General features: G+C 40.3%; 2 protein-coding genes across 3 annotated transcripts in view; one reads left to right on the top strand and one right to left on the bottom strand.

Moving 5' to 3' along the window:
* farp2 (FERM, RhoGEF and pleckstrin domain protein 2) overlaps positions 1–28,568 on the bottom strand; it is a 30,452-nt gene extending 1,884 nt beyond the window's left edge. Inside the window, exons 1-25 of one of the 2 annotated variants that reach the window (XM_084920933.1) lie at positions 28,443–28,568; positions 27,635–27,855; positions 20,822–20,926; positions 18,263–18,305; positions 18,103–18,181; positions 17,661–17,758; positions 17,065–17,179; positions 13,270–13,417; positions 13,072–13,167; positions 12,809–12,972; positions 12,651–12,719; positions 12,446–12,503; positions 12,035–12,290; positions 7,343–7,527; positions 7,027–7,116; positions 5,834–5,967; positions 5,565–5,646; positions 5,237–5,474; positions 4,476–4,606; positions 4,310–4,378; positions 4,130–4,219; positions 2,936–3,018; positions 2,197–2,315; positions 1,844–2,007; positions 1–107 (exon numbers count right to left, since the gene is read on the bottom strand). The exon at positions 1–107 is cut by the window's left edge and continues 1 nt beyond it. In XM_084920933.1, coding sequence (XP_084777059.1) covers positions 1–107; positions 1,844–2,007; positions 2,197–2,315; positions 2,936–3,018; positions 4,130–4,219; positions 4,310–4,378; positions 4,476–4,606; positions 5,237–5,474; positions 5,565–5,646; positions 5,834–5,967; positions 7,027–7,116; positions 7,343–7,527; positions 12,035–12,290; positions 12,446–12,503; positions 12,651–12,719; positions 12,809–12,972; positions 13,072–13,167; positions 13,270–13,417; positions 17,065–17,179; positions 17,661–17,758; positions 18,103–18,181; positions 18,263–18,305; positions 20,822–20,926; positions 27,635–27,835 — 2,924 coding nt within the window. In that variant the 5' untranslated portion in view covers positions 27,836–27,855; positions 28,443–28,568. The remainder of the gene's footprint in view (positions 108–1,843; positions 2,008–2,196; positions 2,316–2,935; positions 3,019–4,129; positions 4,220–4,309; positions 4,379–4,475; positions 4,607–5,236; positions 5,475–5,564; positions 5,647–5,833; positions 5,968–7,026; positions 7,117–7,342; positions 7,528–12,034; positions 12,291–12,445; positions 12,504–12,650; positions 12,720–12,808; positions 12,973–13,071; positions 13,168–13,269; positions 13,418–17,064; positions 17,180–17,660; positions 17,759–18,102; positions 18,182–18,262; positions 18,306–20,821; positions 20,927–27,634; positions 27,856–28,442) is intronic. The other variant, XM_084920934.1, reaches the window with a different exon arrangement.
* Positions 28,569–38,389: 9,821 nt separating this feature from the next.
* hdlbpa (high density lipoprotein binding protein a) lies at positions 38,390–55,816 on the top strand. Its single transcript, XM_084921633.1, has 28 exons — positions 38,390–38,497; positions 42,167–42,238; positions 45,572–45,686; positions 45,777–45,943; positions 47,535–47,750; positions 47,836–48,042; positions 48,156–48,371; positions 48,583–48,789; positions 48,879–48,986; positions 49,073–49,177; positions 49,477–49,555; positions 49,637–49,776; positions 49,856–49,960; positions 50,092–50,205; positions 50,317–50,403; positions 50,499–50,630; positions 50,746–50,964; positions 51,285–51,506; positions 51,601–51,819; positions 51,904–52,042; positions 52,275–52,426; positions 52,506–52,610; positions 52,694–52,828; positions 53,132–53,275; positions 53,401–53,580; positions 53,856–53,972; positions 54,058–54,198; positions 54,302–55,816. Exons 3-28 carry the CDS (start codon positions 45,611–45,613, stop codon positions 54,389–54,391), a joined length of 3,822 nt encoding a protein of 1,273 aa, XP_084777759.1. The 5' UTR covers positions 38,390–38,497; positions 42,167–42,238; positions 45,572–45,610; the 3' UTR covers positions 54,392–55,816.
* Positions 55,817–71,548: the final 15,732 nt, after the last annotated feature.

The following is a 71,548-nucleotide window of genomic DNA, read 5'->3' as shown; positions in this document are numbered from 1 at the left end:
TGATGTGTCTTATAGAAGAACAAGCAGAAGTTGGTGAAAACGACCCAGAGTTTCTGCCAACCGTTACTGTTCTTGAACTTCCTCAGGAGGTAACCCGAGAGCTGGTTCTACAGAGGAAAGAGGAGAAAGGAACAAGGTTAGACACTGATGATTGCCAAAATTAAATGGATTTAATGCTGGAGTTTACAGTTTAATTCATGTGATCTGTAGATAATGCATGTTTGTGTGTTAATTCTAAGGTGAAAGAGTTAATGCATGCTGGCGCTCTGAAGGTGGAGTTTGATCTGTAGTAATTATAACCGAGTAGTTTTGTTTTGCTCATGCATGTCCATGTGATACACGGCCTCACTAACCCTGCGTTTCATCAACAAGTGGTTGTAACTCGGCTGTTTTTGCTAATGTGCTTCTGCGTTAGCTGCCGATTCATTCAGTTTGTTCAGCGTTACCATGGTGATTTAACCAGGTAAGGAGAGACCTTCCTGGCACAGTAAACTCTGGCTTGCCAACACTCAGCCCTCAGCTCTGATTTGCATCTAAAAATTTGAAACCGCCACCATCTTAGTCCAACCGAGGAGAGATACAAGCATGAGCATATCAGTTCTTGCTTAAACTCTGATTCAGATTTTGATTTAAAAAACCCAAACCTTAAAAAAACCATTTTTGCTTTCATGCTTCTGTTAATTTTTTTATATAATTCTATTCAGTACACTAAGGAGTCTACCCAACAGGGAGAATTAGCCGTGGAGCCGTTTTTCTTTCTGACACTTGGAGACGGAAGTAAATATCTGGCATTTTTAAAATGCTAAAACACTTTTCTAGTTTTCCTGACCAAAGTGCTTAAAATTTCATTACCCAATGTGAGGCTCAAACACAACCCTTGAATAGAGAGTCTCAAGCTCTACAGCCTGAGGTAGCCTGGCTCCTTCGCTCTGCTTCCAACTTTTCAATCTGGTATTTAAAATATATGCATTTTCCGTTCTTCATTATCTAAATGCTGGTGTTGCCTTCATTTTTGCGTGCTTTACTTCTAATAATTCTTCTATTTAACATTATTTGTTTTGGTAGGAAGATCCAAACTGAAATGGAGACTTAAATTTGTTTTGAATGCATCTCCTGGGACACAAAGTAGTAATTCTAGCAATAAATTGACAAATAAACACTTTAGATGTTTGTATTTCTTGGAATTCCACCATCACTCTTCATCAATTCTAACTCTTTATGACTTTAGGGAGGGAACACAGTCACTGTGTAGCTCAGTATTCTCTTTCGGGTCAGTGGATCGAGTACCTGGTTCATGCGGAGGTAATCAGTGAGAGAGAGGTTCTGGTTTCGGTACCAGCAAACATGTGTGATGGTATTTGGTCTTTGGCCCTGACCGAGGAGATAGCGAGGAGGAAGTTCTGGTGAGATAGCCGGAGAACCGAAGACTGGAGGAGGTCGAAGAGAGAGAGAGGCGGGGAAAAAAAGGAACAAGAGGGTGCAGAAAAAAGTGTTAGCATGTTAGCTCTGAGAAGTGGAAAGAAGAGCATGTTAGGAAATCCTTCAGGTCTGTGGGGTGAAAAGCCAGTGTCAGAGGAAGGTTCTTGCATGCACATAAAGAACAGAAGATGATCTATCAAGGAGAAATTGACTGTTAGAGCCTTAAAGAACTTAAAATGGAAAAACAAGGTGGAAAAAATAAAGGGTTCAGAAAAAAACAGAATGCAAAGCCATTTCCGCTCACTCCACTGATGCTGGTATGAAGATGGGAGGTTTGATGTACGTGCTGTTGGTGTGTGTCGTGTGCATGCTGGTGTATGTAAATGGCCGTGTTTGCATGTAATTTGGGGCAGCGGAGGAGTACCTCCACAGCCAGGCTGTGGTCAGACATAGACACACTGGTGTTGCGATGCCAGCACACATGCATGGTTGTGTTGGCACGGTGGTGCGTCTGCTTGTCCAGTGAAGTGCGGGAGGAGTTCATGTCATCCTCAGACTCCTGCTCCAGAGAAACCTCGTCAGACGACCCTAAGGGGGGAGGATGGAGGACAGGAAGTTGTGTAGAGGAGAGGAGGGGGAGGGATTAACAGCACGTTTGGGGTGTTTGTGTCCAAACGGGATTTTCTGCTCACTAAGCTGAGAAAAAACTCAAAATAGCCACAAAAACACACATTTACACTCAAGGCTGTGTAGGTATCGAGTTTAAAGAAAACTTACGGTTGGAGCGATCGCTGAGTCCAGCGTCAAGAAAGATGCTGGATTTCTCTTGAGACTTCTTGGCCATGTCGATAGCCAAGTTCAGATCCTCAATCCACTTTCCCATCTCCACTTTAGAGCTGAAATCACAAACAGACACATTACGGCGTTGCGGACACATTTTTAGAGAGAACGGAGGATGATGTAACCCATTATTGGGATACTTCCAGTTTATTATAACAGGGTTCTTTGTTTCTGTGCTTTTGGCCTGAATTTGTAGAGATTTTAATCAAGACCATAAGAACTTTAGAGATTTAAGAATGTGGTGATGTGGCCAATGAAGTCTGACAGGCCAAAAATAACATAAGCCACTTTACTTGGAGGAAAAACCCACCAAGTATTCAGACTACTATACTAACAAGGGCAGGTCAAGGCAAACCAGAAACATGACTTGTATACTGATGGAAGTTTACAGTGGATGGCTCAGGTAATGATGTTTATATTACAGTGAACACACATATTTATCACTCGTGCCAATAAAAGGAGCAGTATTTGACTGGATTCAGGCACCTGGTGTTTGCTGAAGGTTCACTTAGAACACCTGTTTGGATCTGCATTAGATTTACTTGCATTTATTTGATGTTTATCTGTGATGGTAATAATTACATGGGACTGTGGAAGTACATGATACACACAAATGTGCTGTTCACTGCATGCAGTCACATGCCACTACTCCAACTTCTCCCCTTCCTAGTCTTACCTGGCAGCCACCACAATGGTCCTCTGAGCAGAGTAAATAGTGAAGCAGTGAGGCACCGACCATTCATTTTCACTTTCCTCTACCTACAAGCAGAAAAAGGAAACGATTAAAAGAAAACAAAAATGCAAGCTAGATGGAGGAAACGGGTGTAATCCAAATAATGTTCTTCACCACGAATGGTTTCAGATCAGGAGCAGAAAGGGAGAACAAATGTAAAACGTCTGGAGTCACAGCGAGACCTGGGAGAGAGCCTCTACTGAAGCATCTATGTGTCTGGAGGTAAACTGTGGTGGGGTCATCTTATCTTTCATATCCTAATGATATCCATGTGTAAGTCAAAACACACATCACCATGCCCTGCTGATAGTTCACCCTTGTATTTATTTGTATAGAATTATGAGTAGTTATGACAGGCAGAGGCCGACATGTCTGTGTGTCTTGAGTAAACACTGTATATTTAATTAAAAAAAAATGGATGTAGCCATTAAGACATCACCCATTGATTTGTGATCATTTTGGCAGTCACCACCTCAGTGTTTTGAACCTGTACAGATGATGGAGGGGTGGATCTGACTGAGAAACCAGCAGAAACTTGTCCATCACAAAGTAGTCACACTGAATTATTCTTCAAGTCTCATTTAAAGTAAAATGGCTGATAATTTAGTAAACATGTGTATTAGGTACACGGGAGTGTGTAATGCTGTCATAAGTGAGAAGCAGGCTCATTTTCTCAGATTTCTATGCAGCGTTACTTCTTTTTGGAATCAGAATCACTGCCCCCTGCTGGCCATTAGAAAGAATGCAAGTTTAGGCTTTAAACATTGGCTTCATGTTTCAAAAGCTGAGGCTATTTCCATTTCTTTTTATATGCAGTCTACTGTCTTAAGATGAGCTTTTCGCTTCGTCTACACAGGCATGGGAGGAAAGAAGGGTCGGGTTTGGGCATCCAAGCTGGCAGAGCTCAGAGGACTTACCGGCGCATCCAACACTATGAGCTGCAGCCAGGAGCAAAGCAGAGACACGTAAAGTTAGGAGACCCTCAGCCTCCCTTCTCAACACTTTGTGTGTCAGAAGAATTGGAATACCTGATTATGAGATGTTAGCTTTTGTGTAAACCTAACTACAGAGTCTTATTGGGAGCTTTAATGGTTAAAAGGGGATGGCAGAGGTTAAGAGAAGAGACTGTAGACTCACTATCATGCCATGAAGGGGCAGCTGTCCATGGACTTTGAACTGATTGGTTGCTGTAACACCTTTGCTTGTGTAAAGGAGCATGTCAGAGAACTGAAAAGACATGAAGACAAAGATTAAAAACTGCTAACAATGATTAGAAGCTTTAGACGTTAAGTGGAAGTAGATTTTGTTTTTACTAACCAGGAAAAACATCCTCTGCTGTAGCCCCTTTTTGGTGAGCTTGTACAAGCACCCCTCTCGAATGAACTCCTATAAAAAAAAAATTTAATTAAAAAAATTAAAAAGACAACCTTGTTAGATTGTATGCACTTATTTCCTGCACTTCGCTCTGTGGCACTGCACCCACCCTGCCTGGTGCAGTCAAGTTCTCAATGCCGATCAGGTCTCTCTGCAGCTCTGTGAGCTTCTGGAAATTCTCCAGCCGGATAAGACTGCTTTGAAGCTGAGTGGCTATCTCCGCCACTTCCTTCAGAGCCTCTGTATGGGAAGACAAATGAATAACCAGAAGATGATACATTGCAGACTTATCACATTCCTGCTACAGTGACGACCAAGTAAAGTGGAAATGATTTTCCACATGAATACCGTTTCCTTTGAAAGTTTTAATATTTCTCTTACACATTAATATATGATGTATTAATCTTGTCTCAAAGAATTATGAATAAAACTAGACTATTTCACTACAAACCTGCTGGTGATAACACTGAATCTAAGATAGTAAATATACTGAAGCATTTCCAGATTAATCGCGTTAGTCGTAGCGTTTTCAGTGGGAGAAACGTTTGTCACTCATCCAAGCGTCTTCTTTAGCATCAGCTGACTGCAGCTTTCCCCACCTTATAAACTGTACATTTTCATAATGCATATTATACAAATGTACTACATATTATATAATGCATATGCAGTGAATAAACTTGTGAATACTTGATTGGGTGAAAGTAAGCGGTCTTCACCAGAGGGACAATGTGGTCTTGCTGCATGCTACCATTTGCAGTTCCCTTGCTTACTACTAGTTGATGCATTCGAATGTTACAAAGGACTGATGCTGTGAGATGGTGGGGTATTATCATCACCGTCATGACGTTAAAGAAGCTTTAGAAAACTCACCCTTGCAGTCGTCATAATCGCGGTGGGCAGGGGAATAATGCTTGCACAGTCTCTCCAGGATTAGCTTGTAGTGCATGAGTCGCTGGATGGGCTTGAGCAGGAATGTGTTGAGGGGCAGGTAGCAGACCTTCTGCAATTCAAACTCTTTGTAGACCGTCTCCAGCTTTTTCAGCCTCTTGGAGGCCTTCTCCAGCTCTGTTAACACTTCATCGTGTTTCTGTAGATAACTGGTGAATTCCTGGAGACCAAACGAGACTCGGGTCACTCTGTTTGTCAGCCAATTGTGAAAGAATAAATAAACATGTTAAACTAACTGAAGTTGTCCTACCTTAAGGGCACACATGTTCTTCAGCATCACGTCGCCAATCCTCTGGTAGTCTCCTTTGACATGAGCATTTGAACGCCCCTCCCTTAGGAAAAACAAACAAAAACAAAACACATGTACGGAGTTTATCTTATCAGTGAAGCTCCTGCCTGATGAGATGGTGTTTCTCTCACTCTCAAACACAGAACTTTTTAAATTGCAATTACGTCACTCCCCAATTACGAAATCCAACTTCCAAGGTACATTGAACACCCACAACCAGAAGCACCTACCAGAGAGCCAGTCTCTGGTCCAATTCCTTCAGGAAACCTCGGTGGAACTCGTAGATGGGGTCGATGTTGGAGAACAGGAGGGTCATCAGGCCTTCGGGCATGGCGTTTTCTTTGATCACAGCACTACGGAACCACTGGGAGCAGCCAAACGCAAAAGTCCCGTTAGTACATGGGTGTGAATGAAAACGACAAGTCTGGTTTAACGCTTGCTGATGCTGAAGAAAAGTGTCCCAACTCTTCTTCACAGCATCCTTCCCAAAAGAATATCTTGTCTCTAGGCAGTTATTTAGGCAGCAATTCTGAAGAAGGATAAACTTTATGTCTCAGTAACCATGAAAATACACTGCATGTGTTGAATCCCCAGTGAAACCTGATTGCAAAAAATTCAAGTTTAGTAAAATTTGCAAAGTTTGCATGTGCAAAGTTTCATCACAGCTTCATTAACCATCAATCCAAAGCACTGCTCACGCCACCAGAGCCCTGAACAAAGGCCATGCTAATTCACACTATGCTAGAAAAAGTACATGTTGACTACAAGCATAAATGCCTTTAAGGGGAGCAGTGTTACAACACATCTGGCTTTCTGAGATTTCATTCTGATGCCAGTGTCCGTCTCTCTCCCTCACTTATCGCCCGATCGTCATATATTGGTACAGAATTAAAAGCATGAGGATATTATTATTCCAAAACTTGAAATTCAACCTATGAAAGCACCTCACGCTGACTCACTATACATTAAGGAGAAATGGGAAAGTGAGTGTGTTCGTAAGATTAGCCAAAACTATTCTACAAACAATGGTATGGCATTTAAAATAAAAGGCCTTCTATTTCTTTATTGGACTTCAGAAAATATAAATTATAGGGTTTGATGCCAGTTTCGCATCTTAAGGACTGAAGGCTGAATTACCCAGTAATATAAAAACCCCAAGAAAAACATCCAAAACAATTAGCATCATCAATATGCAACACACTGAGTTAAACTCCATTTTACACATGGAAACACTGCGTGTGCATGTATTATGCAAAATAATACCATGTTAATAGAAGTTCATGCATGCATGACCCAGCAGAGCTACACAATTTCAGATTGATTACCCATTTTTGCTCCTACAGCTTTTGTTTATTATATGTATTATGTATATTTCTTATTGATTTTGTCCAAATGTCCTTAAAGTTTCAAAAGAAAAACTTACCACAGTGATGACCTCGAGGTCCTTCAGGTATGTTCGCTCTGTGGTCAGAATCTCTTTGGCAATGAAATAGGCCTTATCGGTGGGATATCGCTGTGGTGAGAGACATCAGTTAACACTCGTGCTGTCAAAAATAAAACTCAAAACTTTTAAGCAAAACTAACTTTCCCTCCACTGAAAAAACAAACAGGAAAAAACAACACCCCCCAAAATCCTCCCATCCCATTGTTAATTAGAGGGACTGACTGACAGAGTGTGTACTCTGTGCTTTAGGGTTGTGAGGCAGGTTGTTGGAAGGATTGGCATGTAAGAGGTGTACCTTCCTCCTGCCTTCCTCCTCCTCCTCTAGCCTGGCATTGCTGCCCACCTCGCTCAGGATGGGGCTTTGCAGGGGCGACGGGGTCTGGCCCGGCAGGCTCAGGTTCGACATCTGGAAGGAGGGCGACAGGCAGAGGGGACCTTTGGAGGGGACGGGGGAGAGCTGAGGGCTGTCCACCACTGAATCTGTGGAAGAGGGAAAATTAAAATGATAAAATGCTTATCTTTATATCACCTTATATTATGTCAGATTTCAGTAAAAGGATAAAAACAAAGACGGGTTAAAAAAAAAAAAAAAACTAATTACACAGATTAAACATGAGCTTTTCAGGGCGGAGCTTAAGACAACCAAGACCTCTGCGTGTAGTTGACCTCCTTCAGAAACTGTATGCAACTATTAAAATTGATCTTCATCCAAACCATTTTTTCCACCCCTAAATTATCTCATTTCCTATTAAAGACAAAACAAAGCCACAGATTCTAACAAATCCAAGTTCATCACACACAAGCCACAAATAAAGGGAAGGCAACAAAGGCAAGTAATAGTTCCCACATTTTCCCCCTCCTGCCCTGGCTTCAAACGCCCTCTACGAGGAAGGCAAACGACAAATAGTAACCTACACAGGCTCTATTCACGGCAGAGAACCGGCTCTGCTGCTTTTGTTCTGCACAGAAAATCAGGAGACAAAACAAGCAGATGAAACGGCAGGCCATTATCTTAACCGAGTCATGGGTCACCACAGCTGTTCTTCCACTTCTATTAGAGAGGGGGGGTGGGGAAGGCTGGGAGGAGAAGAAGAAAAAAAAAAAAAAAAAAAAAAAAAAAAAAAAAAAGACAGCTCCACGACTCACTACTCGACCCGGAAATAATTGCTCATGCAAAGAGTTATCAGGAATGCGGCCTGTCTGGAGGGCAAACAGTTGTTTATAGTTTATTTGAAGTGCCCCCACCACAGGGACTGACACGAGGGGAGGAGAGGGAGCGGACGTCGGGCTCCACAGCGGGAGGATGGGGGTTTGCTGTGGAATGACTTGGCACAAGGCCCGTCCAAACAGAGAGCGCGAGCACACACACACACACACACACACACACACACACACACACACTCGCACTCAGCTGGAATGAGGTTGAGGAATCTTGTGTACAAGTCCGACCCAACCCCCAACAGCATGTGCGTCTGTTGCCTCAAATATGACGGAAAACTGCTGTATATCGAATTCTTCCTCTAATAACGTTAGCAGGATCCCTGGAGTGTCATGCGATACACTCGGAACACACCAGGGAGTGGTGTCAGTGTAGGATATTAATGAGTCAATGCAAACATTTTGGCTGAATGACAGATTTGTGAGCAATAAAAAACTGATTTGTAGTTGTTCCTGCAACTAAAACACAGTCAGGATACAGCAGCAGATATATTATATGCAACATACATAAACTTCATCCTCCGCGTTCTTGACCATTAAGCTAATACCAAAAGGGTTTGTGTTCCACCATTACTACTCCTTTGAGTTTAATCTGCAACTTTAAAGAATTTTAAGTCTGACATTCATGGTACCCAAAAGTGATTACTTTATTCTTTAAAGTAAAAACATACAAAACATTAAGTACAGGCTGTTTATGATTAGTAAAAATATACATGTTCAGGATTAAGGTGTGATTACTTGGTGTCTAAGTGCAGGTTAGCTGGTTATAATTGTCAGCTAGTCGTTAATGAAAACTTTAGTTAAGTGGGAAGAATCACATGGTAGAAAAAAATAAAAATAAAGAGCCATCAAGACAAATCCTTCAGATCAGAAAACTCTGAAGCAAAATACGATTTCTCCATGGTGACACAGAAACACCCGTCCACACCCGTGACTGCAGAGTCTGCAGAAACACTTTGGGTGTGTTTTGCCCATCCTTCAAAATGACAATGAGGACAGATGAGATTTATCCATTTGGTGTCTACTGATTACAAAAAAATAAAGACAAAAAACTGCATTGAGGTGCAAGTGCTGCACACAAAAAGGAGATTCTGTAAAATGTACAGAAAAATCAAGTAGAATTGAGTTCGGGCACATTAAAGAGATGAAAATCAAAGCTTGTATCATCGTCATCTTAGTTGGGTTAAATGTAGAATCAGCCCTTACAAATCCTTACACCAGATATATCTCAGTCGAGCAAACATTACAGAGAAATATTCTGTCCACACTGATGTGTTAATAACCCGACATGCCTGGATTTTTCCTATAAAATTACTTAGAAATGTGCAAAAAAACCTGTTTCCTAAAAAAAGTGATCAAAAGGATTTCCTGTAAGTTTTTAGGTCTGATCAAATGTTTGAAAAGGTGCTTCATTGCTCTGCTTTCATTTGTTAATCAAGAAGTTTAAAACACTAAAGCCTTACATACAAACAGGTGATACATTCATTCTGTAGAAAGTGGTGCTAACGGCGCACTTAATGGCTCATCAGTACACCGTTTACATTCTTTTTTTTCTCATGTTGAGCTGAGTTAAAATGTTAGCTGGTGTTGGCTTTGTAAAAATATAATTATATAGACATTCTAAACCTATCAAAACAAAAGAAAACTACCACAGCTGGGGATTTTGGGATGTGAACAATGCTGACTTTCGCCAGCAGGTGGCAGCGAGGTACAAGAGGGGGCAGGCAAAAAAAAAAAAAAAAGGAAGAAAAAAAAAAAAAAAAGATTTAATGGCATGCCCTGTGTTTTTTTTTATTTTTATTTTTAAAAAGGGGGGGCTTTAATATTCATTTAAACAGGAACTAATATTGGTTTCATTTTTCAGCCCTGAGATTAGACACAGATTACCATCTACCAGAAAACTACACTGCCCAGTAAGTGCCAGATATTATTTTTAAAAACAAACAAGTAGTTAAGAAGTTAAATGCTTGTTAAGTACTTTAAGTACATTTAGCTCATTTTTATTCCAACCTGTAGGTCAGGACAGAATTTTTTTTTAAAAAGTAGAAAATTATTAAAAAGTAGAAAATTATTAAAAATTCTGCATTACTTACAAGCTTAAATTATCTGAAACCATCATCTCAAGTGATCAACTTTACACACAGAAGAATAACTTTTCCATTAAAGACTCACTATTCAAGTGGAAGGTAATTTGGATAACTTGTCCTATGCTAATGTGTACATTAGCGTTTTAACAGAAGTCATGTTGTGTCTTAAAAAGATAAAGCTTCCAAAATAAATGCTTTTTTCCAAAATGCATTTCAATATTTTCTCTTAAAAAGCTAAATGTTACAGAGAAGACAACTGTAAAAGAGATATGGCATTCGAGGCTCTCGTAAAAATAAGAGCCAAATTCCAAGAGAAGATAGGAGTGATGTTAAAAATAAAAGAACCTCCTCAACCAGACAAGGCAGGAAATAAAAACTAAGATTATAGCACTGCCTGTAACTAAAGTGTGTATGGGGAAGGTTAAAGTGAAATGATGTGGTGTCTTCACTGAGAAGCCTCAAAGTTCAGGTGATGGCGATGATGATGAAGAAGAACCCATCTTTTTCAACAACTACAAACATGCTTTAAGTGCTGGTTAAATGGTGAAATGTGCTGAATTATGCTTCAGTAGGAAATCTGCCATGTAGCCAAAAACTCCTCTTAACCTTTCACATAACCAGACGTGCACCTCTTGAGAAATGCAGCCCGCAGAGACTGATGTGGAAGGTTATGGTGTAGGGTTAAGAGGAGTTTCCGGTTACCACACAGATTTCCCGCTGAAGCATAATTCAGGTAATATAATGTTATCTCTACATTTGGACAGCCCTAGACTGTCTTCAAGTGCTTTACATTTTAACATGTGGGGATCCAGAGGGGTCTGCTAGTGTCAGAGCCTGCAGATTGTGACACTGCAGGAGGAACCCCTCGATTCCACTGTTCCCCGTCAAAGGATTGCTATAAAATAGGTTCTGCTCAGGGGGAAGGACGCTGTCAGAGCCCCAGTCGGAGTCTGAATCTGAGCTACCGTTCCCTGAACCCTCTGTGGCAGTGGGCGGGTAGCTGAGCTGCTCCAGCTGCTCCACCAGGTCACTGAACTGCACCGCGGAGCTGCTCTCCGAGCGCACAGAGTACGCTGGAAAGTTGACCATGGAGCTGGCCTCCGACTGGATGTCAGACCCAGGCAGGCGAAGCGAGGAGGTGTCAGCTCCTCCGAAGCCCACTGACATGGACTCCCCTGCAGAGCTGAGCCCCAGGTTATCCAAGGAGCTGCACTCTGAGCGGTTGTTAACCAAAGAACTAGTCTCAGAGTGACCTACAATACTGTCAGGGAAGGGATTGGGGTTCCCATTCAGATCTTCTATTCCCACACTAAAGAGCCGGTTTTTGCTAAGCTCAGGTTCCTCCATTAAATCAAAGTTATCTACTTTATCCTCCAGCCCATAAGAGTAGGCCTCAACACCCCCGCCATAGAAGGAAATTTCAGTGGGATCATCATCAATGAACTCCTCAGTAACCTGTAGTGGTGAGCTGGACAATGAGAACATGGGGTTCTGTTTAGTACGCAAAAGCTCCGCCTCAAAAGCCTCAGGTGTAAAAAACCCCGTCCTCTTCCCTCCACCCCACTTGGCCCCACGCTCATTATCCTCATTGCCATTTTTGGAGGGCTGTGACTGAGCGGTGCCACTCTCTGAACACACAAACAAGGGGCTGCAGTGTCCTGCTGCCTGATTGCTGGGGGCACCTTGAAAAGCGTAGGGTGACGGGGAAGTAGGCTTGATGGGCTCTTCCTTCGGAGGGCTGGGGGGTCTGGTGGCTTGCAGAGGGGACTGAAGCTGCTGCTGAGAAGGTGCTGGAGACTGACTCAGTGCGGTCAAAGGCTGGGGCTGAGGTTGGCGTTCTGTTAGCGGGAAAACGCTAGGGATGTGCATTGACTGGAAAGTCACGGCTGCGGAGGAAGACGAGCCCGGGAACCTGAGACTGTCATTGAATGAAAAGCTCTGGAAAAAAACAAAGCAACACAGAAGAGACACAAAAAAAAATACAAAACCAGAGAGGACAGCAGAAAGAGATAAAGAGAGAAAAAGATCTGTGTTAGCTTATCCATTAAATACAAATCTATGGCTGTATTAGCACCACATGTTGCAGTATTTACCTGTTTTGGCACATCGGTTGCGAGGGATCGAGCCGACATTCTTACTTTACTGTTCCTTCTGAAAGAAAATAAGATCTCCATGTCATCTTGTAACAATTACCGTTATGATTTTATGCAGATTTCTCTTCCAGTGGATGCTTAAGAAGAATTAGAAAGAAACGGCTTCTTTGTGTTAAATTGTGTGTCTAAACTCAAACACACATACCTCTGGTAAGGGGTTCGCTTTGCTCCATTTTCCCTGACATATTCCACAAGCTGCTTCTGGGTCCTTCCACTGGCAGAAAGAGTTTTAATTAAACCACTTCAATGTACTAAACCAGTAACAGTGACACATGGCATTATTTTTATGTCTTTAGTCAATACCTGTATCTGAAAGAGGAGCCTCTAGTGAAAAGGACAGCTTTGGATTTGGGCTGTGGGTGGTCAAACAGTCGGAAGAATGAGTGGTACTCAACGCAGATCTTCCAGAAGACTTTGCACTGGTCTCGACTGCCCATCAAAAATTCAAGAGTGTCCTGATGGGGGCCCTAAAACAAAGATTAATAAGAAGCAGAATGCATACAGCCATCTGGTCTCAGTCTCAGTGTATATGAAATCTAAGATTGAAGGACACTGACAAAACTTACATGGACTTCTGGGTGAAGCTTGATCAGGAAACGTTTTCTTTTGAAGCTCAGTTTGCGAATCTTGGACCAGTTGAAGGTATTTATTTTTGTGTGGCCCTGACAGAGAAATACAGGTGGAATAAAAGACAGACACAATCATCAGTAACACTGTTAGGATATATGGACAAGGAAGACATTTGGATTTAGAGCAGCAGTCACCTGAAAAACCTGCAGGCCCATGTGAGCGACAGAGAGGTTGATCTTGGTGCCTTCGCGATCAGCTGCTGGGTGGAAGCGGACGCCGTACATTTCCAGTTTACGGGCGATCTCTAGGATCTGGAAGTCTGATTCAGCAGGAGTCTGCCCCCTGGTATCAACAACATAACAGAAGTTATTAATACTCACTGTAACAGCAGGTCCTCTACGTGCTGTTCTTACAGTGCACAGGTGGAAGGGTTCCTCTCAGTGGTCCACTGACAGGTTCAGATTTATGTGCACATAAATAAACCCTTTTTTTGGCTCTACGTTCTGTGTAACGTGCTGGCTTTATACGCAGTAGATTTAACAAAAAGAAGGAAAAAGAGATACTATGATGGGCCTAATGTAGAGTAGGGCCCGCCACAGATTTGTTTCCTGCCAAATTCAATAAATAAAAATTACTGATGTGTTTCAGTGAAGGAACTGAGACCTCCCAAATAATTGCATTAGCACTGTGAACACGCTAGATGCCAATTACAGCCCATTATGGCTTGTTTAGCACAAAGACAATGCCTCTGTTAATCATAGTCAGTGCTTACACTACAGATTACAGCCAAGCAGCTCAATCGCATTTGTTGCAACAAAATTGGGAGATGAGCTAAAAAAAATTTCAGCGCAGGGTCAATAGAATCACAGTCACCGACTCAGCCGTGACGCTGTCATTCAATCCAAAGGTACAATTTTGATCAGGCGGAAGTAAAACTGTAAATGTCAAATTTACTGATATGAATGTGAAGTCGTTTTGTGTTAACAGTGTTCCCACGTAGCTTCAGTCCTTGGGAACACCATTTTTAGCTTTCTGGCTGTTACCGATTAAACTTGGGTGTTTAAAATACAAAGCCTATTGCCAGAGGGCTTAAAACGCTGCTTTTTAAAAATCTTCCCATCCGTGTAGTGAAATGATTAAAAAAAATAAATCATTTTGTAGTATCTCATGTAGTGTTTGTAATTTAGCAACTTTGAGTTGCTCTAGATCACTTGTATAAACACACCAACATGTCACTTTACGGTCTTGTGATTCACATCTTCCCTTAATCAAATTAACTGTCTACCCCATTAATTTATTAAATTATTTCTCATCAAGTTGGGCAATAATCATCTACAGCATTCAAAGTGTTTGGTTTAACACTACAATATATTTACGTACAGTTAAAGAATAAAAAATAAAGTTACCACATAAAATTGAAACAGAGCACGACAGCATGAACTTTAGAGCGAGCAGCGAGACCTTAAATCCCTTATAATTTCGAGGATTTTAGTCATCTAAAAATGGTGTGATTACAACCAAACAGCATGTTAGGAAGACATATCCATCCAATCATCACAGTCTTCTAATTTTGTTCATCTGTTAAGCAGTTAAATCTCCTTAGGGCCCTCCCCTGCCCTACTGGCCTTATGGCTAATAGACCGGCCAGAGCAAAGGATTAGTCCAGGGAGCTCGTTGCTTGTGCTTCCACGCTGGCAACCAAGGGAAGATTAGCAAAAGTCTTTAGAGCTGCCTAACACACTGGGTTGAAAAGAGTCCCCATTGGCCACAGGATAGCACTGCTTTAGCATGGGAGCCAATGGTGGGAAAAGTGGAGTGAGAGGTTTTGTAACACGCTGAAAACTGGGAAAAACCCTCACTGTGGTTTGTTTAGCAAGAACACTCAATAGTCACACTTCATTGACCTCATTACAGTAAACCGTGTTGAACATCATTAAAAGAAAAAGAAAAAAAGTGCACTGCGCCTGGGTGCTAAAGTTTCAAGATCAGTTTTCAGGAAATGATTATTTATTCGAGCTCATCCAGAAACAAACACCTGAACAAATAAACATGTTGAATAAGTCTCCAGCATCTTCCTACATAAGGGACTTATTTCTTTATAGTCGTACAAGGCTGGTTGAGGGCGGTCACACTAACAAATTGTTTTCACACATGAATTTTAAGCTATTTCGGGCGAATATGTGGGGTTTTTTTCCTCCCCACATTTACTAGTGGCACACAGCAGGAACTGGCATGCTTGAGAGGAGTTTGCACTGCTGGAAATACTCTGTGGGGCTGTCTGGGTAACGCATGCAGCAGGGACAACATGATTCCTAAATGTAGCAGTGAAGCCTCAAACATGCTCCTCTATCAGATGTTTTGTAGAAGAGTTCAGGGCTACAGTGCAGTGGAAGAATGGCTACAGACAGCCAAACATGAGTAATCACGTGGGATGGTTTTATGTAAAACTTAGGAAGTGACATTTAAACACATTTTTATGCCCAAATAGCTGGAACCCATTTAGAGAACGGGACAAAATAACCAAGAAACTTTATACTCAACATGCTGGAGTGTTTAGTCAAATGCTGAACACTCACAGTGACTCTTTTCAGAATGGTTTAGGCATGTCTGAATAAAACCAGGGAGACACAGTAATGCAGAAACTCAGATGTCTGAAAGAAGCAACACTTAACAGGCTGATGCGGGTGTTACAGTTTCCACATCAGCGACCACTTCTGTCTGAGTGACGTAAATTTAGTCATCAAGCAGAGAGCGCAAGGCTCCGTCTGCACGCTCCGTCTTTAGGCAGACTTGGAAAGAGACAATACAACATAATGACTGCTTGCCTGTGGTGACTGCAGCTGTCTGTTTGCAGCTGAGTATAACCCCTGCCTGTCAAACCAACAAGGCTATGCATCCCATGTCTTATATAGGCCAATGGTACGTTCCATACAAGATGCATCTGGATTTTTGGGGCTCACTGCTTTGGTTTTGTTTACTTTGCAGAAATGCGTTTCACAAACAGTCACACAGCCTTGATGCGGATTCTGCAACATGCGCTGCAGACAGCACAGAGCGCATTATAAAAACACAGCCAGAGTCCATCTGCTGGAAAAATTGTGCGATAACAGTCTTACACAAAGCATACTTCTCAGCATGTTTCAATATTAGAACACGTACACGCCGATAATGACAACATGTGTCGCCAGCGGTGAGCTATGATCACCGACTGCTGGGTTGAAGCAGGGGGAAAGGAGCTAAAATGGCTTGTTTCAGATAGACGATCGACTGTAGGGTAACCCAGTACAAGATAAAAGAAACAAAACCTTTTTGCTGTGACTCATGCAAAGCTCCACAAGAAGAAAAGGTCTAAATAAATGAGCCAGTACTACAGTACTTGCTGTGCATGTGCAGTTTTAAGAGGAAAAGCTAAAATCATTTGTTTAATCTGAAGCTTGCATCTCATCTGCCAGTGAAATAAACCCGTTCTATTTTTCATCTACCAGTATGAAAATTCAGCTTCTTATCATCCATACCAATCATGGTATCACAGTGATCGTTTGCATTTCCCCTGCATCCTCACTGCAGGCCAATCTAACAAACCCACAATATGATGGCAATGCCTGGAAGCGACTTCGATGTCACAGTTAACTTGTTTCAAATCACCTCAACATGTGGTCATCTGGAGAAAATAATGAATTGCATTTATTCTCAGAAGTGCACAGTCAGCAGCTGCAACAGAACAATCTGCAGGCGGCTGGTCTACCGTGAGAGCCGCTACGTGACCGTCTGAAGAAGCTGAAAGTCTGGCTGACTTTAATTTTGGTAATGACATCAGGAACGAAGCTCGCATCCTCGTTTATGTTTACAGGTCAGATTCAAGTATTCTGAGTGCGCGAGGAATGCGAGAAAGGAAAGCAGCCTTAAACCGAACTACAGGAGTCAGACGGTTAGAGCAATTTGGAAAAGAGGGAGAAAGATTTCACTTAAGACAAAAAGGCAAAACTTACAGGTGCCTGCGATGGAGCTCCATGATCCGTTCTTGTACTTTCTCTTGGTAAGGTAACAGCTTGTTTATCCTCAGGTATTCCCTGTCTGCTGTGTCATCGTAGTCGCCGATCTCCGCTGTGATTTATGGAGAGAAAACGAAGCGAGACTACGCTCATTTCAGGTTTTAACAGAATGTTTCTATTCTTTTGTGACCTGTAGATTTGCTGTTACTTTAGATTATAGCTCACAAATTATTCCCTACACAATTTGCTGCAAATTACCATAAGAATTGCTTTTTGAATCTAGACACTTGCGCTTTCTCATCTGGTCTCTTAACACCGTTTTACCATGAGGTTTTTAAAGACCTTTAAGAGGAGGTATAACACACTGAACCCTGGGAATTTTTTTTTTTTTTTTTTTTTTATTTATTTTTTTACAGAGTATAAGAAAATACTGAAAAGAACATTTTAAGATCTGCGGTTTCTGTGAACAGGATTATGTTCTGAAACAAATCGAGCAGACCAGTTACTAGAGATTTTACAAGTGCTCTTACTACTGCATAATTTAATTTAGTCTGATAACACTGTCGGCTTTAACAAAAACAGAAAGAACCTACATTGGACAAGGTGAGAGGCCAGCAGGGCACCAGTATTTTCTGTGCAGATCAACCTGCCCTCCATCAGATCCCTTTTCATTTGCAGGGAGAATAAATACCTAAAGGAGAGGGGGGGAAAAAAGCATACACACACACACACACACACACTTAGTGTCCATCTATTTATGTTCATGAGAAGTAAATAAGCACAAACTAAGCTCATCATGGATTAAGCATCTTTAGGAACCTTAAGTGCCATTTAAACAAATAACTCTTGGAAAAACAAGGATCACAAAGTTTTTAACTGCAGAAAAAGTAATTTTAAAGACGACAAATACTCAAATCCTGAAAAGCATAACAGAGCTTCTAAAAAAGAGGAAGAAAAAACAGAAACCATGTTCCTCAAGCTCCTCATACAGGTAGAGATAAAAGTGATATTCAAAAGGAAATTACAGTCACTGACCTGGTGTACTCCTCCTGCAGCTGACCCGGATCGGGGGGAAAGAATTTCACTGACAGTCTAAAAAGTGTATTTGCTGGTCCTGTAAATGCACAAGCAGATTATCAATGCCCAAAACACTTTTTATTAAGTGGATTCAGAGCTAAGAATCAGCCTCACTTACTTCTGACTTGTTTTGAAATGGGTTTTGTGGGTTCCAGCCAAACCTAAAGAGAAAAAAACAAAAAAAAAACAAATAAAAATAACAGAACATAATGTGGACTGTAACTTTGACAGGTGGTGGCAGGATAACTTCAGTGACTCCCTTGTAACACAGCGACTGTTTGCTGCATCAGCCCCATTTGAAACAGAAGAGAGATGTCACAATGCTGTTGGCAAAACACTGGCTTCAGTGTAGGAGGCTGCTCAAGCCGTACATCTGGGGCTGATTGAGGGAGGAATGCGCTCGATCCAGACAGATATACTGAGAAATTGGTATCAGCTGATTGCTGCCTGAATTCTACTCAATTCGTAGTCACACATGTGCCAGTTTGTATATAAATTTCTATTAAAAATGGAAAAAAAAGCTTTCTGGTTTCTGCTTCTACTCCAATTCTACTGGCTAACCACACTTGAGCAGGCTTTGGTAAATGGTCAGTGTAGAGCGTAAAAGAGGGATTACATTTGCCAAAACATTCCTGAAACCATCAGCTATCGTCTGATGTTGTTTTAAGTTTAAAAACAAATAAATACCTAAATAAAAACCATCTGCATTTGACCTGGATATCCCATAGCTACACTTGAACTTTAAAAAAAAAAAAAAAAAAAAAACTACCCACAAAGACAGACTAGTAGCAATGTGCTGGTCGAGGAATGTCACTGAAATTTAGAAAACATTGGGGACATCAACTATAAGGACAACATTAAAGTTAGCGTCAAGCCAACTACACAACCACTACGCAATCAGTGATGGGTGTATTCCAAGTATTGATTTCCCAAACATGTAATAAGCAAACCCTCCAAACACACTAGCTTTTCAAATGTGCCAATTTGAGGCTTATTCTCGTCTTACTCTGCAGCACTGAATATCTGAGGATTTTGGACTGTTTTCACAGCTTGTTTTGGTACGTCATTTAAAATCCCATGGTGCAGTGGTTTACACATTTGTCTAACAAGCAAAATATGCCCAGATTGATTTTGGGAGGAGACATAAACCCCTTAGTGTTGCATGAGGAAGGCCATCCAGTGTAAAAATCTGCCAAATCAAGCAGGATTTAGAAACTTCAGATATGTAGTGCCATCATGAAATTTGCGGGCGACTACTCCTTAAACGATACCTGAACGCCACTTTGACCATTTTCCCTTCAAAGTCACCTTGTTCACCTGGAGACCTTTTCAGGTTCTGCTACCTTTCTGAAGTCACTCCTGTTTGAAAAGTTGTACATTTTGGATTTCATCCAAGTTCTCAAATGTTGTGCAGACAGCAAACAACAACAATTCGACTTTGATGCCCGGGATCATCGCTGGTGATCAAACTGCAGTCCACAAGATGTTCGTGGAAGAGTCTGCAGTGCATGAGCAAGATTGACGCTATTAACCCTCTCCCCATAAGTCACAGGACTTGTTTAGTTCTGCTTTAACACCCTTTGGCATCTGGTGGAGAAGATTCTATATAAGCAGAAGTAAAACAATCAAACCAATGCTATTCACATGAAGTGCCTCTCATTGACTTCCACACATTTCCATTACAGCCATTAAATGCAAGTTTAATGGATGTAGAGGAGATCAGGTGAGCAACACAGAGCCTCAAGATCAACGAGACTGAACAGGACCTCTGGAGTGATATAGAAACAGCAGAGGTGCACACAGGGGGTGACCCCGTGGGACAGATTAGCCCAATTTAAATTGGTTTTTGGTTTTATGAGTACCGAATTCAGTCCTCACAGCTGGGAAGCTTTAACAAAGCGAATGATTCAGGACTCAGATGATTAATCATGAAAACATTTTCCAATTATTTGTTAAACTCTCAATATATTATTATTCTTCTGAGTAAGAGCTTCCTGAACGATGAAATAACTGATGAGGACACAGCAGCTACTCCCAAAAGAATCTCAGTGTGTGCCCTGCTGGGTTACCGACAGTTCATGACATCAGCTGCAGCTAAGCTTCCTTCATATGCTCAGTAAAAATTCACTATGTGTAAAAGATTTAGTTTGTTAATGGAAGAAGCTCCTTTAAAAACCAGACTGCAGAGCAGCAAATGTAGTGTATACTTAAACACGGTATAGTTTTCAGTCCTCGGGCAGCTGAGCGTACATGAGCAAAGAGGCCGGTGCGTCTTATTAAACAACACTGGCCTCATTCTCTTTGAAGAAGATATATAGTGGGCTCCATAACTCCTCTCTGCTGCTTTACAAAAACTTCTAGGTGGTCTTGAATTCCACTTATGTTTCTGGAAGAGTAAAACAATGGAAAGTCTGACATGTGTATATGAGCACTGCTGCCAGACAAGTTAAAAATATTCCAAAGTTATATACTACTCAAGTCCAGAGAAAACACTACCTCACTGTTTGCATTGCTGAAGAAGAGCAACTAATGACTTATAAGTCCATGTTGTTCCCCGAATGCCCATCCTGTTGTCATCAAGCATTTAAAAAAAAGTTTGCCTCAACCAATCAGTGCGCAAGTCAGCTCCTCCATGTCCAATGTGTCCGCTTCAAACAGGAAATAGAGATGTACGTACCCAGTTCATCTGCATGTTCTGAAACTCGAGGCCAAAGTAATCACTCTCTATGAGGTTGCCTCTGTGGAAAACCTCAGAGAGAAGGATCTGTCCAAGAGCCTTTGGCTGAAAGAAAAAAAGAAAAAGAAAAGCAGAAGAATTTCATCACTATGTCAACACAAAGATTTCAGAAGTTCTGTGACAATAGATCTTATGAGCTTTATGAGAAGCGAAAGTGCATTGCTTTAAATGACAAAATATTCACAAAGATTCCACAGATGGCGAGCATCATCAAAAACTAATTTCAACTAAGCCCGAAGAGACCGAGGACACGCTTGTGTTCAAAGCGAGCGCTGAATAAATGCCGTCTGCCTGTGTGGTGCAGAAAATATTCGCAGCTGTAAATGATCCACTCCATTGTGTGTTTTATGGTTGCGTATGTTCCATCTGTCGATTTAAATACTTTTCTCGACTTGGATGAGTGTCTGAGCTTACTGTACTTCGCCGTTTATCTGGGCCTGAGAAATGTGCATGCGGGAATTCTGCACAAGTTTACCATCTCAATGCTCTGGGGTTTGCTTTCACTAAATGAAGAACTAATTACTATGTATGAAGAACACACTGCACTTGAGGTTTGGAATCCTAGCTTGCGACTTTTTGAGAAAATTATAGCCTGAAACATCTGGTTGCAATGTAAAATAGTATTTTTAAAAGCCTTATAAAAAGTACTGCTTTGCATTGGCTAAAGTAAAGGATTACAACTCAAAGCACGCCAGGAGATTTACTGTAGTCGGTCTTTTCATTACTTTGATACAATCACATGTTCTGCATTCAGAAAATCTATAAATTGCAGGTGAAACCTACTGACACAACATCCATAAATTTAGGAATCTCTTGTAAAATTCCCCCTTTTTCCACACATTCAAGGTATCTGATTCCAGCTGACCTCAAACGGAGAACAAAAAACGGTGTGTTAAAATACTTTGTCTGGGCTGCCTTTGAGTACAGGCCAAACATACGATCCAGACAACGTCAGCGAGATTTTTTACGCAACGACTCGGGAGCCAAATGTAAGGAACGCTTTGAGGTATTTTGTCAATTTCACTCATTCAGTGAGTGCTTCATTAACAAAGTTATTAGAGCAAAACCAAATCTTCCCTGTAGTTAGACAATGTTTCCATACACTAATCCTCATTTCTTCTCAGTGTTCTTGAGGTTTACCATGTACACCTCATCCTGTTATAAGTCGGGGGAAATTCAGTCTAACCAGCAAACAAAGTTTGAAACCACACTGTCAAACAGCTACAATCAGCCTAATCACCACACGATTAATGTTTAGGTTTAATCAAACAGAACTGAGGCCGCTAGTTCGACAAGAAACCCAGAAGCAGTTGGCAGGTTTGACCTGCTGAGGATTATGTTCTCAATGCAGTAGCCATGAGCAAACTACTTAATGCTATCTTTTTTTTCTTGGCACTTTGTCATTGTGTTACTCATTAACCCTCTGCTGGAATTGTGAACGTGTGTTTTAAGAGCACAGTAAGATCAAACTTTGACATGTAGCATTATCTTTTACAGTCAGACAGGGAGGGATAGCATTTTCTCATTGACCCAGCTAGCCTCTTTGCTAGCTGCCAGGTGAAGCCAGGCAGCTAGCAAAGAGGAAAGGGTACAACTACTGCACATCATAAGAAAGTTCTTTGCAGCATCACTGCAGTGAAATTCCATGTAGCCCACAGATAATATTTTCCCCTCAACCAACTTCCTCTTATGCTGTCCAATTTGGCTTATCTCTCTGTGAAGTCACTGTTTACTTTGTGGGCACACACTTAAATGTTGGCAACCCTGCAGCAGTTTAAGTACAGCTAAAGTATTTTACAGTGGAACAACAAAAAAAAGAAAGATAAAAGTAGATGTTATGAAAAATGCCTGAATTTAAAAGTTTATAAACTACAAATATAAATTGGCCAATAATGTACCAAAAGCAAAAATTTTGGTACAAAAGCAGTCTTCAAGTTCAGACAACTCCAAGAAGCAACCACGGTACGAATGAAGTTTTACACTACACAGACATCAGAGTTAAACGTCTTAAAAATGAAATGGACTTTTAGTCGCGGTTGCCAATAAATCCATATTTTAGCTGTTGAATCACATGACTCATTCTTTTGGAAGGGCCTGGAATCTAAACTGGTTCCAAACTGTCCAATCCATTTGAATTGTTTGCCTCTGAGCTTATCAGCTCCTTTATCAGTGCTGGCTTTTTTTTTCCTGACAGTTGAACATTGCAACACTGTGACATCAGTATCATAGTGGTGGAGCTTTTGCACACCTGAGTCATATGCAAGCCTTTAAAAGAAACACTATTTGAGTTCTCAGAGTCATAGATAAGAAAACAATTGTACCGACCTGTGAAGGCCTCTGACACAGAAAACTGAGTCGAAACTAAATGGCATGGGCATATCCAGCCCCGTTTCTAGATATAAATATCTTTTGAAAGCATGAAAATCTACTACCAAAATTGGCCGAACTGATTAAAAGTAATCCAAATTTACTTTGCTGTTTAACTCCACCTTTAAATGTAATTTATCAGTTCTTCTTTGCCGCTAATGTATCATAAACCAATGGGCGGCACCGCAGAAGCCCTCCTGGCATCTTAAGTAAAGTCACATCTGTGATGTGACAGCGAGATCATGCAGAGTTTGTTCACACCCTACTTGTGGTGTGGACCACAGTCTCATCTCCACACCAACATTAAGGCAGGTCAATGGGTCACCCAATCAAGCTCCAAAAGCAGCGGGGGATTATGGCAAACAGATGTTTCTCTGGAAGACAAATCTCCCCTTGTTTGTGTGTGTGCGCTGGGAGCAGGGGTGAGTACAAGTAAAAGCTTAAAAAAAACAGCCTGCTATAGGAGAGGACTGCCTTTCTCATGCACAGAGAATTTCAAGGGGGGGGGGGAATGAAAAAAAATACAGGTGCAATTCAAAAATGCAGGGATTTGTTGTACCTTGCATGACAGGTTAAACACTGTTTAAAGATCACGGTGAAAGGCAGAGGGCTCTAGCAGAACCTCCCACTGACAGCAGGGGTGTGTTGGGGCTTGCATTTGCCACAGTGGGAGGTACGCTGTCATTTTTCACGGTGGTATACATTTTGACGTTAAACAGGTTCTTCGATGGATTTTATAACTGAATGGTAATTTCCCTTCTTCTCGCTGCCTGGCTTTAGGACACGCCCGTGGACAGCTGGCAGTCATGTTGTTTGTTGACAAATCAACTCTGGAAGGTGGTAATCGGGATCAGATGTTTTACAGAGTACCTTCTGCTCAAGTCACCTGTGTAACCCAGATAATTTACAGCCTCGGCTTGGCGTTTAAAAGATGAGGGGAGAAAAGGAGAAAAAAAAAAAATCTCGGTAGGTGGATCCTCCTTAGGTGGTGGTAAATTACTCCCTGCAGCAGGAAAGATTACCATAACAGTAAGAGCAGAGAGGAGTTGTTTGAGGTATTTAACAAGAAGTCCTTCAAGGCACAGCCATTAGATAGTTTAGCCACTTCAGTACACAGTGGGGTAGCGTGAGTGCTTTGTGGGGATGAGAGCCGAATGCTTCTCAGCCTGTGTTTGGTATGAAGAACAAGATTACTGCTTTTGTGAGCATGTCCGCGTAACCGACGCCACAGATGATAAACTGACCACAGATAACAAACTGAGATACACCACTCTGATATTACTTTATCCAAATTCCCTTTGGAAGAAAGTCTTTCCACTGGACAACCATCTTACAACACTTCCAGGAACTTATTTAGCTATCCATTTCAAACCATTATCTAAATTGACTTTAATTTCGAACATCACGCAACATAAAAACTGCATGCATAGAATCACTAGTGAGATCAGATGGGAAAAAACTCTTAAAAATCTTTGCTTTTTCAGCTTTTTTTGCTCCCAAAATAAGGTTTTAAAGTGTTTTTCCTCGATCTTGCAATCTCTTGTTAATGCCAGAAACTTCCACACAATTTAAATAAATAAAAATCTGTGTCCCCCCCCCTCACAACACACAAAACAATTATTCATTAAAAATCCATGTAAAAATGTCTCTAAAGAAATGACAATCTGAATAAATAACACTCTGGGCCAGAGGAAAATTGTGTATTGTTCACTTTAGTGTAAACCATCCATTTTAAAGGATAATTAAACACTTTGTTGCATTTCACACTGACTGCATCGTTGCAAGAACGGCTCACAGATGAAACAGGACTTTAAAGCACACATCACGGTTGAATTACACTGTTTGAGTTATCTAGTTAGTCCAAATGTGATTTCAGGGACAGGCCAGGGGGGTTTGGAATTCCTCGGCCCAACTTTCGACAGGGCTTCACTCCTGACTGTGTCCCCTTCCCCCACCACCTCGGCTCAAACTTTGTACTGGCCATGACTGCTCCCTCTGAACTGCCCCTCTTGGTTGTCAACCTTGCTATTTATGTGCTTGTTTGCTAACACTAAAGCAAAGCCTGCCTGGATTCCCTCCCACCAGCACCCTGACTATAAACGCATTTTCACACAGCTAGGTTCCACAACCCACTCTCTGCCCTTTTTTTTTTTTTGCAAGTTTTAAGCTGGAAGTTAAGGCCAGCAAAGGGGCTGGCTGTGCTGGATAAAAGAGGCCTGTGTTTCCCCTGCCCCGCTGGCCCAGCCTCCCTGTCCAGAAACCACAAGGCTGAGCTTTCTCCTGTGCTGGGTGGCTGTGGGAGGGGTCTGTGGACAAGAGTCGTGCAAGCAAATGTCTGCTGATGATGACCCGTGTCAGGTAACTGCAGCAGAGGAAGGCCAGCAGATCAAAGACTGATCTGATTCGACTGTCTTAGGTCCAGGCTAAAGACATTATATGGCCAGAAATACACACACCTTCGCACGCAATATGATTTTACAGTTCAGAGTTATCACACGTAATGAAAGATGTGATGTAACGGTAAAGAAATAAATATGGAGAATGACAGCTGATATTCTAGGAATGCACCAATATATCAGCAGAATATTGTAATCATAAGACGTCAAATCTATAAATTGTGTGGCATCTACATTTTAAAAGCACAACGCAAAGCAGAAACACTCCAAAAATGTTCCCATACATTTATCCCCCCTAACTCACAGAGAGAAACCACACAAAACAAAGCAGAAAACAAGAACATCTATATCAAGCAAATTTGCACAATGGATGAATCCCTTGTGGCTTTCCTGCGTGTAATTTTGAGTGAAGTGTATTTTTGCTTCACTGTACAGTAAGAGGGGCAGTAAATGGCAGGTGATGGAGACTGTACACAAGATATTTGGGCAGCTGAGCAACCAAAACGCCACAATGAGGGGAGGCAGTTACTTGAAGGCCACAACCATGGCAAACATTCCACACTGCAATTTTGTATCTATTTTTGCACACGGACTCCACGAGGGAGAAAAAAATATATAATTAAAAGCATAGGAAAAGTTGTGCTGGCTCAATCAGTTCTCTTTGAAGTGACTGTGGACAGATAGAGCACAAACTGAGCGCACATTTCTGATGCGTTTAGCTGAGCAACCATTCAATACACAAGGATAAAAACTATTCACCCACCAGCCCACGATTCCTCACAATGAATGAACAGAAATATTAAGCAGTGAACAACAGAGCCTCTCAGAGGCCATCTTGTTCCTGGTAAACTCCAGTCTGCTTGACAACAGCACTACCGTCATTCTCTTTTTGCAGCCATGTATTTCGGTCTGCCACCTCCTATCAACACCACGTGCGGAGCCGCGCTGAACTCAGACCTCAGTCAGCCTGTCAGAACTCAGGGAACAACATTTTCTTGAGACCAATTAAATTTTCTTCAGACTGAACAGCACACAGGTCTGCTTCCATGCAAGTCTAACATATGCCCGTTACGCTCTATTAGCTTAAGACTTTGAGACAACATATGGTGCATAAGATTATGAAACGTCTGCCTCAGCAGTACTCCTGAACTGCAACTCTTGTGGCTACACAAGGATTTAGGATACACACAGGAAAGTATAAATATACAAACCTATTCGAACACAATTAGCAGCTGCCAGGTCTTCTTATTACACTTCACCATCAACCAGCCACTGAATTGAGCATTTAATCATTGTACAGACTCTACTTAGATTTGTTTTCCCCTTCACATAAAAAGCCAGGAAGCATGCTCTGATAGAGTGGCTTCCTTATTGCTTCCTTTTGGCCTTCTCGGTGACTCCTGCTGCAACTTGGCAAGTAGACATGGCAAAGCAGAGTCACAGCATGGATCTCAAAGTTTGTTCAACAGCGAGTATTTAAATGGGATCAACTTCTCTAAAGTAATTCCAATGAAAAGAAGAAAACAAAAGCAAGAATATTTGGCTAGGATTTATACACTGTATGTGATGACTGTGAGTAACCAAATGCTTCTGTAAAATTTAGACTTCGTAAATCCCCCCCCCCAAAAAAAGAATTATTAAAAACAACCCAGAAAGACCAGACTCCTAACTTTTAATACCTACTCCTTCGGAAGTCAAGCTTTAGGGACAGTAAAGAGAACTGCTACCACTTGGACCTGGAGCAGAAATCACAGCCAAGAAACCAAGAGGCGCCCTGCTGAGTTACACTAAGTTGCCCCAATAAGAAGCCTTAAAGAGGAAGGGATTTCAGCACCAAAGCCATGTGGCAGCTGTCACCAAGACACACAGACACACACAAACCAGGGCGACCAAGGCCTCCAAGGTAAGATGGAGCCTTCTGTGGAGCAATCCGGAGACATATTTTAAGTAAACAAACGAGGATGCACGAACCACACACAGTAGAACCTACTTCTATATCAAAGAACTCCTGAGAGTCGTCCAGCCCCTGCACACGGATCTGTATTCCTCTGCCTTGGCTTATTCTCCTGTTGACCATGTTGCCACTGAGACTCTGGCCTGGCTCCAGAGTGCTGATCCCAGCATTGAACTGGGCTCCCAGTCTTGTGCCAGGGGTCTGCAGGACCCTGTATGAACCTTCTATCTCCCCCATTCCAGCTCAGGGAAACGCTCCTGCAAATTCAGAAAGCAACAAACATTAACACAAAACTTCCACTGATCAAATATTTTCTTTGTTCTAAGGACAAACTATTTGGGCATAAAAAAACAAAACAAACAAACAAAAACAGTCCAAACAGCTTCCTTTAACTGCGAAGTTGCGAAGCTGTTTACGCACACCTGAGGCTCATTCATAGGAAATGTACCGCATTACGCTGACATACAGAAGACCATAAAGTAATACTGACCCAAAGCATTTATATTTACCCTCAAGCAGAAGTGCAGGTTGGCACAAAAGAGGGCCTAACATACGAAAAGAACCGATGGCGCACCGATTTTGCGCTTCATGTGGGGCCCAAAAATCCCACCAAGACGTAAACCGCGTTTACAGCAACACTTAAAGCCAGAAAAGCTTTCGGGGAAAGCATGAGGAATGTTTAAGGTGAGGTTTGTTTTCTTGATGAGAAACTGAACTCAGTGGATTCCAGTGTACGGTCGAGAACCGAAGCTAAGTTAATTATCTTAACCGAGAATTAGATCCGAAAAAGTCGCCACACGAGAAAACAAAAAGGAAATTTGCTCAAAAGCGGTTTTAAACTTACCGTTCTGCCCGAAATGAAACTAAACGCTAAAAGTTTGAAAAGCCGAAGAGGACACTACTCCGCTCCATGGTCGTCGTCAGCCAAACGAGTGCGCACTCAACAGCGGTTTATCATTGGCTACAGCAGAGCCGTCTGTCCTGCCATTGGTTCAAATGTGGCTAAGGATCGTAGGCAGGAGAGCCAAGATATACTTTCTTCTACTTTAAATGGCTTTCACGGATGGAGAAGAAGAAACTCACCAGTCGGAATATTTCTTTTACGAGAGTAATGTTGCAAAAAGTAAATGGGGATTTGCGCCAAGAGTCAAAGTCGATAATAAGAAGTGTTTTATATCATTAGTTTGGTCTGATTTGACCCACAAAGCGAAACTGCCATTATTTAAGTTTGGGCTAAAGTCTGACCCGTAGGTGATGTAAATAGACTTCACTGTAAACTTCTAAGTGGTACAAATTTAGTAACACAGTTCTCCGAACACATTGTGTGTGAATGTGTGTGTGTGTTATCCTATTTAACCATCCGGTCTGATCTATAAGTCTTTAAATAGCTCAGATCTGAATTACATCAGGACAATGGGCACTTTGCACTGCGGTCCGATGTCTGGTAAGCCCATTTTAAAGACAAAAACTATGTGAGGTAAGGCGGACTTTTTTTTATTGTAGAGGCGCTCCCCCTACTGTTCTCTCTCAAAAAATCCCAAACAACGTTGCATCATGATTTAAAAATGCTTTGATAGGTTCTATAATTAAATCTCATGTATATGCACGCATTTCCACTGAATGTGTGTTTCTCATAAAGCAAAATGTGTACCAACACACCGCAGAAATAATGTTTATGCTGAAGTACAAGTATTGATAATAGAAATCCTGTTTGGAATGAGGAATGATGGGGATAAGGCGAGGCTATGGGTTACTAATCGAATGCAATCGATTAACTGATCATCAGTAAGCGGGAGCACCTCTATGAAAGCAGAGGTTTTGGCAGTTTGCTGGTCTGGAGCAGTCAGGTCAGACCATTTACAAGTGGAAAACACTCATGGCACTTGGTAGTCCCCCCCAGGAATGGACGACTCAGCAAATTCACCTGCAGCTCAGAGAAACTGCAGAAGACCAAAGAGCTACATGTCAGACGCTACAGGCATCAGTTAGACTTCTGAAACGATGTCCTTTGGACAGGTAGAATCACAGTGGAGACACTTGGCTATAATGCACGACATGTAATTTAAGCCAAAACAAAATACAACCTATCAACACCTCAGACCAACTCTTAGCACGGTGGTGCTGACATCTGGGCTTGTTCTGCAGCCACAGGATCCGGGCACTTCGGAGTCACTGAGTCATCCATGAACTCTTCTGTGTACCTGCTGATTTCCCTCCCCGACTGGGAGGAAAGTTCCTGTTTGAGCCATCCGTCCCATAGCTATTCTGAATATAGAAATCAATTGTTGGCTATATTAAAGCTAAAGGGTTCCCCAGTCCTCTTGCCAACATAGTGATAGGAAGCCCTCTTTTGTTACTAGTTTGTTTCAGTGCTCTTTGCCTGTTAAACCTGTTTCTCTATCCCCCTTTTCAGTCCAGACTCATTCCTGGAACCCTGTTTGTTTGGTACACAACTCACTTGTGGACTGTGGACACCTCCAGCAAATTTTGCCTGCTCTTGCTTGTTTTCTCTGCTACTTGCAAAGGAAAGGTATTAGCCATTCACAACCTACCTGATCACCCCCCCCCACCACCACCACCACCACCACCTCTCTGACACTCCTTGATTTTCACCTGCTGACAAAGTGTTCCTCCAAAGCTTCAATTTACCATCCTAACAAGTAAGACTGTCTGAAACATTCACAAGCTCCGCAATAATCAATTCCTCCCGCCTGGGCTGCAGTTAACACCCTCTCTGCCCTGCAGCAGAGCTCCTCTGCATCCCTGTAGTGAAGCCACTCTTCCTCGTCACTTACCTGTTGCCCGTTAATAACTCACTACCATTCAATGAACTCTGTAAAGCTGCCAATCGTCGCTGATCTTTGAGTCTGAGCTTTGCATTTAGATTCAGACTAGTTCACGACAACACTAAAATATTCTAGAACGGATCTGTCTGCAACATAAGGCTTGGCTACAACTTTTTCTGAAGACCAGAAAAAGAAAAAAATTAGGGTGTCAAATGCTGTGGCAGAACCTTAAGAGAGCTGTCCATAAACGAATGGCCACGAACCTAACCTGAACGACCTGAAGCATCATTTCAAAGAGGAACAGTGATATGACTGATAAAGACATACAGAAAATGATTACTTGCTGCTGAAGGTGGTTTTGCGAGTTAATGATTCACGACTTTACTGCAGACAGCCCTGTGAAAACTTTTCCACATGACTGTATTTGAATGTAATGTGCAAATTATTTTCGTAATATGAAAATGTGTATCTATCATCTGGTATTTCAAGTCTTAACAAACACAGACATTCAAATAACATAAGACACTTTTCATGTTTAAAAGAATTTATTTTTATCTAAGATATATTTTCTGCTATTATATGTTGTGTTTTATTGCAGGACTTTAGTATTTTTTAGTATTTTAAAGCAGACGGTGCCCAAAGAGAACTGGTGCTTTTCATTGGAACGATGACAACTCACAGCTGAACCACTATGACCTTTGCATATAACCAGCTACAGTCCTGGCCATAATTATCAGTTTCCCTGAATTTCAAATTCATAATTGAAAACCTGAATGCAAATGAAGCTATTTTGTTTATACAAGCCAGGTCAAGATGATCACGATGGCATCTGGAAATGTTGTAGACTTCAGGGAGTAGTTGACCACAATTATTAGAAAGTATTTGTGGCGGAGGTGTGGTTTGCGGCTCCGCTGCAGAGGTCGGGTGGTCCAGTGGGCTCAAGGGGCAGTGCCAGGGAGTCTGGCAGGGCAGCTGGAAGCAATTCAGTAATTACACTGTCCCTATTTCAGTGACGTCGGGACCTGGAGGAAGGAAGGACAGGTGAAGACAGCTGGAAGTCTGAATAGTACTGAAGGGATAGAGGGATTTGCTACAGCAGCATCTCTTTGAGGGAAAGGATAAAGGGACTGAGGGATGCAGAGATGCACATTTTGTAAATAAACACACGGTCACAAGCATGCTGAGTGTCTTGAGTCCTTGCTGGGGTCACATCATTATTTAAAATTATGCTATTTGTCCAAATACTTCTGAGTCTCTGAAAATGAGAGACTATGTATAAAACCAGATTGACAAAAACTGTGTCACTGTGTAAATAGTCGTAGACATAACTGTATCTGCTTAACGTCTCAACAAGAGGCCGTCATTCATCCTTGCTTCTTTTTAGAGAGAAGTTTTGATGATGTTTTTCTGATTTTTGTTCATTTAAAGCAACATTTTATTTGATGCAAAACATTAAATGGAAAGGTAAAAATGATCTGCTAATAGAAAGACAAAGAACACATTCTGAACTGGATGACTTTCCCATGTTCCACACTGTCTTTTGATCTGTGTTCATTATCTGCAAGAAGCCCTGGGCCTCATCACAGTGCCCGTCATGTGTGATGAAATTAGTCTGGTAGATCTGAAGCCTCGGATTTGTCTGAAGATACAGTTTGTGCTGTTTCTTTATACGTGATATTATAAAAAAAATGAGCATAAATTGAAAACAATAAAACATCAAAATTAACTTTGTGTGTGTGTGTGTAATAGATATTAAACATGACCAAACTTTCAAATTATGATGCTAGTTTATTTCTGGGTAACCCTGTGAACTAAGACCTCTAAACATTTGGTTTGTTTTTTCAACTCTTTATGATATAAGTGAGAGCAGTTAGCCCTTTATATAAATCCAGAGACAGACGCCACAAATTCTCTACTCATACAAATATCTAAAATACTGAAATAAACTCTTTCATTGACAGACTGAATACATTTATAACTAAGCACAAAATATTACAGATCAAGATCCATTGCATTAAGTAAAATTGTATCAATCAAAGAAAGTATGCAGCTGGAGCTTTTATCAGCTTAAAGAAAGATTTTGACACAACTGATCACCAGGTGACTAGGTGGAAAGCTATTTAAACAAAAGGCAACAATTTGTGGAGATAAGACAGCACTAGAAAAATTTGCATTTCCTGCGAAAATGCTGTGTGAATGCCTTGCAGTGGAATCTGAAAACAGCAGAAGAAGGAGAACAATCTGCTGAAAAGAGCTGAAGAAGCTGAAGTTTGTGCCGAAAACAGCTAAAGAATCTGGAATTTTTGCTGAAAAGAGGTGAAAGCCAAAAATTCTGCTAAAAAGCAGTGAAGAAGCCTAAATTTGCACTGAAAAGATTTGAATAAGTTAAACTATCTCCTGAAAGGAAAGTTTGCCACAAGCTGGTTAATCAGCAGAATTTGTGCCGAAAAGAGGTTTCTGCTGAAAAAGGTGGGATTTGTGCTGAAAAGGGGTGAAAAAACTGAAAAGAGGCGAGAAGCTGAAATTTGTATTGAAAACAGTTACAAAAAAGCTTAACTGTGAACTGAAAAAAATTGTTGCCATAAGCGGGTTTTGAACCCGGACCTCCTGCTCTGAGAACGGCTGCTCATCTCACTGAGCCAAAACACAGCTCAACCCGGCAAGCAAAATCAGTGACCACACTGATGATGTGGTCCATTCATGTCAATGGGCAAAAAAATTGCATAAAAAATTCAATATCTCAAAAAGTATAGAAGTAATGAGCACCAAAAGTCATAGCCGGCATTAGCAGAAAGAGCAGAATTTTTTTTAAAGTTTGAATGGCGAAAATCGGATAAAAACTGTGGAAGTAGTTCCACGGCGAAGAATCATGGAGCAACTAGAATAAAGTATAAAGAATAAAGAGAAACAGGAACTCAATAGTGTGAATGCCTTTGAGGCATTCACACAATAATTAAATTGATTGAACATTGCTTGTGGAGTCCCACAGGGGTCAGTATTGGATTCAAAACTCTATGTGAGCAGGGATGTCAAATTAACCTGAGGCAGTGGGCCACACTTCTGTCAGTGTAAGGAAGTTCAACTACACATTTAGAAAAAGACAAGGTGTAGTTTTTATACATGACAAAGAAATGCTGCTGTAGTAAATGAAAGAAATGTGTATTATTATTTTTTTTTACCATTGGTCCATTCTAAAAATAAACAAAAACTGATTTTTTTTCATAGTAGATTATAAAAACAGGACTTTTCTGTCATTTAATTGTTTATTGATTACCTCATTGATTACTTAATGGTAGTATGAATGGCTATGGGGAAGGTCATTATTAGTAGGAGAAGCTGCAAAACTTACAATTAAAAGTCCAAAATTTATCTCCTCCTTCTTTTTTCCAAAGCTTTCCAGAGGCCCAGATTTGAGTCTTTGTTGTGCCAATTCTGCCTTTTGTTTGACACCCCTGATGCAGATCATCAGATACTTCTTGATGCATTCTCAATCATCCAGGAAAGTAAATCTCCAAAAGTTGATTCTGTTCATCTGGACGTAGCGTTTTGTGGGAGAAACGTTTCGTCACTCATCCAAGTGACTTCTTCAGACTGACGAAGTCACTTGGATTTACTCACCAAGTCAGTGTATCAGGTAAAGATGCACAGCAATGACAACAATAATATCTTGAGCTGAAGCCTCTCCAGGTTTGCTCAACATATTCCATAAAAAAGGCTGGCACCATGAACACACGGACAGATCGGTGCTAGGGAGGAGGACGACAACAAATAATAACAAATTGATAAAAATTGAGTTCAGCCTACTTAATATTTTTAATTAAACAGAATATTAGATTTTACAGTGTATGAAACGTAGAATAACCTGTCACCAGCAAATATACAGAAGATGTTCTCTAGAGATGGGTTATAATCTAAGGAGAAAATATAATTTAACACTTTGTAAAGCTCAGACAATAGAGAAAATCTTTTGTGTTTTTATCTGTGGGGTCAAACTATGGATGAATCTTTCAGCAGAATAAAACATTAAAAAAAAAAAAACAACGACTTTCAATTCAATTCAATTCAATTTTATTTACACAGCACCAAATCATAGCAGCAGCCATATGATAGTGAGAAAGACAGCTTAAAATATAACAGGCAAATTTACAGATAATGAAGGCTGTTGGAAACTGTAAAACATGGAAATTTCAACATCTTTGACAAGAAATAAAGCTGGAAACAACACTACAAGGGTAGCTGACTTCAGCTGTTACATAAGTTGGGGTACAACTGTGCAGATTACAAATTCAGTGGATGGCAGCACCGTTGGTGCTGATGCCAAATTTTAGGTTACTGCCTGTTCTGCTAGAGAACAGAGCGAATATTATCTATACTTACTTACTTATTTCATTACAAATATCTGACAGCTTTAGATTTTACAGCTAACACTATTAGGCAGTGAAAATATTTGCCAAGATCTGCAGTAATATGTTTATTCAGCTTCTAAAGCTAAAGAAATGAAACATTGCCAGGTAAGTTGAAAAATGCATAGCCAGAAAGATGACAACAAGACTGTTGGGATTACAGAGAGGAACCCTACAATTGTTTGAATAGCTTAAGGGATATGATGTCTAATCAGTGTTTTAAACTATAAACAATGGTAATATGCAACAAAAACATCAAATATAGTAAAATACTGATAGGACAGTTTTTCTGCACAATAAAGACTTTTAGTGCACACTGCTGGTGGTACTATCTGCCATTTGTTAAGTAGGTTTAAGAATGCAAGATAAATATTAGTGTATAATTAATAATTAATAATATAACTATTGTTCATCATTTTACCACATTAATCATTATTCCACTGCTTTAAGTAGTTCCTAATATATTTTGAGAGTTCTTTACAACACTGTCCTATTTCAGAAACTAACTGCTTTTCAGTATCAGTTTCTTAACTTAATTTGTTCATAGCACCTGTTTCCAAAACCACTCGTCCAGATGTAGCTTTGCATACTTAAGATACTGACCTTTGAGAAAAGCCTGCAATAAAGTTTTCTTAACTCTTTCACTGTTTATGGATTAGCTTTGGGAAATTCAGCAGTGTAGTATTTCTCTGTGCTATGCTGCTGCTCCTCTGCAGTCCTGTTTTTGTTTTCTGAGAGAAATTCAAGTTTATCTGTACATTTTCTTTTCTTGTCAGGTCTTGAATTACACAATTTTCCTTAGATGCCATTACTAAATCAGGATGTACAGTTGTTATTGTCAGCTTTGTTTTTATTCAGCATTTCTATTAGAGTAGCAACATATCACACCATAGTTCTTATACTGGATCTTGGTGCAGCCCATCACAGCCTGTCAATAGAAATCAATTTTCTTCTGATTGGTTACCCCCTCCAAACAGAAGACGTGAAGCGCAGGTGGACGAGGGTTCTCTATTCACAGCCAGAGCTATGGGCCTGAGATGACCATATAAGAGCTATCCAGTCTCACTGACACTGTACAGAACTATGATAGATGATCCTGACTGACTATAATGAGTGTCAGCTTTTTTCTACATTCATAGGTTTTGGCTCTGTGATGTCAGAGATGGCTTGGTGTGTCTAAATGCTTATAACGTCACATGGCGTGTAACAAATAATGATGCAAACTTTCTGTGACTTTTGTTTAAGGTGACGCTTAAACATTCAGCAAAAGATGCCAGCGCAATAGTCTTGAGAATGTGACTAAACAAGTTTTGTTGACTTTTTAACAAAGATAATTAAGGTAGATACTGTTAAAACAATTACACCAAGCCCAGTTCTTTGGTATTGATTCATTATTATGAGCCACCTCAGCAGGTTATTCAACAAGACCTGAGCATGGCTTTATATATTGCTGTTTGTTTGACTTAGGGATCATGTCCATCACTGATGGGCATCTGTCAGAGTTTTAGCTACCACTCTGTTGAGGAGGTTTGACCTTTAAACCTTACCGAACAGCAAGGCCGACTGCCAAGCTTGTCAAAATCAGTGTCCTTAGTATGAGTCAACCTGCATGGGCTGGGAGGGCGTTAAAGAAATATGTTGTCCATAATTATAATATAGATCGTGGAATAGACATGTAAGTCATTTGATTCATCCATCCATTCGCTTATCCTTTTTCAGGGTCACAGGGGATGCTGGAGCCTATCCCAGCTGTCACCCTATCCCAGCGGGACAGATCACCAGTCTGTTGCAGTGCTAACACATAGAGACACAGACGCTCTGACATTCACACCTATGGGCAATTAAGATGAATCAATTAACCTATCCCCACTAGCTGCATGTCTTTGGACTGTAGGAGGAAGCCAGAGTACCTGGGGAGAACCCACACAAACACGGGGAGAACAAACTCCACACTGATGGTGGAACTGAACTTAGGACCTTCTTGCTGTGAGGCAACTGTGCTACCACCGTGCTACCGTGCTTCTGTGGTTAGATTCATAACCACAAAATTTAAAATAATAATAAAAATGAATTAAACTCTCACCAGTTAATTTTTTGTTTTTTCTTTAAATTGCAGAAATTTCCTTCATTTATGCCTAATATTTATTTCATTTAAAACAACAGCCATCTCACGGCGCTTTAGTAGGGCCAAGAGCCTACAATATCTGAGAGAAAAACGAAAACTCAGATGATTACATATGAGTTGTATTTGGGGTTGTATGAAGGAAAAAAGACAAAGTTTAAAAAAAGAAGGAGGAGGAGGAGGAATGTAAAGAGGGAAGTGGAGAAGGTAGGCTTAGTGTATAAGAAGTCCCCCAGTAGCTGAGTCTTTATAGCAGCATAACTGAGGGATGGTTCAGGGTCACCTTATAAAGCCTAATCTTAAGAGATGACCTGGATGACTGAGAACCTACACAGATAATCTAGCACTAACTATAATCTTTATCAAACAGGAAAGGTTTGAGCCTAATCTTAAAAATAAAAACGCTGTCTGTCTCCTAAATCCAAACTGGGAGCTGGCTCTGCAGAGGAGGGGCCTGACAGCTGAAAACTCAGCCTCCCATTCTACTTTTGGAAATGGTAAATGGCCTGTATTTGTATAGCGCTTTACTAGTCCCTAAGGACTCCAAAGCGCTTTACATATTCAGTCATCCACCCATTCACATACACATTCACACACTGGTGATTTACATTTACTTTGTTACAACTTTGCAATTAAAATGGATGGAAAAACTGATATGCATTTTTTTTCTACACAATTGAACTATATCGCATATTTGGAATTGTTAGTTGACCTACGCATGTCTTTGGATGGTGGGAAGAAACCAGAGTGCCCAAAGAGAATCCGTGCAGGTTCATGCAGAACAGGGAAACTTCACATAAAGGCCTGAAGATTAGAATCCAGGACCTTCTTGGTGTGTCTCCCTTCTTATTTATTATATTATTATAATATATGATTGTATATCATTGTTGCTGATTATATAAATAAAATGTAATAACAATGTAATTAAAAATGATAACAAAGACTTGCACTTAATTAGGCAGGATTCACATAGCACTTTGAGAATGGGCCCCTATGTGTAGAAGCATGAATGGGGTACATGGTGTAGCCTATAGATAAGGGACCACTCTGTGCTACCTGAGATAAAGAAGACTACGGAAAACGTGTGTATTTTATGTTTGAGTGAATTAATATTAATGAGTTATGGCAATTTTCCTTTGGGGAAGGTCAAAACCTCTTTGGTAGGTCCCCAATTATTTTATATGTAAGAAACACTTATGAGTTAAATGTTATACTGATCACTTACTTAAAAGCCCTGTTTATTTCATATTTAAATGTGATATTGATAATAACAAATGAATTTGTAGTTGTTATTTCATTTTATTAATTTATATTTTACTTGTGAACTAGTGAACTGTTTAGAAGAGAGGACAACTTTAATCCCGTTTTTTATCACATGATTTTCTTGCTCAGTGTGATTAAAGTTCAGAACTTGTACTGCTGGAGATGAGAAGAAGTTATTTGTAACCAGACTCTCTGGAGTGACGTTGGAGGACGTGATTGGTGGGCGGTTCTGGTATATATCCGTCCGGCTTCCATCCCACCTTCTCGCCAGTGGAATTTCATCTCAGCTTCTGCACCTTCAGGGCAGACGAGAACATAAAAATAAGTAAGTACTTTTTAGTTTCCTCCTGAACGTGACTATATCCTCTTTACACATGACTTCAGTTTTTTATGTCATAGCTGTGCTCGTTAAAAGCGGACAGTTTTCCCGTGAACCCAGATCGTTATAGCGTGCTCTGGCCTGACTCCGTGTCATTTCTCCCGTGCTCAGCTGTATGCCTACGTGGACTTAGCCAGCTAGAAGAACCAACTGTATTCGAAGCTAACATTAGCACGCTAGCTAAAGGCTCTCAGTTCAACTAGTTTTAACGAGCTCAGCAGTGTTGGCTAAAACATATAAAAACGACACCACATCGGGTTGTGAATGTGTTCAGAGTTACGGTACTGTTTTAGTTGTTGATTCGCTGCCATCTTAATGCCGTTAGCTGTTTGAGGCACAGCCTGAAGTTGTGTGTGGGTCTCGTTGAGCTAACTTCACCATTAGCTGAGGGGCTACGTGTCACACGCCGCATTCAAAGTTTTTAGCAAGTTTGCTAACCAGCTAAGGGTTTGGATTCAGTAATCCGTGACTCACTGATTATCCCGGTGAATATCCCACCTCAGATAGGAGACCCATATATTTACAGTAACCCCGACAGTAGGGACAGTGTTAGTTTGTCTCGATCTCTTACATTTTTTTAATGGTTGACCAATGTTAGCCAAATGACGGCAGCTAGCATTAACTAAAATGTGTCGTTGGCAGCTGTCAGCTTTTGGTTAACTTGATATCGTGTTAGCTGGCAGTCACACTAACCAGCCTCTTAAATCCTTAATCTGGGATTGGGGTATAATGTCATAAAGGCTCGAAGGTTGTCATGCTGAAGCTAATGGGAGTTTAACTAGCAAAGGCGAGCCAGGCACTCTGAACTTGTTAGCAGTTCGTTAGTACAAGTTGTCTCCAATACGTAACGTAAAATGTCATTTAGCTGCATTACACCGGTTTAAACTAGTAATAAGTCTAATTAATGGTTGCCACAGCTATACCCGTGGCATGTTTATTTAATGTTCTGGGGTCTCTCTGGTGAATGCTCTCCACTTACTCTTATTTTGGTTTTAGGCTACACATTTATAAGAAGGCGTGCCACATTTTTCTTTCCTTGTTGTTGTGTTTGGTTTGTTTATTTTTGTTTTTAAAGAAAAAAACAACCTCTTAAATTCTTTATCTTGTATCATTGCATTAATAAACATTATTACATTGCACAGGCTCTGCTCGAAGAAGCGGTTCACTTGTATGGTTTTAATATTGACTGTGTTATAGTGTGTATTAAAAAAAATGAAAGAATTTGCTGATATCTCGGAGGAGAAGGCAAAGTAATTTGTCCTGACAGTTGAGGAATTTGCATGTTTCATTTCGGATGTATACTGTGGTTACATGTGAAGAGGTGACGGCTCCAGGACAAGTTCAAGTATAAAAAGAATCTCTCATTGCTTAGCACTGTAAATATGTGGCCTCCATCTGGGTCATCATGATCCTGTTTCTGGACCCCCCTTTTCTTTATTTTTGAGCAGACTTTTTACTCTGGAATTGCCAAAGTTGTGCCAAAACACACTTGCGCTTTAGTGCTGTGGCAGCTATTTGTTGAACCAAACTGCTAATCAAAAGGCCTCTGGCCTTTCAAGGGCAAGTATCATATCAGGCCAGTTCTTTCTTTCTTTTCCAAGGAAAATTTGTTCAAAGAAAAGGGTTTCCTGAATCCTGTTGCCATTCTGGAGTGCTCTCCGTAGTGCATATAGGCTGGTCCTATACCTGCTTACCTCCAGTAGATGATTTAAAAAAGATAATAGTGGTGTCCTGATACACAAAGTGACGATATCATGAGCATGCCTTAAACATTTGTTATTTCTAAAAAAAAAACACTTTATGGCTTTGTAGAAGCCTATAGAAAAACAAGTCCTTTTTGTGTGGCATTTGTAAATGCCTGTTGACTTTACTGTGGATCATTTCGGATCATACTGAAACTGAACGTTTTGTAAATGATATTGTAAATTATGGCATCTGAAGCAATCAGACTTCCAATTTATTTTAATTATTAAATGGTAAATTAATAAATGGTGACTACAAATGTAACTTACCCTGTTTACATAAGAACTCTGCCAAATCAACCATGTGGAGCTATCCGCTGGGGCGATCCTTTGTGGAAAAAAGGAAGCAGACAAAAGTATCTTTCGTTTGCATAGTGTCCAGACTATGCTTTCAGGCTCTTGGAAATACTCCTGACGCTGGTTTAGTTTATAAACTGATCAGATAGAAGCTGAGACATTTTGAAGACATTCCTCAAATACCCATGTTGGATTGGGTCTGATTAGTTTGAGCATGCATCAAGACATCATTGGTAGGCTTACTTGCATTTGTAATTTCATCCTTATTGCTTGGTACTCCCACCCACTGAGATGCCGTCCTCTGACATGTCATCCCATTTGCTTTGCAACAAGTCAGCCAAAGTTTTCCTCCGCCCTGACCGCTTTATGCTGGTGTTGCTTTCAGAGAAGTGTATTCCTTTTCAGTTCCACCTTATTGTTTCTTCACACAAAGAAATCTCAGGTCTTTTTGCCAATGCAGTTCCTTTTTCCTCTTCCTTATAGTTTTTCTATGAGCAGCCAAACCTCTGCACCCTGTAACACCAGCACGTGAATGGTCAATTAGATAAATGTACAGGCATTTTTTTTTTTTTGGGGGGGACTCTTTATTAGAAACTGTTTTGGGCTTGTGATTTGTCTTCCAAATAAAAACACAAGTGCTAAGCTTTATTAACAGCAGCTGTACACGGCCATTCTATCACTAGTCGCTTTAATAATATTAATGAGAACAGGCCACACGTTGTCACTTCTGCCAACGCTAACAAATGGAGCTAGAAACCTACTTTTTAGTGCGTCTTCTTATAATATTGGGCTTTCCAAAGAAAGTGCCTGGCAGATCGTACAACTCTTCCCAAACAACACTCGGTGAGTTAATAACGTTCGTCCAATGGGAGTCTGTCCACACCTCAGTGGAAAATTTGACTGTTTCCAAGGGTTGTTGAGCAAGTGAGGAAATCTGTGACATCAAACTAGCGAAATGAATCCCAAGTGTTTCTGAGACCTCAGCACAGCCATGTCAATAAGGTCATTTAATGCGAATCGTTCACTGTGTGCTTTTACAGGCTCTTGCATGAGAGCGTGATAGCCTGGTTACCTGGCTCACACACAGCAGCTTCATCACTTTCCAGCTCTGTCCTTTTTGTACGACAAGGCAGCGTCCTGATTATGAAAGCCAGATGCTTGTTGAGGAGGGCGAGCTCCAGCGGCAGCTATGCTTTACTGCTGTTCACTAATGTATTTCTTGGCATCTGCTTTATCTGAACACTTCTTAATTTACCATTTGGTTTCAGCCATGAGTTGGCAGTGTTTATCTTACCGGGCTCATCAGAACCACAACTATAACAAAATGTGCAATTAGGCCTAACGTGTGGATATGTCTGTGAAGCATGACTATGTTTTTTCTTTTTCCTTATATTGGCTCTGTTTGTAATCAGTATCCACTATTACTATGCAATTTAATGATCTACATTTTAAATGCAGGTCATGGTGTAAGACTCATACACAGAAGTTTATCTGAAAACATGGTTTTCTTTGTGGATTTAAACTGAGGTCCCAGATTTTTTTAACAGTTGTTGTTTTTTCTTTTTCTGCTTTCTAGGCAAAAGCTGGCAGGCTGACGGGAGCTTTCATCTTTACAGGACGGATTATCTGGTAACTGACCATTTAGCTGGTAAGTTTGTATAGATTTTATATTGGCACTTACTTTTGCCAAGTCGTCGTCTTTTTTTCTTTCTTTCTTTCTTTCTTTCTTTCTTTCTTTCTTTCTTTCTTTCTTTCTTTCTTTCTTTTTTTTTTTTTAAGTTATTTAGCAGGAAAAAAGACAGTTTTACTCAAATATTCACTGATTAATGAGTAATTATGGCCTCCAACAAAACGATACATCGTCATGAACTTAGATTTAATGCATTAAAAATGCATCGGCGCAGGCCCTGGTTTGTGGAAGCAGCCAGGTTTCGCCTCCATTTTTAATACGGTAGTGCTGTTCTACCTAATCACTTGTGTATAAACAGCTGCCACATACATGGTACAACTAGTTTAATTTAACAATCGCAAATACATTTTTCAAACCTTAATAAGCCTTTAAGTTTTGTACATGGATTTTGTATCTGTCCTCCCGCATTTCCTTAACCTCCTCACTTCAAACCTCATCTCCTGAACTGTGTCAGGGTTCTAACACAAATGTGCAAAAATATGCTTATTTATTCATAATGTCGTCGTAATTACTAGTTATCAGATTAGATATACGATCCTCTCATCTCCGTTTAGCTGATAATGAGACTGCTAAACAGTAGCTGGTTTTAAGTTAACATTATGGCAGCTAGCATGAGTCCTTAAAAATCACACTCTCCCTCTGATAAACGGTTTGATCACATTCTCACATTATAGGAGTTTATTCAGTAAGAGTCCAGGTCCAACAATTTTGGCTGTTTAGTTAGGCTCTCCTAAACAACTCACCTCAGTATCCTTATCATCAGACTCTTTTCACAAAGTTTTACAGCCTCACCCAGAGTAAATGGACATGGACACCCATCATATTGACAATCAAAGTAAACAGCAGACTGACCGCCTACGCTCGTTACAGATGAACGGCAGCCAGAGTTGCTTGTCATACAATATACATTAATATAAATAACACAAATATACAGTGAAATAACTGTGAGAATTAAAAGATTTTTATCCTGCACAAAAAGCAAACTGGTACAAGATGTGTTACTGAAATGTCCATTAAATAGAAGTGTGTTTTACATGACATGGTTCAATATTACAACTTGTAGTCCACATTTGAGGATTGTGAGATAATAAAATGCCCTTAATGCTTGACCTGGGCTCCCCCCCCCCCCCCCCCCCCCCCCAGTGACAACTAGGATAGGCTCCAGCTAAATCTGAAGTGGATAACTGGCTAACAAAATGTTTTTTTTCTTCCTTCCCTTCATGGATAACTTTGGATTTGGATCACTGGTGCTTTAAATTTTTTTGCAGTGAAACACTTCAAAGTTACCTGACAGCTTCATTTAAAATAAGTTTTCAGGCCAAGAATGATCAGTTGTTACCGTAAAGAGATTTAATTTATAGTGCCACTAATGAGCAGTGGGCACAGGAAGTTTATGCAGTCTGACAAGGAGGAGGCCCCACTGCAAGGGTGTTCATAGAGCAGCTAAACAGACAGCCACATGGAAGCAAATTTCCCACAATTTACGGATCAATGACAAAACAAAGTCAGGATGTAGTCTTTATGCTTTCAGATAGATTTCAGTCACGCTTGGGAGGGAAACTCCTCACTGAAGCAACTTACATTCCTGTGCTTTGGCTAGAATTTATGTTTGTCTACAAAACAAGAAGAACGAGGTGATGATTTTGGCTGATATCAAGTTTCATCATTGATGGTTAAACCGAACTGACCTGTAGTGGGAACACAGAGTGCAGTTGTTGCTTTTAATGGAACTCGATCATCAACTTTGTTTATAATTCAGAAAGCTGAAACATCAACAAGATCAATTAATTTCATTTTGTTTTTTTTAAAATAACTGTTATAGATAAGCGGATTGGCCTTGTGGTTTCTTTCTTGGAAAGAATTATTGGTTCAAAGATCCTAGACGGGGCTGCTGAGCTTTATGTTGGCGGATTTTTGCTTTAATCCTATCCAGCGTGGACATGCAGAGGGGTCAGTTGGGTAAAATCCTCTTAACCTTGCAGCCTTGTCACTTGGCTACATTTCTTAGAATAGAACTGGAGAAGATGGTTGAACAGAGTTCCTGTTGGAAAAACAAAATGTGCTGTAGCTGCAGCCCTGCCCACACCACCGCTCTGCTAGGACGTAATCTCTTCAGTTACTCCCCACTTAGACTCGGCATACATTAGCAAAGTGCTGACGTGTGAATGTGATAAGTGACTATTCTGTCGCACATGGCTTTCTCTGATAAATGTAGATTAGATAAAGGTGAACATCCCAAAGTCCGTGTGTGATAAGCTTGTTTAGCACATTAAACCGTGCTTGTGACACTTGCACCACTTGAAACAAGGGCCTTGCTAAAATTGCCTGTGAGTGCATGCAAAACTCAGTTTCTTGGTTAAACAAAGAGTGCGTTATAGCTATCACTGTCACTGCTGTTATGCAAATTACATACACAGGGCTAACTAACTGGTTCAATCCAAAAAGTTACAACACTTTGCTATAAGTCTCTGGGTTTTAACGAGCATGCACCAGTATAACATTTTCCAATACAATACCAGTATCCTAGCTTTGGGTGTCTGCTGTTAGGAGGGTTATATTAATAAGTTTTATTTATCATTGGGAGAAAGAAACAGGGATTCATTTAAAAAAAAAAAAAAAAAAAAAGCATCAGAATAAAAATGTGCTGAATTGGTAATTATTGATACAATAAATAAAAACAGGCTAAAGATAAAAGCCATGGAAAAATAAAATTCAACTGGCTTCATTCACCTAAATTATTTGCTCTAGTCTCCTTTCAGCTCAGTGTGAGTCATAAGGCTGCAGACTGCCAGTTCACCTCACACATTTACGCCCATGGTGCTGTTATAAGTGCAGTGCAAGTTTAACACTGAACAAACATCCTTGATTACTAATCTTTTATGTAATGTTTGTCTGATGAAACATGACTGAATGTGAATGAGGGAGAGAGAAGCCGACTCGTCAAAGCTTTTCAGCTAACTCAGCCAGTTTGAACTAGAGTAAAGGAAACAAACAAACTTCAGCACACAGAAAAGTTATTGTAGCAGGTTATTCTAGCTGCTACTGTTGACACAGGACGAAGTAAAAACAGAACGACAGAGAACTGAGCGACCTCCATTTCGAGCATCAGCTCTGTCCATCCTTAATTTCTACAAATCAACCAGAAAGAAATCCGACGACATCTCTTGCCTGAGGTGAATTTTAGAAAAAGCCCAAAATGAGCAGACTACGTCTCCTTTGAGAATTATATATATTTTCTTGCTACGGGTACTGTTACTAAGCTTGTGAAGATAACGTAAGCTCTTCTTTTAGTGGCACACTCGGACTCCGTGTTAACGTGGGATTTCGACCATGAGCTCAGTCGCTGTACTTACGCAGGAAACCTTCAATGCGCACCGCAGTGGGCTTTTGCCAGAGCAGGGTGGTGGTGAGTATTTGGACATAAGACTCTATGGCCTGTAAAATGCAAGCCGAGCCACAAGTGGCTTCATGGTGTATGTCTTTCCTATGTGCACAGCTGCTGTGGCAGGACCCAGTGCTGGAGAGGATGAGGAAGCCCTTCCTACCTACAAGGAAGCCTTCCCACCTCTCCCCGAGAAGGCGGCCCAACCTGAGGGGACCCAGGAAACTTCCAGCGCCTGGGCATCAAAGATCCGTCCTCTCAAGTCTTCGATTATCACCCAGGTACAACTTCTCCTTTAAAAAAAAAAAAAAAGTTCTATAACTGCATTACTATTTCAGAGTCTGCCACAGGATCTTAATTATATGATTTGAAAGTAAATGACAAAGACATTAATTAAGAGTTTACTACATGCATTATATATTTAGAGAGATGTGTAGCAATAGGAGACTTAAATAATCAAATGACAAATATGATCCTTCCATGTAAGTGGATTGTAGTTGTGTATGTCAAAGCTAAAATGACTGTTTCCTGCTGATGATGGATTCTTCTCCACTGGGCGTGGCAGCTGTTTCTGTGTACAGGGCGACACTGGATGTTGTAAAAAGACGTACCTTTAAGAAGGGTTTTCCTCCTCGTCATGTAATAACTCTCCGTATGTTCTGTGACACTAGTGGTTGGTACGAAGGCAGCATGCTCTGCGACACGCAGCAGTAAACATGGTGAAATAAACAACCATAGCACAGACACATACAGCTACAGTGACACAGGAAGCCTTATCAGTCATTTAGAATCAATTAAAGAAATGATTACCCATAAATAGCAGGAGATTTGTGTGACTCAAACAGTTATCTGTGGAAATTGGGCTTCTGTAAGCAAGTCAGGAGGAAAACTGACTCAAAGCTTTAAAAAGCATTGGAGGGTCAAATTTTTTCTTGTTCTTTCCAGAAGAATCTGGAAACAGATTCTTCTGGAAAATGACTTAATTGATTAAACTTGGGGAGGAGAGAGCTTGAGCCTTATCTAATAGATGAGGTATAATGCTGTTTACACAAATGCTATGTTTAAAGGCCATTCAGAACAGTCAGTGTTGTTTGATGTACGGCCTTGATTTAAATAGTGCAGAAGCATGTGCCACTTGGCTCCCTAAATAACAATGCATTTGTTATACATCTGTTAAATAGGCTAACGTTAGTAATGCTAGCACTGCAGATTTATTTATTTAATTTTTTCCCTGTGCAGGTTAACGTGAGCCTGTGTTGTTATAGTCATGTTATTTACTCGTCTTCTAAGCTTTCAGCAATCTAAGCACTCCGCTGGTTGATAGGGACATCATCAGTCTTACTTCCCACTTGCCTGTTTCATAACTTGCCGTCCAAAAGTGGGTTGCTGTCGTCTGCTTCCGTCAGTGTGGGCAGCTAGCTGTGTTGACCCGATGGTTGACGGGTGTTGTACACAAAGAAAAGATGAATCATTAGTTTCCATGTCTAAATTTTTTGGTGCTGATTACTGCAGTGTTTAAATAAATCAGATGTCTACTTTAGGGTGGGGGATGGGTGTGACTAGTGAATTAATGGATCATTATCTTTCCTTTTTAAATAAAATGTTTAATTCATTGGCATGTTTTCAGTATGATATAAAACAGAAGGAAAAACATTTATATTTGAGAATGAGAAGGGTTTTAGTAGAAGGAACATTTTTGTGTATTTTGGTTACAGATCTTGGTGAGGATTACCCGAGCTGGTGGTGTTCTATTTGAACGCATTTGTTTGCCTCACATTTTAGGTTTTCTTTGTGTCAAGCTAATCCGGTTTGTCACTGATTTTTTTTTTTTTTTTTTTTTTTTTTTTTTTTACATGAACTATGTTTTCCTAGGTTTTCCATGTGCCGTTGGAGGAGCGCAAGTACAAGGACATCAACCAGTTTGGGGAAGGAGACCAAGCAAAGGTTTGCGTAGACATCATGCATAAGACTGGAGCTCACCTGGAACTCTCCTTAGCAAAAGATCAGGGTCTCTCCATCATGGTGTCTGGAAAGTTGGATGCCGTGATGAAGGCCCGTAAGGAGATTGTGTCCCGACTGCAGACTCAGGTTAAGAGATTTGCCTTTATTGGTTTTCTTAAATGATAAGTTGCAGACTGTGGTACCAACTTTGCTTTCTAATCTAAACCAACAGGCTTCAGCTAGTGTTGGCATCCCCAAGGAGCACCATCGTTTTGTCATTGGCAAAAACGGGGAGAAGCTTCAGGAGCTGGAGCTCAAGACTGCCACCAAAATCCAGATCCCACGACCTGACGACCCCAGCAACCAGATCAAGATCTCTGGTACCAAGGAGGGGCTGGAGAAGGCAAAGCATGAGATCCTGTTGATCTCTGCTGAGCAGGTAATTTACCACCTCACGCAAACACCTTTTTAAGGATATCTGTATATAATTTGTTCAAAGTTTGTTTTATAGCTCTTCCAAATCTGATACATTAGCAATTTTCCTCTTTTTAGGACAAGCGTGCTGTGGAGAGGGTGAACATTGAAAAAGTGTACCACCCATTCATCACCGGTGCCTACAATAAGCTAGTGGGCGAGATGATGCAAGAGACTGGTGCCCGCATCAATGTCCCCCCTCAGAGTGTGAATAAGACTGAGATCGTCATCACTGGGGAAAAGGAGCAGGTGGCCCTTGCTGTGACTAAGATCAAAAAGGTTTATGAAGACAAGGTATGCAAATAATCACTGAGAAATTGTGTCCAGACTGCAGCAACAGTCAGATTTTCATATTTTTCTATAGCTGGTATTGCTGTTTATCATCTAGATTGACGCCAGTAATCGTCCTGCCCTGCACATTGTGTTCCTTTGTCCAGATAAATGGCACAAAAAATGAAAATATTTACTTTGTGCAAAGTCCCTCACCTTCTTGTCTGTCTTGTAGAAAAAGAACACCACCACTATTGCTGTGGAGGTGAAGAAGTCTCAGCACAAATATGTGATCGGCCCCAAGGGAAACACCCTGCAGGAGATTCTGGATAGAACTGGCGTCTCAGTTGAGATCCCACCTTCTGACAGCAGCTCAGAAACTGTCATCCTTCGTGGAGAGCCCGACCGTCTGGGTCAGGCTCTCACTGAAGTTTATGCCAAGGTACATTTACCATGTGAAGACTGGTAATGTTAAGAGTTATTTAAACATATGAGAATTGAGGAGTAACGACAGCATTTTTCCTTCTACAGGCAAACAGTTACACTGTTTCCTCGGTCTCAGCTCCTTCTTGGCTTCATCGTTTCATTATTGGGAAGAAGGGCCAGAACTTGGCAAAGATCACTCAACAAATGCCCAAGGTGTGTTAAATGCTCTTAAATAAAGTACTTGTTTAATTTTTTTTTAAACCTGCTTTTAACTTCTGTCTCATGTATTTTGAATGAAGGTGCACATTGAGTTCACCGAGGGAGAAGACAAGATCACCCTGGAGGGTCCTACCAAAGATGTGCAAATGGTGCAAGGCCAGATTGAAGCCATGGTTACAGATTTGGTAAGTGTGTTGAATCTTTAGTCACACAGAAATTTGTCAGGCTATGTTTCTCCCTGAAATTGGCTGATAGGGAAGCCTGTCACCTCCCTGTGGCCTTACACACGGTAATGAAAACTGTAAGCTTCAGCGAAATTTATACACTTGTGTTGTAATTTTTTGTAAAAGGCTGTAAATGTGTTTATTTCTGCTGTAAAGTTGAACATTTTTAAATGTTTAAATTTGAAGCCGGAATCAAGTGAGAATGAGCAAACCTTAAGTGCTAGACAACGAGCTCTTCATGATTTTTGTTGTTTTGATAGGTAAGCCGAATGGACTACGCAGAGATTAGTGTGGATCCCAAATTCCACCGTCACCTGATTGGAAAAGGAGGTGTTAATAGTGAGTATATTGCTGTCAGATGCTGCTGCAACAACAACAAGGAATATTTTTCTGAAACAATGCATTTACTTATTAATTTAGTCAACCGGATCAAAGAGGTGCACAAGGTGACTGTCCGCATCCCCCCTGATAATGAAAAGAGCAACCTGATCCGCATTGAGGGGGATCCCCAGGGTGTGCAGGAAGCCAAGAAGGAGCTGCTAGAGCTTGCGTCACGCATGGTTAGTTCAAGCTTGAGTTTACAGGCAAAATTCTGCAAATGATTTCCTGTTATGTCTCTAATTGCATGGTTTCATGTAGGAGAACGAGCGTACAAAGGACTTGATCATCGAACAACGTTTTCACAGGGCCATCATTGGCCAAAAAGGGGAGAAGATTAAGGAAGTGCGGGACAAATTCCCAGAGGTGAGCTGTAAATCATCATTGTGGTTGTTTCTCTGTTTTGTTTTGTTGTCCCCCCCTTTTTTTTTTTTTTTTTCTTCCCTCTGCTTTAACCTTGGAAAATTTACTCCCTTACCTCTAAATGTTTGTTCCAGGTCATCATTAACTTCCCTGACCCAGCACAGAAAAGTGACATTGTTCAACTTCGGGGCCCAAGAACTGAAGTAGAAAAATGTTCAAAGTTTATGAACAAGATAGTGGCTGAAATGGTAAATCTCAGTTTGACTTGAAGTTTAAAATGCTGTGCTAGTGTATTTTTGTATTTTATTGCAGCGTTGAAGTGTCATTAAGTGTTAACCTTCAGTGATTCCTTTGGTCAGGTGGAGAACAGCTATTCTGTCTCAGTCCCCATCTTCAAGCAGTTCCACAGAAACATCATTGGAAAAGGAGGGTCAAACATCAAGAAGGTACTGCACGTTTTCTGATTCTGAATTCACGTTAAATCGGCATGTTAATTTGTTTTAAGTTTGATTTGACACCTCCTTTATTTTTTGCTTTGTAGATTCGAGAGGAAACGAACACCAAAATTGATCTGCCTGCTGAGAACAGCAATTCAGAGATGATTGTCATCACTGGGAAGAAGGCAAACTGTGAAGCAGCACGGACTCGGATCTTGGCCATTCAGAAGGATCTGGTAGGCACTCATTTTAGCATGTGTGGGGATTTTTTTTTAATTTTTTTTAAAATTTAAACTAGGGTTGTTTTCAAATCTTGTTTTGTTTGCTTTAATAAATTCTCATGTTGTCCAGGCGAACATCTCAGAAGTGGATGTGTCCATTCCCTCGAAGCTGCACAACTCCTTGATTGGGTCGAAGGGACGTTTGGTGCGATCCATCATGGAGGAGTGTGGCGGCGTGCACATTCACTTTCCCACAGAGGGCTCAGGGATTGATAAGGTCACCATCAGAGGCCCTGCAGAAGAGGTGGAGAAAGCTAAGCAGCAGCTGCTTGCCTTGGCGGAGGAGAAGGTTTGTAAATATGTGTCTGAATTAAAGCTGAACTTTTGTTGAACTCATTGTTTTGAAGTGGTGGGGTGAAGAGAATGAGAAGGTAAAAAGGCAAAGAGCTCCTTTTGTATTAGCACATGCTGAGCATTTGTTTCGGTCATCCTTTTAGTCGCTCGCAAATGGCTAAGAAAATGTTTCTGAAGTTTGATTTGGTTAGTTGTTATCCCATTATCAGGGAGTTCATGCATTTCAGTTGAAAAAGACTTGAAAAAGACTTATGTAGTTAAAAGCTACTTGTAATAAATGTCAGCCTAATTTTATCCACTTTTTTTTTCCCTTAGCAAACAAAGAGTCACACTGTTGAGCTGCATGCAAAACCAGAGTACCACAAATTCCTTATTGGGAAAGGTGGTGGAAACATCCGTAAGGTTCGTGACAGCACCGGCGCCAGAATCATCTTCCCCACCCCTGAGGACAAAGACCAGGAACTCATCACTGTGGTTGGCACCGAGGAAGCAGTGCGGGATGCACAGAAAGAGCTGGAGGAACTCATCAAGAGTTTGGTAAGATTTCAAAAGAGTTCTGTCAACAGTTAGATGAAATGAACCAACAATTCGGTTCATTTTTTTTAAACTTCTCTTTTTTTTTTGGTTACAGGACAATGTTGTTGAGGACACTATGAACGTTGACCCCAAGCATCATCGCTACTTTGTAGCCCGCCGTGGCCAAGTCCTTAGGGACCTTGCTGATGAGTATGGTGGGGTTATGGTGAGCTTCCCCCGCACAGCTTCTCAGAGTGATAAAGTTACCCTTAAAGGAGCCAAAGAGTGTGTGGAAGCTGCCAAAAAACGCATGCAGGAGATTGTGGAGGACTTGGTTAGTAGTGTTTTGTTAAGGGAAGTTTTTCTGTTTATTCTCCTCTTTGAAATGTAACAAGCTTTTCTTCTTTTTATTTTTCAGGATGCTCAAGTGACTATGGAGTGTGTAATTCCTCAGAAGTTCCACCGTTCAATCATGGGTCCTAAGGGCTCACGGATCCAGCAGATCACTAGAGATCACAACGTGCAGATCAAGTTCCCAGAACGCGAGGACCCACAAGGTAAATAGTAAAGACCTGCAGTGTGTCTATTACTTTAGTTTCTGTCTTAATATAACTTTCATTATGAGAACATTGATATTTTTATTTATTTTTAAGTAACACTTTATTTAAAAATAAATAAATAAAATAATTGTACTTAGTTTTGAAACTGATGGTTGATATTTTTAGCCAACAAAAAGCATTTGGGCATGTACATTTATTTATTTTTTTGAATACTCTGATTTTCTTTTAGCTGCACCTCCTGCTGAGGCTCCTGTCCAGGAGAATGGAGAAGCTGACGGTGAAGTGAAGGAGCCAGTTGATCCCAACGCACCCAAGAAGTGCGACGTGATTATAATTTCTGGACGCAAAGAGCGGTGCGAGGCTGCCATCGAAGCACTGAAGGTTGGACTTCATATTCAAGCTCAGGAATGTTAAAAAGCAACTTTTTGAAGAACTACAGCTAACTGTCTTCCTTCTTTAGGCCCTGGTTCCTGTAACTATTGAGGTGGAAGTGCCTTTTGAGCTTCATCGCTACATCATTGGACAGAAAGGAAGTGGAATTCGCAAGATGATGGAGGATTTTGAGGTGTGTTGCAGATGTCCATATAGGAATGAAGGAGCCTTGATGTTTTACTGGATATTTGATCTGGCATCACTGTCTCTCTCCAGGTTAATATTCAAGTGCCTGCTCCTGAGCAGCAGTCTGATAAAATCGCCATCACCGGCTTGGCCAGTCTTCTCGACCGCGCCAAAGAGGGCCTCTTGGAGCGCGTCAAAGAGCTGCAGGCCGAGCAGGAGGATCGGGTTAGTATTTGCTGGCGTACTAAAATGCATCAATTGTGGCACTTGGTGTGTGTTGAGGCTGAACTCTTTAGTTTACATGGTGTCTTTATTTCTGTGTTGATGATTTATAGTCAAATGGTGCACTTATCTTTTCAGATTAGCTCAAAGGGCACCCTTATCATAATCCTCAAGTGAACAAAGGGCTTAATAATTAGTCTTATCTTAGGCAAACATCAGGTTGAGTAGTAGTGGGAAATGGCCGGCTGTCAGACTTTATGAAATCCCAACCCAACATTTTGCCACCTTTTCTCAAACCCTCTGCAGGCACTCAGGAGCTTCAAGCTGACCATCACTGTGGAACCCAAGTATCACCCCAAGATAATCGGCCGCAAGGGTGCCATTATTACAAACATCCGCACTGAGCATGATGTTAACATCCAGTTCCCAGAGAAGAATGATGAAAACCAGGTATGTCTATGGCTTATGGTATTAAATCGAAATGGGCTTCCTGATAATGGTGCTCGATATCGGGCCAGATGCTTGGTATAAGGGTGTTTTTGTTTTTTTTAATTAATTCTGCTGTGTCTCCATAGGATCAGATTACTATTACAGGGTATGAGCACAAAGCCATAGCTGCACGAGATGCCATTCAGGCCATCGTGGATGAGCTGGAAGAGATGATCTCTGAGGACATCACCCTGGACAGCAGGGTCCATGCTCGCATCATTGGCGCCCGTGGCAAGGGCATTCGCAAGATCATGGATGAGTTTAAGGTGAGGATGGTGAAACAAGAAGGTGTAGGTAGCTGCTCTACAAATCTGTGTATAATGACAGAGACAAAGAGGTGTGGGGGGAAAATCCTCCCCCCCCCCCCCCCCCCCGCACAAAAAAACTATCAGAAGGGAAAAGGTTATACCTGCCAGACAGCACAGTCACAGCTGTGCTCACATACAGAAATGAATGATATTGTAATTAGTGGAATAGGTCATTCCAAATACTGCACTTTCTGTATTCTTACAAACTTTAACTTCTCTTTTAAACTCTTCAGGTTGATCTCAGGTTTCCCCAGAGTGGAGCTGCAGACCCAAACCTCGTGACAGTCACCGGTCGCCCTGAGCTTGTGGATGAAGCCATCGACCATCTCCTCAACCTGGAAGAGGAATACGTAAGCTTCCCTCTCCAGATAATGTCCAAAACAAAAAGTGCTTTGTGTGAGTTAATTAGTACTTACACAGTTTGTTTTGTGTCAGATGGCAGATGTTGTGGAAAATGAGGCAAAGATGGCTTATATGAGGCCTTCTGGCAGTAGCGCTGCTGCCACCGACGAACAGCGTGGCCCATCCAAAGGCTTCGTGGTGAGGGAGGCTCCCTGGGCTACTGCCAATGAGAAGGTGAGGGTCTTCTAATATCAAGGTCAAAAATCTGCAAAGTGGTCACGCCCTTTTCTTTTTAAATCCTCATTTTCCTTTTTTTTTTTTTTTTTCTACTCTTAAGGCCCCTGATATGAGCAGCTCTGAAGATTTCCCAAGCTTTGGAGCCCCAGTGGCAACCAAGGCCTCACCCTGGGGACCAAAGCGCTTCTAAGCCGTGCTGCTACAGACGGGCCTGAAATTAACCACCACAATCTACCCCGTTATTCTCCCCAACCCCCTCTTGACCTGGACTGACCGCTGACCCTAAAAGTCTTCAGTTCTAAGACTGTCATCCTTCTGTCTACTTATCTCGGTCTAGCCTCGCAGATTCAGTCTAAAAGTGTTCTAAGATACTGTAATTGACTCGTGAGCTCTGTTTCTGCATTAAATACTGTCTTATGCTTAAAAAAAAACAACCCATTGTTACGGTGAAGTCTACAGTCTGTAAAAGACCGATGTTTAAATGTTGATTAGACAAGACATTTCATTGTGGTTTGAACTGTTATACCAAATTCAGTGGTGGCCAGACATGAGGTTCTTTTTATTTTATTTTTAAATTTAAAAAAAATTTTTTTTTTGAGCTGCCCTTATCTTAGTTGCCTTCGCAGGGTGGGGTGAAGCAATTGAATTGCTGCTGGTGACCTATTCAGACATGAAGCCTGACCAGCGAGGCCAGCTGTTTCAGTATCCCACCCCTCTCCTGCCTTATTCATGTAGCTGCGTGAAAATTGTCAGTCATTAGCCCTCAAGCACACTCTAGTGGTTGTCCTCCGTCACGTCGTTCCATTTGCTTGTAACTGTGCTTCTGTGTATACGGTCAAGTAGTGGCACGTACCTTGTAGCCTTATGAATTGGTGAACTTTTCAAAGGGGTGTGGGAGTGGAGGAAGGGTAGGGAAGGGGGCGGGGGGTGGTTTTAGCCAGTGCAGAATGGCACCTACTCAAACTGCCAGATGCTTGGAGATCATGCCAGAACTAAACCTCTTGCAACACTAGGCCTAGAGCTCCAACGTATCCAACCTCACACTAACTGTTGGACCTATATATTTTTTTTTTTCTTTTTTTTTTTTTTTTTTGACATTCAAAATTAAGTCACTCTACAAAATAAAATGACTGTGTTTGTGATCAAAACGGCAGACCATTGTGTGCCAACTACCTGTCTAGTGATGTCCTGTGTTACTCATCCTCTGTATTGGGTCAGTGTCCAGTCCTTTTGTCTTCCAGTTGCTATGCAGATTGCTCTGTTAAATAGCAATGGCCCTTTTTATTTTTAATCAGCCTTACAACTAGAAAGATACAAACCAGGTAGAGATGATGTTGAGGTGCATTTTTAATGGACAACTGGAAGGTATGTCTATTGTTTCCTCAAACTCTCGGGACAGTCCCGCCCCCCCGCCTCTCCTCCTCAATTACTAGTTTACTTTGCTCGAGTGCAGATTTAGCTTGTCAGCTGCTAATTCAGCATCTAGCATCAGCCTACCTTGGTTTCTATCCTCCTAGTATTGAATGAAAGATTATGCAAATACCATTGAAGTGAACGGTTATGGATGACACTGGAAAAGAAATTGTCCAAAAAAGTCAATAAAAATTGAAAATGCTCTGTGCTTCTTCATCAGTTTTTTTTTTTTTTTTTTTCCTCTATCAAGCGGAATTTCCAATTTTTCAATGAAATCTAACACACAGAAAACACGATCAATATAATAATCTGCCCATGCCATGCATGGAGACTCATCGAGATTGTTTTCTCTTTTCTAATTTGATGTCTGTGGTGATCTAAAACTAGGTGCAACGTTAGTCAGATATTGTATCAATGAACAATAACATGATTCCTAATAATCAGAGCAAAAATCCCAGGAATTGTATCACTACTTCGGTCTTATTTTACCAAATTTAACAGTTTTAAAGTCACCAGAATTTATGTTTTTATAAATAACCTGATGAGAAATCCCTTCATTGTTGGTGTTTATCCTGTTAAAATAATGTGATGTTCAGGTCCCGGAGAGGTCACAGCATATCTTTACTAGGCAGCAAAGGTGATGCAAAACTTAGTGCTCATCATGGTGTTACATAAAAACAAACAAGCAAAAAACAATTTCAACAAAAAGTGCAAAAATAAAGTCACAGAATATAGGTAAAACATTTCACATTCATCAAATAATAAGAACATTTATTTTAAGCCACAAATTTATCAATAAGCCAAAAAAGAAAAATCCAGGCAGAAGATGAGCCTGATTATTGGTAAAAAAAAAAAAAAAGAAAAAAGAGAGAGACTTTTCATAACTTGTTTTGAGCTGCTATCCCATATGGTGATCCAAACCTTTAAAGTTTACCCCACATGCCAGTTTTCAGCTTTTCTCCAGTGAATTAAAATAAAACACATCAAACTTCCAGGGTATCAGTGCTTGTTTCTATTCCTCTAATGTCATAGACATGAAACTGGTGTAATTGTACTGTTGAAACTACAATACCTGTGATACTGATGAAATCAAAAGGTTATTACAGAAAAATGCTTATCAGAAATCAGGTGTTGTCGTCAGACTGTGACATAAAATGAATTTGGTTGTAATGTTTTTCTTCAGACCTGGAAATTTGATGTTGCGTTCTGACAAAAATAAACAAAAAATAAGCACATTTAAAACATTTGGCCTGTAGTTTGGAAAACACTCATTTTATGAGGGCAAAATTTTGTCCTCATAGTATGAACTAATGCAAAAAACGGGCTGACTCTGAGGGGGTCAGGTGGGAAATGGAACCATCTTTGTAGTCCTTACTCTTTTCTGAGTCTGGTCAAATGTGTGAAACAGCGCCCCCTGGGTTGTAAAGGCTGATAAAAATCAAATGGCCTCAAACGGGAGTAGGGTTGAATTGATGAATTGTAGCAAGGTGAGTTCATAAGCATTAAATAAATAAGAATAATATAGTTACAGTTGAGGTCAGTTTATAACTCTTGGGACAGAGCGTCACACTTTACCTGAAACAAGCCTGGAATTGTTAGCTAGCTAACATCAGCGTTCTGTTTGCTAACAAAAGCTTTGGACAACTTCCAGCTGTATCGAGTTTATTTTTTATTTATTTATTTTCAATAAAATCGTCGGACGTAACATAGTGTGGATCCTTCCTCATGAAAGACACAAAAGTGGACGGGACATCAGTAAAGTGAGTAAAAGTATCTCTTCTCAGTTTGTGGTCACCTGGTCACACCTGTGGCTGAGTGTGAATTTAACTACGTCTGTTTATTTGTTATTGTTCGTATCACACGTCTTCATTGGGTTTTAGTAATATGCTGACGGTAATTTGTGATTTAAGCCAGAACACAGTGTATTAAAAAAAAGCTTTAAGAAAGCAGAAACAAACAAACAAACAAACAAACCCAAAATATAATGACAACACAAAACAGCTCAAGTTGGTAAAAAAAAAAAAAAGAAATACTAGGAAGTAGTGAAATAAAATAAATAAAAATTAAATAAAAAAAATTAAATAAAATACAACTAAAAGTCAGGGGAGTGGTTGAATGTGTTATAATAAGGGGCTCAACAAGGTTACAATCTAGAGTGAAAATAAATAAAAATGGAAATAAAATTATATCAAAACTTAATATCTTCAATAAAAAAATGTTCGATTTTCTTGCTGCTTCATATTCTGTCCTTCATTAACAAAAAAACAAACAAAAAATACTGTGTTCAGTTTCACCAACACACTGTCGTGTTCATTCATGACAGTTTCGGTTCAGGTTTTTCATATAGTTTTCTGGGCTCCATGTCCAGTGGTTCTGTGCCCCATCAGAAACAACATGCCCCTCAGTTTGAGAACCACTGATATGACAGAAAAGTGTTGAGAAAGAGCAGGGTCGTTCCTGTGTTTGTCAAATACACCTGAAAGGTAAACTAAAAATGTTATTTAGTGTGATGGCCAGCATCATACCGAAAAGATAAAATCTATAAAATTAGTTTGTTCTGTTTGCTGTTTGTTATTGAATTTGCTGATAGAGCAGTATATACATATATGAGAAATATTCACCACAATGTAGAGCAGACGACAAAGAAACTAAATGTAGGGCAAAGATGATGTGTGTTAGATAATTTGAGGAACGATATCGGTGCTAAGAGGTCGTGTAAATCCTAATAGGAAACACTGTTGGTGTCACCATTATCAGGTCATTGTTTTGGAAATCAGGTCACTGTTCATACAGATTTTATTTAAAGTCAAACGTATCCGTCCAGCGTGGTGCAAATGAAAATTCTCCTTCCTATTGATGCTCCTGAAAACTACTGAAAAAGCTAGTTTGTAATCACTGTTGAGTATTCCTCTGCTGAGCTCTTTCAGTATCAGAAGGTTCAGAGCTCTCCTCCCTTTCGTGGATTACATGTGTACATGTTTGTGAACAGGCAGCAAAGAAATGGAGATGAATGTTTTCCTCTCTCCCCGGTCTCCTCTTGAAAGCTGATAGTCGCACTTTCAACACTCATGAAGCGCTCCTGTGTTTGAAAGGAGCAACGTAAAGCTCTCACCAGAGCTCTGAGGCATAATCATGACACAATTAAGATAATTTCCCAACCACTGCTGGTGGCAAGAAAAGCAATTTTTACGCCTTGTAATCGAGTCTGGCTGTCAGATTAAGATAGCAGGTGATTTGAGGGAAATTGTCTTGGCTAACTCTTTGGAGTGGGATCCAGGTGGCCTCAGGTATCTCTTTGCCCATTGAGGTTGCCTGGAAGGTAATGCAGGTTTGATTTTGAAAATGAAAGAAACATTTGAGTGGTGGATTTGTGTCTCTGGGCATTTGTCATCTTATTACCTGCCTCTGCTGCCATCTACTCCTGCATCTTGCCACATGAAAGAGCCAAGTGGCCCGTTATCTCTCTCACACTTTCTTTCTCTGTTTCCCCTTTTCTGTCTCCGACTTGCCATCCAATGACAAACTCCAAATTTGACCCATACTGTATGAGATTACCACATGTGGGGGTTGGAAATCTTGGCCAATGTTAGCTTGTTGTGGTTGATTTTTCAGCCATTTTGGTTTTTAGGAATGTCAGAATGGGAAAAAAAATGCTGTCCTACTTGGTCAAATGGATCTGGTTTTGGATCATGGCAAGTTAACTACTTCAAACAATACAATTTAAATATCTGTAACAATTATTTGATTAATTCAGCCAACTGACAAACTAATCAGGAACTATTAAAAGCAAAAAACCAAAAATGACAACAATAATCCAAAGAAATATAACGTAATGATTTTCAAATAATCATTAAGTTATAAATGGTCTTCGTATTTCGTGTCTTAAAATGTACTTTTCCCCCTTGTTTCCGTCATTGCCTGGCAGTTTGTAACATGCTGCTACATCCAAAAGGTAATGCACCTCGAAGCTGTTTGCCAGCCAGCAAAAATAGACGAACAGCTGCTCGCAACCAGGTGGCAAGATTAGATATTGCCTCTGTACATGCAAAGCCAAAGATGGCTACTGTGGAGCTTCTTCACAAATATAAATGAGAATGAAGTCCAGTCCAAACCAGGTGAAGCTACCATGTTACAAGTTTACACCAACTATGTACACTATCATTTGAGAGCAGTTTGGGGTTGTTGTTCTTTAAGGATCTGAGCGAATATCGAGTAATATTTCTGCTTGAAGTATTTAGCAGTATTTAGCGACTTTTTTCAAAGAAGCACCTCGTGAAAATCTGGCAACTTTTCAGAAAATCCTAATGCATTTTTCAATGTAAGAGTTGCTTGCTTTATTTTTTTTGTTTCTTTGCAGCTGGCACCATTCAGTGAGTAACAACGGTTTACACAGCTTGATATCCTTAATGAATGTGAATTAGCTGAAGATTTTAAAATGAACTGTCTGATCATTAATGATTTTACATGTAATTATATTCACATATGTACATGTTCACATAGTCATGTCTATGAAATTTGTATCTTAGCAAAGCAGCATGTACTTAGCTAACAATGTAGTGTTTAACTTCACTGTTTTATGCTTGTTCTGTCATCTAATAACAGAAAAAGCAACTACATAAGTTAGACATGCATCTCATTTCTATATATGGAGAATATAGTAGTGACATTGGTACAGTATTCCTGCAGCAGGCAAGTGGGCCATGATATTAGCCTCCAGAAAAGAAGGACATTGTTGGGAAATTCCTAAAGAACCCAGTGACTGGATCATGAAAATGTATGTTAAGGTCTTCATTTTGTAAATTTGGGTGAATTTGCCATAATAATAAAAGACTGCAAAAAACCTTTTTAAAAAAATCCCCAAAGTTCTAGTAAATTTCTTTTTATTATAATTTCAAATAGAAGTATGAACTGCATAGCACATGTGATGGAGAATGAAGCTGCAGTTGAAGCCACAGTTTAAATCCTTATATCCACTAGATGGCATCGATAGACTTGAGTTTGATCTCTCAGCCAGCAGCAGCCTCTATACTACTGTCCAGCTCACCCCATACATGTTCACATATTAAATTCATTGTAAACAGATGTGGATAGCCCCTCACTGTTCACTGAAATATACTGTTTACTGCTGTTTTTCAGGTATTGAGAGGAAATGCTTGTTACATTTTTGAAGTCTTTCACCCGCTGTGACATTATAAGTAACATTTCTTCCTTTTCTCTTATTTTGTTAAATTTGATTTCTTGCTTTCCTGGTAGTTTTAACAGAAAAAATAAAATGACAAGTTTTCTCTCCACCAGTGGAAAGAAAACCATTCAGACCCTGAGTGTACATTTTACCTGTTTTGGGATACCGGCTGAATTTAGTCATTTTCATCTAGTTTATAATGAGTTTGATGGTTTACATCATGTGTGTTAGATGCATCTAGTTGAACATTATGGTGTTCATCTTAAGCTATTCTACATGATTGAAATAGTAAATAGTTATAAAAGAAAAGTAGAAATTGCCATAGTGTCTCCTGGCTTGCCTCCCTAATTTTCATATTTTAGTTGCTAAAAAAAATTCTCCATCTGTCTGTGTGTCTAGGTCAATTTGGATTTTAGGGCCCTGGCAGTAAATGGCACTGGCAGACTGTGGAATCCCCTTGTGTTCAAGACTGGCAGGGCTCAATCAAATGATGAGAGGCGACACATTCATATGCTGGTGAATACAACGTTCCCTGACACACGCTCTCGGAAAAGGCTTGGCCACATGAAATATTGCTGAACTTGAACACTTCCATAAAAAACCCTACTTCAATTTGCCTTCTGATTTGCCTTGCATTGGGTTTGACTCGGTCAAGTTAATAATAAAAAAAAAAATCAACAACCACATTTCGGCGAATTCTTGAATCCGTTGACAGGATAGGAGTACCGTATCCCAAGATTTTAGCGTGAGAATGGGCAGGCCACATAACTCAAATATTTATTTGACTGTGTCAGCACTTCTGGAGTAAAAAGGAGCAAAGAAAAGCAGGCTGTGATGGTGGGGAATCTGTTATACTGACCAGTAGGGGTCACATTTGGCCAGGAAATTTTTTTTCCAGCCATTTCCATGCCCTTTGTGCAATTAAAATGTAAACAAAAGAATCTGCAAAATCAAAATCCTTTCTATATTTTTTAATTTAAAAAACAAAAATTGCAGTTTTATTTCTAATGTCCTGTTTTTTACCCATTAGCTGATAGCTTTGTTTGTTTGTTTTCCCACCATGCACTAGACAACAATCTTCCCTACCACATTTTTAAGACATACAAAAACAATCAGTTTGAATAATATCCTGCTTAACATGGATAGCCAATACAAAAGTTTGATAAGATACTCCCATATTTTCGCAGCAGTCACACAGGAACATTCTTGCTCCTGCTCACATGCTTCAAACAAACTTTGACATTACATATTGGACCACATTTGGCTGCCAGACTACTTGTGATTTCACAAAATCAGACTTGCAGGTGCACATCTTAAATTCGGATTCAAAGCAAGTGAAATTATACTTTTCTCCCCTTCAGCGTTTGAGAACAGCCCGCATGCGTTTGCACGTCATTCTGAAGGGTGAAGCTCAAACATTCAAAAATAACACATCATAAGCACTTCGAGTCGAGAGGGGGGGGGGTCTTTAATATCCTCATGAGCTGGCAAAGGTGTGTTTGCATCAGTAGCGTTTGTATGATGACGGCGATGTTTTAACGTGAAATTGGACATTTCATATTTATAATTTCATAGTGGATATAATGGGGGTTTTTTGGCTGTGAAAATCATGAAGTGAAATAATATCTACTTAAAAATGAATTTGCTAAATTGCCTCTGCAAATGTCATTGCTAACATTGTAGAGGCTCTATAATAATGCATGGTTCTGTTGATCACTGTGCACAAGAGGAAAATAAAGGATCATTTATGAAACTAACAAGCAACAAGAGAATAGAGCTTTTATGGTCCTTGGTGTATCAGCTGAGATAGTGCATGGTTGACCAACCAGAGCAACTTTGAGTACTTTAAGAGCTGCTGAAAGAGGCAGAAAAAGTGGAAAGGAGAGTGAAAGAAACTGACATGAATAAAAAGCACATATAAGTAAATCTCTGACTGGCAGAATAATATGATAGTTTTCAGTTAGCATTAATTCCACTGAATTGGCTAGAAACAAAACCTTGCTACTTATTAGCTGAATAACTGCTTAAAACTGAAAGCCAGGTTTCCATACAGACATGCCAAGAGGGAGGTTGTCATTTGATGTTTATTGCTACTTTAATTTATAGGATTCAAAGCGAGCCTTTAGCACTATAGTGTGATACTTGAAAAAAAACAAAAAAACACTGCAAACTGCAAAATGATAAGACCGCAGGAAATGTTTGACGCTTTTTCTTCCCAGCATTGCAGTCTGTGTTTAGCAAGTTATTTTCTAGGTAATCTGATTTGGCTGCTGTGCCGAAACACAACTGGGTGTTGTTTTTAAATTGTTTTACCACTTAAACAAAGCACGGGGAGAGAAAAAGAGAAAACTTCAGGTGAGTTTCTACATAAAAGGTGTTAGATAGCACGCATAGCCTCATGTTCCTGCACGCTCCAGCCCGCAGCTGCTGCCATCTCTCATTGCTCAGCCTTGTTTTTAAGACAAACCTTACCACAACACCCTGATGTACAGACAAGATGGCACAGAGCATTACTGTTTGCTGTTGCATCTCGAAGTCATAATTTAAAAGTTGTTTTTGTTCACTGACATTAAAGGTAACTGTTTGAATGGCAATTAACTTGACTTTTGTGTGAAACAGTTGATTCATTTTGCACTGGGTCATAAACCTGTTAGATACATAAATAATAGTTATATTTAAAGGGGCATACCAATGTTTTTTAAGCTTTAGCTCTTATCATGACTCATGAATACTTAAATGCAGTTTGTTCCGTTAATTTCTGTAGTGTTTAAAAGTCTGTTTCTCTGAGTTGTGTGAGCTATCACAGAAACATCAGGTCTGAAAAGCTGTTATGTTAAGTAACAATTATTTATTTTGTTGCATTCAGTAATTATTTTAGATTACCTTGGCGAAAGAAAGTAAAAGCAAGTGTTTTCTAGTATTATTTTTTGTTGTACATAAAGAAAATGCAGCAAATTTGAGTTACTTTATCTTAACGGTGCCCTGTGGATGTGCAGTTTGTTTTGTTGTTGGGTAAATATTTTGTTTGTTGTTCTTACATGCAAATATGCAAACACGTGGGTGCCGTGACACACATTCCTGCTGTCTCGTTAACACTATTAAAGTGACTGACAGGTGGCAGTAAATTAGATAAGAGAAACACCCTGACAAATGCAGGGACAGTTTTCTTTAAAAAATATGTTTTGTTGTCATGATTTAAACCTGAACGCGTGGGTTTGTAAGAGACCCATACAGGATACCTTTGGTCTGATGGGATTAATGCGGTATCAGAACTCCTCAGCATCTCTTTCCCTGTCCTGCAGAAGGTTCATGCTAGCTGGTGATGAAAAATGACTGCAGGAAAGGGGATCTGGTGAGGCCCTTTTGCACAATGACAATGTCTGAACTACAGCCTCCTCGACTTGCCGTGCCTCAGCGACAGCCCTTTAGTATTTCCTGTCAAACAGAGCATTGTTGCTTTTAGTTCACCTTAAGTGTCTAGACAGTGGTTTTCCTGCTCCGTTGGTTCTCTTGGATTGAGGCCAAATCTTCACTCTTGGAGGCGATAAGAGTCTTATCTTGCTGTTAGAGGGTCTAGAGACTGGAGCAGAGCTCAAGTGAGTGTCACTCAGGTGGGAGTGTGGGCACCATTTAAGAGCAGCAGGGGATAGTCAGCCAACTTCCAGTATTGACAATGAAATGTGCAAACATCAGACCTGCATAGTCACATGACTTTTGCCAAGTTTGACGTCTCCAAGCGCTACAGAAAGAACGCGTGCTATCCCCGTTTTAATTGATATTTTCATTACCATTTGTTCATCAGTTTGCGTATTTACACGAGTAGGCAAAAGCAAAGTGTCCGATGTGACCGAAACTCGCTAGAGGGGATCACTGACAAAAGAGATCCCATAAAATTTTAGATCTGGATTGCGCGCTTTCTCTGCTCTCCAATTGTCCTTCTAGTTTTTGAATTTCTCTGTATTAGTAACGCATTGTACAACGTACGGGGGCATGTAAAGGTGCCCAGAAATATGCAGAAACTAACGAAAGGGCTGAACAATGGAAAACAACAGTTTCCAGAAACAGCCTTTCACTTTCCAGCACGACTGTGATAAATTATGAGATTGAGGTCATCCGTTGACGTACAATAAACAGCCTACGTTCTTGCTGACAAAGGCCAAGAGGGTAATACAACGAGTATTCAGACGCTTCCCTTTATGCTTGTCTTTGCTGAAGACGGTTTGTTGTGAAAAGTCCAAGGTCCCTCAAGTAAAAATCAGTCTGTGGATTGTATGCTGGTCCTTGTTTGAAGTCCTTTGTGGCGAAATTCCCCAGCCAGGTAACACAAGAATGCTGCTTTTATTCTCAGCATAGTTGATCCACAATATTGGCAAATGGTTCTTAATTCCTCTCCATGCAAGGTAACTCTTCAGCTTGAAGTAATTCAGACTCTTTTCTTTTCACTGTGAAAGGTGGGCTTGTGTTGTGAAATGAAAAGGATTCAATAGATGTGGATGATTTATTCAAGGAAAAAGCACTAAGACTTTGGAATGAGAAGCATGACTGTATTCTTTTGTGAAGGACACGTTATTTTGTACACACAAGGCAAAATCTATGGCTGCTCAATTCATTCTGTGCCGCACAAAAGAAACTGAATTAATAAAAGGATGTGAGGGGAGGGGGAAAAGTTTGTCTGAATTCATAGACGGTCCCCCCCACCCCGCACCCGACGTGTTCAACCGATTGATACCGTGATGCACATTTCAAAGCTGATAGCCTTGTAGACCATTTTGGGCCATTTGAGATAAAGGCAGATAAAAGCTGTAACCCTGCACGCGCATTTTGATTCATACTTTTAATGATTTATTTTTTTAATAGAGCTCATTCTTTAAAAAGTTGTTTCCAGAATCCATCCTAAAAATACATGGAATAATGGGGCATATTCAGCTCCATTTCCCACCATTTTTCATGTGAAAATGACATCAGATAATTGAAAGTTGCCTAAAATTCAGACTTTATATTCTTAAATTGTGTTATTTTTTATTTTATTTTTGCCATATGTGTTGTATAATCACTGTTTTGATGCTTCAGTGGCGCTGACATTTGATGGCGCAGGCTGTCAGGCCTTGTCTTGGATTAAGGGCAGCATCAGGCAGACATATGTCCTTTCTGCTTTTGTAATGGTTGGTTTTTTTATCTGGGTGAAATATAATTTTTATCTCACTTCATTCAGTATGACAGTTCCTCAAAATCGCTCCACACCAAGGGATATTCATTACTTTTTGTAGACCTGCCTGGGTAGCCCGTCAACTTTTCATCTCCCTTCATCTCTCATCTATTTCACTCTCTCAGAAAGCCTGTTTTTTTTTATTTTTATTTTCGTGGCAATTTTCCTGCTTTACTTTGCTATGACCTTCCTGCTTAAATTGCTTGGCTTGTGTTATTCACAGTTTGAGATTTACAGAGAATAATATTGCACCATAGGATTTCCCACACTCTTAGGTGCCCAATAACTTGTGACAGAATTTCTGTGACCTGGTTGTCTGTATTTTCTCAGCTTAGGTGGAGGTGATGGGAGGCTGTAGTTCTCATCTAGCTTCGCTGAACAAAATGCTCAACCTGTCATGTGGAGCTGAAACTGCGCCCCAAGTTCAAAGGAGCCGATTCATTCAAGAACACTCGATGAAAAACGGAACTAATAAAGCATATATTTCAGCTTTTTAAATAATTTAATCAGCAGCAGCAAGGCCTGAATGAGCAGGTCCCTGTATAGGTTTGCGTTAGCTGCACATATTGCAGTGCGGCTCTGGACTCAGAGGTCAGCAGGAGTAGCCTGTAGCAGCTGCACTTGCAAATATGGAATATAATAACAGCCATAATGGGTGATGTAAAAGCCTCTTTAGACTTTTTTTCCCTCTTTTACTTCATTTGAGACAGTGAGCGCTTATCTCTTGTCTTGTCACTACAACACAAGATGTATGAAAGGAGATGTGAACAAGTAGACCTGATTCAAGTTTCTTTCCCTCTATCTTGCAAAGAGGCTTTCACATTGTCAGTCTCTTATTTGTGGCACATAATGGTGTCTGGAACTCTCTGTGGTCCATTGTCAACTACAGGACTGGTTGTCCATTTGGAACATCTAAAATACTGGGAGGGCTTTAATCTTTCTTCATTATTTTCCAATTTTGGATAAATGTGCTCATAATGCCCCCCTCCTCTTATAAATGAAACTCTTTGACTCTCTCTCCACATCCCTCATTTTTTCCTCGCCACACTTTTCACCTGCTTTCATCTTTTACGCAGGAAGAATAAGTAGTCCAAGTGTACGCTCCAAATGTGGAGATAGAAGGATAATTGAGTCGATAAACATTAGGGTCAGGGTGAGATCATTGTTGGGGCTTGTTCAGGAGGTGCTTAGTCCAATATCAATACGCATATTACCATATTTTGGTTATTTGCCATATTTGCCAGCAGGAATTGACCCATGAAGGGCTACTTCGCAAAACTGTGATTGTGTGGATAGTTAACAGGACACTTAGGGTCACATTGTGACTGCCTGCCTGCTATAGCATTTTCTGTACAGAGCAGCATCTTATAATGCAACATGCAACCAGTCTGCAATTTATTTTGATATCTGAGATGAAAAATTGAAGAAGTATGACCTCTCTAATTCTGCTGCAGACTACATTTGTGATGTGAAAATTTATATAATTTGCGACATGCTCGGTAGAAATAGGTCACATGAAATATCAATGTGCCTTGATCTGACCCCAGAGAATGTTGCGAGTGTGACAGATGTGATTGGTTACGAGTATGCACATCAGCCTGAACGCTTGGAGCTCTCGCTGCTGGTCACCAGCACTTAGAAGAGCAGATATGAAGCACAGAGTGACACTGCTAGCATAGGGATTGAACCATGGTTTCATAAAATTACAGGTTACAGATGTAAACAAGGAAACTTTTGTATAGCCCTAAGTAATGAAGATGCATCAGTACATGTGTGCAATTATGAATTATCTGAACCCGAATAGGGGGAATCCCCCTCCCACCAAAAAACCACCAATAACAACAGCTGTAAGCTGTTCCACTGCCTGGAGGTATGTATTTGGAAATAGGCTAAAAAAAATCCCAACAGATGCTCATTTGATGCCCATGTCAGCCATGTTGATTCAATAACTGTGTAGTGGAATGGTTATCATGCTGAGTTTCACTGGGACATGCACAAATGTGACATTACCATATCATGTATATAAATGAAACCTTATTTCTTTCGCCAAATGTGCTTTCAGTTAAGTGAAAATATCTGTTAGAAAATTGGAGCTACTTTTTAAAATGACAACAAATTAGAAGTTAAAGGGACAAGCAAGGGCAAGTTTTTTTTTTTTTTAACTGACACCACTGAATTTTAATATATCACATATCTTAGTCTGGAGGGTTTAAAGCGATACTTGGAGGAAAACCTAATGCCTTCTTTTCATTAACTGTAATAATGTGGCAATTGTGTGGCAGTCGCCTAGTTTGAAGTCTCAGCATTAGCATTTTGACCATAATGTTTTTTGAATCTACTAAACTACGCTAAACAGCAGACTAAGAAAATAATTGAACTTCAGCAAAACTGAAGCATAAACTTTGTTTATAATTCACAGCAAGTCATATTATTTATTAGGAAATGTTTCAAAACAAAGAAAAATTCCGAACACTGTGAAGGCGTCCAGGTCAGTGAAATGAAGTAGTTAAGTTGAGGCCTAGCAGACACTGACCAGTTACAGCTGATGTCAGCAAACCAGTCTGTCAAAGTGGCCACACTGACAACTTCGGGCCATACCAGTATCCACATTGATGTTAAAAAATAATTTAAGGGGACAAAACTTTTTCTTGTTCCAGGTATATAAAAGTGCTTTTTCATGTCAGTCAAGCTTAGCATTTTAACAACACTCCAAGAAGAACAAACTACTAACCACAACACTTAAACTACACTGTACTAAACTGTAACTGTAATCTGACTGAACCAATGCTCTGTAGTTTTTATGATATTATCGTGTTACAGCAGGTTTTAAACAACATCGTACTCCTCTGGTCTCTAAAAAATCTGAACACAGGTCTGAGGAAAAAACATCAAACACCCTTCGCTAAACCAGCGGTCCCCAACCCCCGGGCCTCGGACCGGTACCGGTCCGTGAGTCGTTTGGTACCGGGCCGCGAGAGTTGAGGCTCAGGTGTGAAATGTATGGTTTTCAGTGTTTTTATTGGTTTTCAGCGTTATTTTGTTATCGTTTTTACCGTTAACTCGGTTTTCCTGGGTCTTTTCACGTGTGTTATGAATAAATCTTCTTTTTTTCGGTACCGGTACTAGTTTTATTTTGTTGTATTTATCCGCGACACCTTAAAGGCCGGTCCGTGAAAATATTGTCGGGCGCAAAAAAGGTTGGGGACCGCTGCGCTAAACCATAGTTCGCACACATTTCATGTTTTCTATAATAAGTATAATGCTTTAAGGAACATATCTCTGATTTTCCTTTAGTCATTAAATGTGTGGTCTTTAAGCTGCATCCAAGGTCGGTTCCCCGGGCAGTAGACTTAAAGTAGGAAAAACTAAGCTTCTTAATGTTTTATACTCATAAAAAACAAAGAAAACAGGAGTTGTTTTCCTATATTCTAAAATGTCATTATTTGTTCCAGAAACTTGTTAAAGATCCAGTCAAATGACAGCTAAATGACATATTTTAGTCTTACCTGCAGTTTTACTTTAAAGACCTTGATCACTCAGAAACCAGTTTCATATCATGAGCACAGTAAGTGAGTCAGTAGCCATTTGTCAACTGACTTCATTAAAATCATACAATAGCGTCTGCCGCTGTTCACTGTTGCTCACAATCCTGCTGCTGTTGTTTGATTTTCTTTGTGTTTCCATTTTCACCACCTTCTTCAGTTTAGCCTTCACCTGCTTGGGTTTTAGTGGCACATCAAACACCTTGTTGCTCATTGAAGTTTGAAATTTTGCCAACAAGCTGAGGGTGGCTTTAACCACAGTTTTATTGCAGACTATGAGGAAAAAGGACAAAAAAGGACAGTGTTTTTAGCCTTTGTCCTTCAGTGATGTAAATGTTATAATTTTTTATCACTTCACTGGGTAATACTGTAAGTGTGAAAATTAAGGTGTGACATTAATTTTCTTGGTGTGTTCTTGTCTTTATTGCCTTTAAAGAGCTTGATCACAGGGGGGCATGTGATTGTTGGAGTTTTCTTTGTTTTCTATGTATTATTATAGTCTTTACTTTGGGGTGGCAGTAGCCCAGGTGGTAGAGCAGGCCACCTACCAATTGGAAGGTAGGTTGGTCTGAATGCCAAATGTCCTTGAGTGAGATGCTAACTTGTCGCTATATAAATAAAATTGGATTTAATTAACCATACTTTGACAGGAACTTATGTAAAAGGCTGCAAATAATAGAGAGCTTGTACCTTTGGTCCATTTTATATACAATGACCAGCCACCTCATTAGGTACTGCTTGTTAGCATTGGGTTGGACCTCCCTTTAGCTTCAGAACTACCTTAATTTCTCATGACACAGATTCAATAAGGTGCTGGAAACATTCCTTTTGGTTTATATTGGCATGTTGATAGCATTACATGGTTGCTGCAGGTTTGTCAGCTGCGCATCCGTATTGCAAATGTCCTGTTTCACCATATCCCAAGAGTGGTTTATTGGAATGAGATCTGGTGTCTGCTGAGGCCACATGAATGGCCACTTAAACCATTTTGAGATGATTTGAGCTTTGTGACACAGCACGTTATCTTGCTGCCAGAAGATGGGTACACCGTGGTCATAAAGGACGTGGTCAGCAACATAACTCTGGTAAACTGTGGTATTTCAAGAAGGTTCAGTTGAAGGAGTTGACACAAGGCACGGGGAATCCATACTTTCATGTTTGTGTCAAATTCTGACCCTAACAGACTCATCATATCAGCATTTTTCTAGTCTTCTATTATCCTATTATCCTTTTTTTGGGAATCGTGGCCTCAGTTTCCCATTCTTAGCTGACAGGAGGGGCACCCAGTGTGTGAATATTAATGTGGTGTGGTCTTCTGCCTCTGTAGATTCAAATATGTTTTGTGTTAAAGATGCTCTGGCTATTCTCTTCTGACCTTAAGTAGGCATTTTTGGATATTTCAGTTAAGTTGCTGCCCTGTGATTGGCTTGAAATGAATTTCTATTTTCTTTTAAAAAATCCTCCAGTGTTGAAGATTTTTTTCAATTTAACCATTAAATTTATTAAGAGCTTTTGTAAATGTTTAGAGCACAGTTATTACTGGGACCATAAACATTGCTAATGAAAAAAACTAGTTAACCAGCAGAGAAAAACTAGTTAAAATAGGCCCTACCTTCACCTGGTTCAGTAGTTAAAAAGTGACTTTCACACAAAAAGCATAAATGCAGGACTTGTTTACATTTAATTTATGTATGGTGTTTCTTTATGTCTCTGAGATCACTGCCATACTAAAAAACTAATTTATTGCTACCACTTTTGTTCACTTCAGACGTTATAACTGTAAGACAGGGGTTAGACGTAGCAAAGTACATCTCTAATCCCCGTCTTTCTCCTTGAGGAGTCCTTAATTCCAAAGAGCACCTGAATTTGTCAAGTAGCACTCTGGTATTTACTGTTTCTACTGTAAGGAGGTAGTTTATACCTTATCATTGTTACATTTACTTAATATTTAGCCAAGAGCGTACCTATTTTACCATTATATTAAGTATTTTGTTTCTGAGGAAT

The sequence above is a fragment of the Perissodus microlepis genome, chromosome 23, assembly GCF_051167445.1.
Source record: "Perissodus microlepis isolate ML-2025 ecotype Zambia chromosome 23, ASM5116744v1, whole genome shotgun sequence".
In the NCBI taxonomy this organism is placed as follows: Eukaryota; Metazoa; Chordata; class Actinopteri; order Cichliformes; family Cichlidae; genus Perissodus; species Perissodus microlepis.
Note: the sequence above shows the minus strand (reverse complement) of the source record. Positions and strands in the feature narration are given on the sequence as shown.

Coding starts and splice junctions, on each gene's coding strand:
- hdlbpa (XM_084921633.1), top strand. CDS start 45,611: ATGAGCTCAGTCGCTGTACTTACGCAGGAAACCTTCAATGCGCACCGC. Junction 48,790..48,878: donor TCACTGAAGTTTATGCCAAG/GTACATTTACCA, acceptor TTCCTTCTACAG/GCAAACAGTTACACTGTTTC. Junction 53,276..53,400: donor AGAAGAATGATGAAAACCAG/GTATGTCTATGG, acceptor GTGTCTCCATAG/GATCAGATTACTATTACAGG.